This window comes from Nilaparvata lugens, chromosome X (assembly GCF_014356525.2).
Source record: "Nilaparvata lugens isolate BPH chromosome X, ASM1435652v1, whole genome shotgun sequence".
Taxonomy (NCBI): domain Eukaryota; kingdom Metazoa; phylum Arthropoda; class Insecta; order Hemiptera; family Delphacidae; genus Nilaparvata; species Nilaparvata lugens.
Window position 1 is genome coordinate 101,740,299 of NC_052518.1, and position 72,089 is coordinate 101,812,387.

General features: G+C 34.3%; 4 protein-coding genes, 1 long non-coding RNA gene and 1 other non-coding gene across 8 annotated transcripts in view; 3 read left to right on the forward strand and 3 right to left on the reverse strand.

Annotated features, from left to right (window-relative positions):
- Nucleotides 1-2,604: 2,604 nt before the first annotated feature.
- Nucleotides 2,605-7,987, reverse strand: LOC120354874. Its single transcript, XR_005573268.1, has 3 exons — nucleotides 7,793-7,987; nucleotides 7,310-7,311; nucleotides 2,605-2,616 (listed from the first exon to the last, which is right to left on the reverse strand). It is a non-coding gene; the product is annotated as an uncharacterized LOC120354874 (long non-coding RNA).
- Nucleotides 7,988-10,067: 2,080 nt separating this feature from the next.
- LOC111048175 lies at nucleotides 10,068-23,890 on the forward strand. Its single transcript, XM_039442855.1, has 7 exons — nucleotides 10,068-10,095; nucleotides 10,401-10,446; nucleotides 13,182-13,304; nucleotides 15,449-15,538; nucleotides 18,058-18,168; nucleotides 18,998-19,108; nucleotides 23,649-23,890. Exons 2-7 carry the CDS (start codon nucleotides 10,402-10,404, stop codon nucleotides 23,736-23,738), a joined length of 570 nt encoding a protein of 189 aa, XP_039298789.1. The 5' UTR covers nucleotides 10,068-10,095; nucleotide 10,401; the 3' UTR covers nucleotides 23,739-23,890.
- Nucleotides 23,891-26,803: 2,913 nt separating this feature from the next.
- On the reverse strand, nucleotides 26,804-26,876 carry Trnar-ucu. The gene has a single exon. It is a non-coding gene; the product is annotated as a tRNA-Arg (tRNA).
- A 913-nt stretch (nucleotides 26,877-27,789) lies between these two features.
- Nucleotides 27,790-54,984, forward strand: LOC111048174. 3 transcript variants are annotated; one of them, XR_005573270.1, is made up of 5 exons: nucleotides 27,790-28,234; nucleotides 32,222-32,323; nucleotides 33,643-33,731; nucleotides 36,604-36,703; nucleotides 50,948-54,984. XR_005573270.1 is itself a non-coding variant. In XM_022334039.2 (4 exons), the coding sequence occupies exons 1-4, from the start codon at nucleotides 28,082-28,084 to the stop codon at nucleotides 51,178-51,180; spliced, it is 588 nt and encodes a 195-aa protein (XP_022189731.1). In that variant the 5' UTR covers nucleotides 27,812-28,081; the 3' UTR covers nucleotides 51,181-54,984. The 3 variants fall into 3 exon arrangements, 1 of the variants encoding a protein (XP_022189731.1); XR_005573269.1 differs by lacking the exon at nucleotides 33,643-33,731 and having other exon boundaries at nucleotides 27,812-28,234; nucleotides 50,948-53,146; nucleotides 53,555-54,984; XM_022334039.2 differs by lacking the exon at nucleotides 33,643-33,731 and having other exon boundaries at nucleotides 27,812-28,234.
- Nucleotides 54,985-59,226: 4,242 nt separating this feature from the next.
- Nucleotides 59,227-60,636, reverse strand: LOC120354726 (piggyBac transposable element-derived protein 1-like). The gene has a single exon (XM_039442170.1). The coding sequence runs from the start codon at nucleotides 60,634-60,636 to the stop codon at nucleotides 59,227-59,229; it is 1,410 nt and encodes a 469-aa protein (XP_039298104.1).
- Nucleotides 60,637-66,708: 6,072 nt separating this feature from the next.
- Nucleotides 66,709-72,089, forward strand: part of LOC111048183 — a 61,437-nt gene continuing 56,056 nt past the window's right edge. Inside the window, exons 1-2 of the mRNA XM_022334048.2 lie at nucleotides 66,709-66,977; nucleotides 71,879-71,962. Of these exons, the coding sequence (XP_022189740.2) occupies nucleotides 66,895-66,977; nucleotides 71,879-71,962 (167 nt within the window). The 5' untranslated portion in view covers nucleotides 66,709-66,894. The remainder of the gene's footprint in view (nucleotides 66,978-71,878; nucleotides 71,963-72,089) is intronic.

Consider the following 72,089-nt stretch of genomic DNA (forward strand, 5'->3'; position numbering starts at 1 on the left):
GCATACACTGCAGGAGAGCGTCCTCGAATTCACACATATATCCTATGTGTGGATGGCGGTAACAAACTCCAATCAACACTTTGGAATTCGCCGCAACTATTTCAATAAACATAAACTCAGGCCTGTTAGGTCTGGAATTGTCGGACTGGAATAAAACTTTGGCTTTCAAATCTTCCTTTGCAAAAACAGCAACTCCCCCACCATTCTTATGAAGCCTATCATTCCTGAATATGCTAAAATTATCAATGTGAATAGCCTTTGACGATATCGAAGGCTTCAGCCATGTTTCAGAGACCAACATCACATCACAGATCTGTGTGCCAAACAAATCACGGAATTCATCAATGTGACACTGCAGTGACTGCGCATTCACATGACATATTTTAAAAAAAATTTTGTAAGGCGAAAAAGCTTGTTCAATCAATCCCTTTGTGCTTGGCGCGGCTGCACTATCATCTGGAGCTACACTCATGAGAATGATGACAAGACCAAGAGCCAGGGCACATGAAGGCAAGAGTCGAGCTAATCAATACATAGTTGATGTAATAAACGAAGGATTCAAACCACTCATACACACACGCACACACACACACACGTTATTATAAAATTACCTGAGAAAAGTAAATCGCCAACCATAATGACAGAAGGTTCGAGCAGAAACTGAAATGTACTTTATATCTAGATTATAAAAGCTGGATACAAGAGCTTGTCAACCATTACTAGCTTCAAAGCAGAAGATTCTTGACAAACTAAAGAATAAGAACGTGCTAGTCAAGAACCCAACCTGAGGGGCAATTATAATTTATGATAATAACGAAACAGTGGATAAGATTTAGAGTAATTAACTGAAGTAATGTAAAATAGAGGTTACAATAGTTTGCTATTATTATGATGAAGCAAAAGAACGAATAACGACCATAGTTGCACATTAAAATGAGAGACAATGATTGTATTGAAATAAGCTCTATGGAGTTCCACTGACATAAATTTAAGGAACAAAAATCGAATTATTATAAGGAGAAGAAATAAAATAGGTACAGTGAAGAAGAGAGAAGATGCAACTGCATTAACTGATCATTAGATTATTAGATCAATAGATAAGTGATAAAAATAATAATAATAAGAATATTTATGTATAAATATAATACAAATAATCCCACTTCAATCAATGATTCAATTTAAGAAGTAATACAAACAATATACACATAAATAATATATCCTTTGAGAAGCTGGCATGAGGCTTAGCCTCAAATCAAACTTGAAATAATTGTCTACTAATAATCAAGTACAGCACAAAAGTTGAGAAAGTCAATCATCAATAAATATGGAGATCAATAGAAAATTAAAAAAAAAAGAAATAATAAAATAACAGTACTTGAGACCGAAAGTATGAGAGAAGAAATCAAATAAATGCTGTGTATAGTGTTTATGAATAAATGGAACAAATAAAAATAAAATAGAAGTTAATTCATGTTATTCTCGAAAGTTTAATCTAAGGTCTACATAATTTCTAATTGAATTGAATTGAATTTCCAGGCTTCTAATTGAAAACTGAAAGCGTAAATACATATCTCAGACCTGGTTGGTTGCACTGTGCTTTTTACCCTCAGTGTCAGTCCAATAAATAATTCCATCAGAAGACCACACATTTTTATAACCAACTCTTTCACCTAATGAATTATAGACCTGTTTTCTACGCTGTGTTAAGTCTTCCCTTATAACAACGCCAGTACCTTTCAGCTTTTTATTTTTAGAAAAAAACTGCATTCCGTTGGCGATAGCTGACGAATTTCACAATGATGGCGCGGGGTCGTGGTGGCGGGATGGTGGAGGCCGCAGCGGCCAGCCGACGCCCCACGCGATGCGAGCGATCGATGTCTTGCAGCTCGATATTAACACCCAGCTTGTCCTTGCAAACATCGATCACTAGTTCATCAGTGTTCTCCTTATTTGATTCTGGCACTCCGAATATGCGAATGCAGTTTCTTCTCTGATACTGCTCTAAATCGTCAATGCTACTAGATGATTGCTTGATTTTCTCGTCTCTGAGCTTGAGCTGCTCTTTCAACGAAGATACTTCTTTTTGAAGATCCACTATTTGAAGAACAGCAGAATTCAGAGATGCTGTCAACCCCTCGATGACCAGGGTGGAAACGTCTCTAACTAATCTGTCATATACATTCCTGTTATTCAGAATTTTATTTACGAAATTGTTCTCAATACCTGAGATGATAAAGCTGCCAACAGCCGGTGATAAAGGGCGAGCCGGCTCAGAGGCAGAGCCTGGCTTCGAAGCAGTAGCTGTCGTCTGCTGCGGCACCTTATCTTTCACAGCTGATGAGGACGACTGCGACGATGACGATGACTGCTTATCTGTTGTTTTGCCCGACTGAGAACGAGTCACAGCAGTAAGTTTCGGTGAACTCATTATTAATATTCGTTTACACACTATTTGCAGCCACAACACGGAAGATACAGAAATTGTATACTGACAACTGTATAGAGCAAAGAAAACTGCGCACGATGACACGAATTTGAATTCGAAAATCCAACTTTGAACTAACGAAAAGCGTTAAAAACGAGGAGCTCGAACCTGACACAGCTTCTACTCAGAATCTATCATTATCTATTGGAAGGAGAAGGAGAAGAGTAAAATGAAGAAGATAATGATGATGAAATGGGGTGATAATGAAACACAGTAGATTTCCTTCTACTCTAGTGAGAATGGAGTTGATCAGAATGATGAGGGGGAGGAGGAGGAGGTGATGAGGAAGAAGAAGAAGAAGAAGAGAAGAAGAAGAAGAGAAGAAGAAGAAGAAGAAGAAAAGAAGAAGAAGAGGATGATGGATTAGAACTAGCACATGATTATTCAACTGAATTTTTGTACTACAACTAATAGCTATAACTAATGGCTAGTTGCTAGCCACTAAATTCTATTTTCAATTCATGTCATCCAATACCCTAAAAAAAATAAAGTGAGGTAGATAAAATTACTGAATATCCAATCGAATCAATTTTTCTATACATCCTATACATCCTATCAGGCCTATACATCGAGATTAACTCGGAGAATCTTGTTGCTAAGCAGAGTTAGATGAATAAAAAATCAGGAGAACATTATTTCAGCATTGCAAAGGGGGAATCAGGTCTCAAAGCAAAGTGTTGATTTACGTTGAAGAATAAGTTTGACTTTTTTGATCAATATGAAGTTGAAATTGATCAAGTCTTGGTCCGAGATGTGGTCTTCTTATTGGTTTCATTCCTTGTGTATCATTTCAATTCATACTTGAACCATACAACCTGTTCTGAAAGGAGATCCAAATTGGTGAACCGTCATTTTGTATAGAACCAAATCTCCTAAATAAACTGGAGAGAGAGGTGGTGGGGTGTTGCGCCTACCCTATAGGATAATCCTATTCTTGGAGGTAAGGCCACACCCTTCATTTAAATAGGGGCCTGTGAATGGTCGTCTGCCATTAATCTGTTTCCTGTTCTCGTTACAACTCATAATCTAAACTCAACAATGCATTCATCTACACACTTTACAATGGAAACTTCATAACATACAATAGAGCCTATCCGATATGAATTCTCCCATAGCTATTCATGTATTAAGAGCGTGAAATGCGACTTTATTGCTTGAGCTTCTTGGTAGAGCAAAAATTGGATGAAAACCTTTACACTTTCAAGAGCGAATATCTCGAAAACTGTTAGGAATATCGCAAAACTCCTTGAAACAAAACTTGTAGAGAATTTATCAAGCTTCATTTTTGAATAGTTAGTTTTGTCGGTTGAACGCATTTTTTCAAGGTACAAGCGTGTGCCATTTCTGGTGGACTAGCATAACTAATTTATTAACGAATTCTTCACACTGACGTCCAATACTGTACTGAATTCAACTAAATACTTCAATTGACAGTAGTGCATCCAATGTGATAATACCATGAGATTTTGTTTTGTTGGCAGTGCAGGGGGAGTATTTATTTGTAGTTGTATAGAGTAATAATAATAATAATTTTTTTTGTTAATAGCACAGCTATACAAATGAGTTGAGTTGGTACACAATATTATTACAATCATCAAACTACATTACAGTATTAGTAGCTTACAATCATTATACAATCTTTGGCAATAAATTGAATCTTTTACAGTTAATTAACAATAATTTTTAACGAGCTATGAAGCATCGAATAGACTAATTGACAAAACAAATAGATGCACCATATGGCAATAATCATAACACGGAAACAACACTAGCATATTATTATAACAATTGATAATAGAATAATTGGTCATTCATTCATCTACGAAATAATTACTCAATATGGAAGCAAAAGTGGATGAGACTCTTAATAAATTGAATAAATTAGACAGCTTAGAAGAGAAAATTGATAATATCTCAAGCAAATTCAATAAGGATTTGGAAAATCTCAAGAAAGAAGTAGAAGAGATGAAATCTCAAATGAAATTGGAGCGACAACAAAAAGAAAACTACTATAGAAGTAGGAATGTAATAATTTTCGGTGTAAGAGGTGTTACTAATTATTGGATTCTGAGAGAAGAGATAATTAGAATGTTAACTTATGTAGGTGTCGACATCAGAAATCAAGATATAGATAAATTGAAACGACTGAACCCTACCAAAGATGACGGACCAATTAGAGTGACATTCACGTCGACTTATACTAGGAATGAAGTACTGAAGAAAAAATTCAAATTATCGAAAGAGAAAGACTTCGAACATGTAAGAATAAAGGAGGATCTGGACATCAACATTCGCGACATCAGGAAAGATCCGTTTATGATTGATTGCAAAAATCAAGGGAAGAGGGTTTCTATGAGAAAGGATAAACTAATAGTAGAGGGAGAAATCTTCAGCCTCGAGAAATTGAAAGAATTGAATATCAATGATAAGAAGAGAATGAGAAGTGAGGAAAATTCTCCCATTGCGAAAGGATAACTACAATCCTAACAACTTGAAAAACGACAACGCAAGACAAGTGAAGAAAAAGAACACCATGGAAGCTTATATCACATCTAAAGGAAGAGACAGAAGAAATGAGGCGAGCATATAGGAGTCGTCTCGATCACAATAGCAATCACGAGTTGGAGCTACAGTAAGGGATATGGATAACAAAATGAAACACGTATTTAAGGATTAATTAGGAAGAATTAATTTAAGGAAGAATTAGAGAACGTGGAATGGGACATCATGGGACTCGCAGAAGTAAGAAGAGATGGCGAAATGTGTTTAATGATGCAAAATGATGTGATGCTGTATTTAAATGGAAATGGACCATCAGCTGGAACAGTATTTTTGTTTAATAATATATCGAAGAAGACAATTTTAAGCTTCAAGCAATACACTCACAGAATCTCTGTTATTATTTGGAGACTTCAAAATCACTTGAAGGGGAGAATGAAAATATTACAAGTGTACGCGCCAAAGAAGAAATTGAAGAGTTCTACGGAGATCTGGAAGAGGCTATGGAAAATGACTCATGCAGGTACAACATAACTATGGGTGATCTAAACGCAAAATTAGGGAATAACGATGGAGAGAGATGTGTTGGAAAATATGGATATGGCGACAGGAACGAACGTGGAGAGCGACTGGTTGAATATATTGAAGGCAAAAACATGTTTATAATGAACTAATTTTTCCAGAAAAATGAAGAAAGAAAATGTACTTGGGTGAGCCCAGACGGTGCAACAAGGAATGAAATAGATTTTTTTCATCGTGGATAAGAAGTGTATTGTTCAGGATGTGGATACAGAAGACAAAATAAATACCGGAAGTGATCATCGACCTGTAAGAATTGAGTTAAAAGTAAAAGAAAACCGAAGAAGATATCAGGAAAAAAGATTCACAAGTCTAAGTACGGACGTTTTGGAAGGTTTAGCGTTTGAGGAGAAATTACAAATGAGCTTGATTGAAGAAACGATTGATGAATTCGATTATTTAGAGATGTTTACAAACAAATTGACAAACGCTCTTAGAAAAACAAGACAATGCTAGGCAAAGAAAAAGAGAACAAGAAAAGGAAATTATCAAGGGAAATAAGTAAATTACTGGAGAAAAGAAGGAAACTGAAACGATTTCGAAGAGAAAAGATTGAATTCAGCGAAACCTCAAAGCTTATAAGGAGAAAATGGACAAACAGGAGGAAAATATCTGATTTGGAAGAGACTATCAAGCTCGGCAATAGCATCAAGCAATTCAATAGGCTACAGCAACTTGGTAGAAACACGATGATTGCTATGAAGAATGAAGGTGGAATCGAAGTGAGAAAAATAGAAGGAATATTAGGAATCATCTGTGATTATTATCAGAAGCTCTACCGGCATGGCCGATGGATGTGAAGAGGACGTTTTTGGTTGAGGAAGTGAAGAACAGCAGACGAACGAAGGTGAAGATGAAGCATAGCATACCCGCCTATTATGAAAATCGAGGTGAAGCGAGCAGTTGATCGCCTAAAGGAAGGGAAACCAGGCGGCCCGGATGGAATCACCAACCAACACCTGAAAGCAGGCGGAAATGCTGTCATCGAAATATTGACAAAGCTATACAATACATGTTTCAGGTGCGCCAGAATTCCAGAAATATGGTTAACAGCCAGCCTGATACTGCTTTTCAAGAAAGGTGATAGCAAGGAAATTAAGAACCATCGGCCGATAAGTCTTCTATCCAGTATATATAAAGTATTTATATCGGTTATAACGCATCGGATAGACAATAACCTTACTGAATCAACTTCTGTCGATCAAACTGGCTTCAAGAAGAACCTTTCAACCCTGGACAACATACATGTATTGCTGGAGCTGATAAGGAACTCGAAAGACTATAAATTCCCTCTGGTTCTGCTATTTATAGATTTTGAGAAAGCGTTCGACAGTGTCACAACAAAATCCGTATTAGAAACACTCTCTGAACTTGGTATAAGTGGGAAATATCTAGATTTATTCAAGTTCATCTATGACAGAATGAAAATCGAGTTTAAATTGAGAGGAAAAGGAAAAGTCGTGGAAGTGAGAAGAGGATTAAGGCAAGGCGACATTCCATCAATTCAATTCAATTTATTTCAGCAAAACACAGAAAACAGTACAAAGATGTGACAATCAGAGAAAAAATAACAATAATTATTATTCTAAATATCTATATCAACCATCTGATAAATACGGCTGGAGGTGAAGAACTACTGGCATAAGTGAAACACTTGTACAAAATATTCAACACAGTCCTTGAAAATGCTTCAGAAATCTGAATTGGAATGAGAGTGGAATAAATGTCAATGGTAGAAAATTGAACATCTAGAAATTTGCAGATGATGTTGTGCTAATTGGAAGTAGCACAGAAGAAGTTCGCTACATGCTGATGAACCTAATCGGAGAGACAAAGAAAATTGGACTGAAGGTGAATTTTAACAAGTCGAAAGTCATGACATTCAACTGCGAAGAAGAGGAAATAACACTGGAGGAAGAAATAATAGAAAATGTTGAAAATTTTATCTTCTTGGGGCAGAAGATTAGAAGAGACAGTCAATGGGGAGAGATCACCCGGAGAGTTGCGTTGGGCTGGTCAATGTTCAATCGATTCAAGTACCTGTTTCGATCAAAAATCGACATGAGTAGGAAAATAAAATTATTCCAAATGTGCGTCATTCCGGTAATAATGTACGGTTGTGAAACTTGGACACTGAATGAGAAATTGATAAAGAAGCTTAGAACTACTGTGAGAGCGATGGGAAGGATAATGATTGGGGTGAAAACAAGGAAGGACAGGAAAAGAAACACATGGGTCAGGAATGTGACGAAAATTGACGATATTGGCAGGACAATTGTAGAAAGAAAATGGAATTGGGCTGGCCATATAGCTCGAACAAGAGACGAAAGATGGACAAGAGGAATATTGGACTGGTACCCACGAACAAGGAAAAGGAGCAGAGGAAGACCAAATTACCGATGGGACGAGGAGTTCCGACGAGTATGCGGCAGAGAGTCGCACAACAAAGACAGGAGTGGGAGAGGATGAAAAACGTCTTCAAGGAGGTTTGGCTCTACAGCTACAGGGAATGAACGAAGGTAGCTCAATTAATCCTAAAAATAGGATACCCCAGCAGCTGCTGAATTGCCAAGAATGAAAATAATAAAATATATATGCAGAATGTAAATAATTTGTAAATTTGTGCAATAAAAGGGTTATTTATTTATTTAGTATACATTTAGATATACATTAACTTCACATTAAGGACATACACTAATTTCACATACCCACATTAAGGACTTTAGCCTACATTGATTGGGAGGATTCAGAATCACGCAGACCTATTTGTCTCTAATATTTTAGCTTCCCTCCTGGCCAAAGCTTTATTCCTCATAAAAACAGAATAATGTGATTTACAATCTGCTGCCAGTTCCACATACTCTTACAAGAACTCATACATAAGAATAATATTTTTGTACAATAAACTCAAGCAGAATAGTTGAAATTAAATCAGCAAAAAATTTTAATCCTAGTCTTGATCATGATTGAGATTTATAACTCATCAGGGAAGAGTAGTGAACCGACAGTGCTTTTATTCAGGAATGATCTTCACATGGACCTGAGGTCTGTGAGTGAAGACTAGTTCTTCGGATTGCCAATACGTTTGAAAGATTCCGAGGAATGATTAAGATTTTTGTAAGTTGAAACATTCATGTGAATAAGGATTCACATTGTTGGTGAATTCACTTTTTTCATTGTTGGTGATACGTTGCATCTCTCTCATTCATGAAGAATCTCTGCGTGTAGGGATTTTCCTCCACCCAGGGATCTAGGGACTCTGAAGCATGATTTTTTGCAAAGCCATGAATATCACCCCGCGAACCATACCTTGCCTAGATGCCGTTTCAATGTCACGCAGGTAACGCTAAGGGACGTTTACTGTACAACTCAAAAAATTAAAATTTTCAATTAAGAAAAAAAATTCAATATTAAAGAATTTACTGTAGAACTGAAATTATAATAGTACAGTAAACGTAAATTTTTCTATTGAGTAAAATTACGTATGTCCACGTTTCAATGAAAGCGAGGAAAGATAAGAGAACAGCCTTGCCAATCCTTGCCATTGCCTTCTATAGAATACAGCTGATACCGGTATATCTCATAAAACATTATCTGTTTTTTCTTGTTGAAAAATAATTAAAAAACGATCTGGCAACGTTGCGAAGTTAAAAAAGGATAATGCTGTCTGCTTTGTAGAATGATGGAATGAATTATATTTTATTTACCAATAAAAAAATTTGTTCAATGATTAAGTAAAACATTTTCACAATCGAGATTAAGTAGTTTGTTATCTCATTATATTTCCACATTGCTAAAAAACGATCTGGCAACGTTGCGGAGCTATAAATGGATTACGCTATCTGATTTTTCGAATGATAAACAGGGATAGCAACATGGCTAGCTTATAACTGATACCGGTCATTCTTGCTTTGAAAATTCAATCATATTTTATTCGTCAAGAAAATTATTTTTCAATGATTAAATAATAAATTTTCATGAATGAGATTGAATATTTTGTCAATTGATTACCATATATTCCTACATTGTTGAAGAACGATCTGGAAAAATTGCAGAGCTAGTAGAGGATAACATTGTCTACTTTTTCGGATTATGGACAAGGATAGCAACACCAATGTTTAAAATACTGTCATTATAAGATTGACTTCGCTATAATACAAGGAAGGAGTTTCGTTGCGAAGCACGGGTACATACTAGCACAGAATAGAGCATTCTGTGATACTACTATCAAATAGATCTAGCTTTGATTGTGTAATGCACCCCTAACCGGGCACAAGTCTCGAATAAATACAGAAATAATGATAATAATACAGAGTTTTTAGGTCACACCTGATCTTATCTTATCGATTTCATTTTCAGACATGATCTAGGTACCGTACTGTAACTATTTTTAGAAAGCCAGGACCGACGCATTTCATCCGAAACACAGTGACCCGTTAAAAAAATCTTGCCCGGGCCGGGATTTGAACACCCGGCTTCTGAATCATAAAGCTATAGTATTCCACCACGGCCACGCCGATTCCAGTACCAAGGTAATAAAAAACAATTGAAAAAACTTTCATAAATATACTTTATTAAAGTAAAATTACATTAAGAAATTATTCATGGCATCTACAGAAAATTTCCAATTAATATTCGCAGGTAATTTTTAGTTTTGATGTATTTTATATAGTCGGTTGGATAGTTTAAATAATGCAGATTTCAAATTTGGACTGGTCCATTGTAGCAACAAACTCCAAACCAAGCACACACGCACAGACTTCATCCTTTTGTCTTCAAGTCGAGACGAGCTTCTGAGATATTAAAATTCTTTCTGAGGCTTTCAAATCTTTTCCAGAATGAACATCAAAGAATTTCTACGAGCTAAATTGCTTCTGATTATTGTGAGTATTTTTAATTCATTATTAATTTTTTTATACCATTAGATCACAGTATAAAGTTTTATTCTATGAGATTTAGTAGCCAATATTGTTTCTTGTAATGGCGTCCTAGTTTTAAACTTTCCAACATTTCATGAATTCTCTGCGTTACCTACAAACGGTAATTTTTGAGACTTACGAAATAATGCTACATTTTAACATTTTATTTGATAATTTTGTTAGTTAATAACTTGATTGAATTATAGGTTATCAATAGTTAATTCGAATGGATACAGCACTGATGCTGCTTCTTTTTGGAAGACCCACGCTAAACTTTCAATAGATAGGTTGATCGGGAAGTACGATGTTGTTTATAGGGAATGTTGATATCAGTTAATTTCAATATAAACGTCTCTATTCCAATGATTGATTAATATTTTTTCTTGACAAATTAATTCAACTCCATAGTAATTCTTGCTATAAGAGAATAGGTTATTATACAAGCAGTCGAATGCCGAATTCAAAAGTAATGTCTCTTGATCAAAAGGAAAAAATACAGTATGAAATTTATTTGTATCGTAAATAAATAAATGAATGAAAATAAAATGGTAACTGATCTTTTACTAATTGAAACTTTTTTATTTAAAGGACATATTTTTGTATCAATGCCTATTTTAGGCAACATTTTATTGAGCATGCAGCTAAGTTAATTTCGTAAGTTCTTTGTGAAAGAGATGAATTTCGGACCCTCGTCATTTTCTAGTGATATTTTCGAGTTGATCCTATTGAAAATAATTATCGTGGTGTTATAGACTATCTTTTAGAAATTCGTAGTTATGTTCTATTCGTAACTATACTCCAGCTTACACTTCAATATATTTTTTAGAACACTAATTAAGTTACGATAGCTTAAATTTTATTAACAAATCATCTAAATACATGCTATATTGAGTAGGCTACCTACTAATGGTATCTAGCAACACATAGTGCCGGTTGCACCAAAGCCGGTTAAATTTAACCGTGATTAATTCCACGATAACCAATCAGAGAAGCCGTCTTTTTAAAAATGCCTTCTCTGATTGGTTATCGTGGAATTAATCACAGTTAAAATTTAACCGGCTTTTGTGCAACCGGGCCCAAGTACTAAGAGACAACATTAGGCGTTTTTTCAGGCGTTTTCAGACAAGTCGGCAGGGCAAGAAGCTTTCCGATTTGATTGGCTTCTCGGAATCAGCCAATCGGAGAGCTTCCTGCCCTGCCGACTCGTCTGAAAACGCCTTAAAAAATGCTTCGTGTGGCTGGGCCCTTATAGACTGCAACCGTCAATACATAGTCTCGACCTTGGAGTTGCCGCTGAGGCCTAAAATACATTAAAGTAACGATACAAGGGATTCAGATAAAAGTAAAAGCAACCTGGGTTTCACTTTTAGGTACCGATTGTCGGCCAACATTAATAGGCAAACTCTCAAAACTGTCCTCTGATTGGCTATTAATTCTCATAAACAGATGATTCTCAGCCAATCACAGGACAATAATCTGAGACTGAGCCGACAATCTCGGTATGGTGAAAACGACCGATAGTGGATTCTCTTAGGTAATCTTAGTGCTCTGGGTTTTTAGTTCGTTAATTTTTATTAATTATAATTTATTAATAATTAGTTGAATCTGAATTAATTACATTCTGCTAGAGTAAAAGGTCAACCCCCCCCCCTTAATTTTGGGAATAATATAACTTCTGTCCCCACTTATACAAAAAATGACTTCAGTAGTCCACCGTAACATTGTCAGCAGTTAACTTTGGTGACCTTTTTTTGACCCCCAAGATAAAATTTTGAGCCCCCCTTCCCCCCTGCAAGAATTTCAAGGCAGCAGTCTACGTCAAAATCCCCCCTGTTTACACCCTTGGATTTCACCCTTGATAATTGACAGGTCAATATGCTTTAGAATAGAATAGAATAGAATAGAATAGAATAGAATAGAAAAAACGTTTATTGAATAAATAAGCTACCTTAAGCGAACCTCAAAGAGGCTGCTTGACAAGGTACTATATATTATACAAAACATGTAAATTCAAATATAATTATACATATATCAGTGAACTTTATTTTTACTTAACAGTTAAATAAACTTATCAGTTTATTACACTGTCAAATTTACTTACAGAATTTACTTAACAGTTAAAATTATCATGATATTAATTAATTAATTATTGTTGGCTCAGCTCTCAAAAATCTAAAGAGTGTTATAATAATATAGTCAACCTGAACTTACATACAAAAAATAGAACATAATGAATTACAACAATACAATACATTAATAATGAGTTACATTATGTTACATCTAAAGTGTAATTATTCAACCAAATCTTTAAATTTCTTTTCAACAGGCGCATATTAACAAACTCAGCACAATTATCGGGTAAATCATTGAAAGTTCTTGGTACAATGTAGATTAAGGTGTTTCTGGCTAGATTATTCGAAGTAAATGGTACAACATACCTCTCATTCCTTAAATCATATCGATTAACTTTCATAACTAAATATTTTTTTGCAGAAGTAATTTTCTAAAATCAAAGTAAACAGAAATATACCTTTTATATTCAAAACCTTGCATCTATTCAAAAGGTTCTCATATGAAATATCTCCCTGAGAATTGCTGACCAAACGTAGAATAATATAGATTAGTAATAATTGTTTTCAAATCGGAATTATTAGCAATTAATTTTTATAAAATATTACAAATATATTTTTTGTTTTTAGGAATTGTATAAAGGACTGTTTTGGACCGTATTCTTGGTAAGATATGTACTCCAACCTATCTTTGGCTTCACATATGAGAACATACAACCCCGCGTCTACTTCCTGTTTTTGGAAAATTACCTCGTAAGTATTGCACTTTTATTTACTCAAATAAACAACATTAAATTAATAACTGGACCCCATTTTAATAATCACTATTTAATAATCAATGCTATTTAAAACTATTTGTCAATTTTGTTGTACTAATAATTGTTCTGACTGGTTTTAATTTTATTGTATCTTTGACGTTTGTTACAACACTTTGTGTTTTATGATAATAAATTATTATTGATTGATTGGAAAAAAATCCTTGGTCATTTGACACAAACACTCAAGTCCACTTTTCAAAGAAATGATATAATTTCACATCCAGATGTAGAACTTCGAGATCTACACTTTGGTAAAATCACTTTTGTCCTATTAGTCCTAATTATTAAGATCATTATAACATTTTAAGTCAGGTATTGCAGATGAATTTTGGGAATCTATGCTTGGCTATGAACATTTACTGTGTGAATTTGAAAATGTGAAATGATGCTTGCTGTTTGGATGGTGTAAAGTATCATTTGGTAAAATGACTCAAGTCCACTTATGTCATATTTTGTTATGTCCCAAACAACTCAAGTCATAATTAAATCAGTAGTTTTTTAATTTTTCATTACTTTATAATAATAGAATCATTAATAAGTGTATTTTGAACCTACTTTGTAAGTTTCATTGATATAGGATCAAAAATTTTCTTGAAAATTATGTTTGAACATACAAGAAAACTTTGGACTCCATTTTCTCAAAACTGCAGTTTTGGACTCAAGTGCTTATGACATATGACCTCCATACCACTAACTTCTGATTTATGATCATATATGTATGTGTATGTCTGACTATTCCTATGATTTAGCTTTTAGAACAGCAATAATTTTATAAGAAATAAATAGCTGGTTATACATATTATTTCTTTTTAAAATTGCAACATTCTATCAAAATTTGTAATAAAATTCTTGCAGTTCTAAGAATTAAATCATATGAATAGTTAGTCATACTCAAACACCTGATTATAAATAAGAAGTTATAAATAGTGGTAGTATTAATTTATTGTTGGTTATTTTTCTCATTTACACTTTACTAGACAACACTGAACTCACAAGGAGGTTGAAGAGAACAAAGCCCTTCGAGTTGGTGTAGGCCTAGTGCTAGTGAAGAGAAAAAAGTATATTAAATAAAAGTGTAGTAAAAGAATTTAAAGCAGTGAAATTTTATAGAATTGAACTGTAGGCTTCATTGGAAGACTTTAACAATAAAAATTAATATTCAAGGATAAGAAATAAGAGAACGAAATTAATGGTTAATAATAGAAAAAAATTACACTTGAAAATGACTCTAAAGAATGAGACACATAATATGTGTTAATTTTTAATCTATTAATTTATATCTTTTAATACCTATTAATTTAATATCTATTATGTAGAAATAAATTAATAGAGAAAAGTTCCTTTGATTTGATTTCTAAGTACATACGATAGTAGTCCAATTAATTTGGTGCACATTATTTACGTCATATACTATTAAACTCAAGGACTCCAGTCCAAAAATCTATAACAGGTTTTATTATTAATCCAGGGGTCAACAGGTTTTCATTTTTCTCGGGTAAAAACTAAAAATGATACTTTCTCGTTTAAATAAATCTTACCCTGTAACTTAGTTTATCACACATTGAATGCAAAATTTCAATTACTTTGAAAGAGCTATTTAAAACAATTAAATTCGATGACATGAAATTCAAGCTTTAATTCAATGACAATAATTAAATTCAAGCTACTTTTTTGAAAATTAAAAATTCAAATCACCTATCAGTTACAGTTTTTCATCAATAAATAGAAAGTGCATCTCCTTTTGGGAATCTATGTATAACAGAATGAATAAATTATCATAAAATGCTGTCATTTCCATATATAACAGAATGTATAAGAATTAAAATTCAAAGTACCCTGTTTTCAAAGTCATTTAATTTCTCACAAAAATAGATACTTCGATAAATAATTTTTATGTAAATACGAGTATCCCTAACCAAGAAAGTGAACAGAATGTATAAGTATATTGTGTAGAATTTACGTAGAAGTTATTGATAGCATCAATAAAATCTTGTACTTTGATGTCGTTGAAAGTTTATTAAATGTTCTCGTTTATTAAATTCTTACAAAACCTAAAAAGTGAACGGTTTCTTTGCTCAGGTCGTGTCATTCAGATCAACTCTGATCTTCTTCAGAGACCTCAAGGACACTTTCTGTGGCATCTTCGACAATGTCCTCAGTATGGGAATCGTAAGTCTCCAACATGTTCTTTTTCACGTGATTTATTTCAGATTTATTTATATAAATTTGGGAGAGGAATAGCACAAGGTTACCTTACATTCCTCTCCCTATGATTTCGATGATCTACTTATTGTATGAATAAAGGGATAGTAATAGATATATTCGCACTGAGGACTTACTTCCCAAACCGTATGTTCTCCTCAATATTGCGTGTTTCTCAAAACTGTAGAATGGTAAACTACAAAATAACTAGAACGGAAACTTGACATGAAGTGTCTGATTCAGTATTTTGAGAATTAGACTGCTAAACTAAGCTTATATATATTTTTGGACGAAAATTGAACTTGAAAGTTTTACAGTAGAAACATAACCTATTTTTTGGACATTTTATTAATTTATCAAAATTTTGGAATGGAATAGATTTGGGCCAAGCCTGTTGTTCCTTCCTAATCATATTTATATGATTTGTGATTCCGTCCACGAATAAATAAATAAATAAACTATAGAAAATATTGGGAATTACTAAACTAATTACTAAACTATAGAAACTAGGGAATTCAAACATGCAAGTTTGCGACTACATTGTCGTTTGATCAAAATTGAAAATTATTTCAAAAATTGAAATTTATAAAGTTGTATTGACAAATAAATATGCTAGAAAGACTTGTTTTTCCAAGCTCGATCTAAAGACTAATTAATCATATATTATAGATATATTACCATATATTCAATCATTTTCAACTTGCAGAAATTTCCATACTCACCTGATTAGTATTTTGATGAGTCAATACAGTCAAATATAGCAATTCGGTAGTCAGTTCCAATCAGGGCAATTTATTAAAAAAAACTAATTCTGAAAAAGTTTCATATTTACAGAGGTTACATTTCAATTGACGTTGATTTTCTTTTCATGTGAGAATGGAATAAATTAATGAATATCAAGTTACTGCATGTGCATGATTCAATATTTTACCATTTCTCATAGACTCAACTAGTTGAGGTTTTATAAATCTTGAGATTATCATTAAACTTTTGAAGATATCTACAAAAAATATTTCTAGCATACTTTTTTGATTGTTAAATCAGATTTCAGCTGTTGATTATATCATCTGTCAACATAATTTTATGAATCTTTATTATGAATTCTCTGTAGTCACGGTCGAAGCTTGAGCAGACCTTAAAACTGGTTCTTTAAGTTTCTAATACATAAACTGCAAAAATATGAATATTATTACAAAGATTATAACAATGTACTATTATTAAAAAGATTGAATAAAATAGCAAAAAACATAAAGAACATCATATACATTTCTTGTCTTTTTATGAAAGACTAGGATTTACACACTAGGGTTTTCTGTCATATTATTCTATTGACGAAATTTTCCATTTCGACAAATTAGATATTGAAGCATCAAGTATGAATAGACATAACAATTGAGTCTTATGCTTCATGTAAACATATAGGTGTGAATTTTTCATATACATTCTTGAACAATTTCTATCACTGTATTTTTTACAGTGATGAAATTTTTACAATTATTCATTGATATATTTTTCACAATTCACTGATGAGCATTTGATCACAAATAACAATTTTCTTTCACATTATTCTATTGACAACATTTTCTCTTTCAACAAATTACATATCCATGCAGCAAGCATGGATGGACATAAAAATTGGATTTGCATGTATTTATGTCAATATATAGGTGAGAATTAAATTATCACACATCTAAGTCCAAGTTTAACGTTTCCAAGTATAAAGAAATCCAATTTGATGTGGACACCCGAGTGCCTACTTTAGAATGAATTAAGTTTGTTTTTTTGTCCTTTAATATACATGAATATTTCCTATTTTAGTAATAATAATGTGAAATATTTCTTTTATGTTCTGAAGCATCTAAATTAAAAAATCAACTTTGTAAAAATAATTAAGGACTGAACATTTTGTGAAGTGATCAACAAGACGACCTATTTCGGACTATGTGTAGCCTTATCTAAATTTGGGAGAGGAATAGCACAAGTTACCTTATTTTTTTCTCTCCCAATCATTTTAATGATGTACTTTTGTATGAATCAATCAATAAATCACACTTTGTCCAGAGATTTTATTTTGTTTGAGATTATTTCTTTTATATTTTTCAGGTCTAAGCTTCATTTTATTAATTGTGTGTTATGAAAGCAATAATGTGATCTCTCTGTATTTTTACTGTTTACTGGAAAATTGTAATCTTCAACTTCTGTGCTTAATATTATAATGCTATAATATATACATACAGAAAATATAGCATGAGAAGATATCCCATTGTATAGGGCGTTTATGATCTAAATTGCACTGTTAACTCAAGCGAATAGTAGTCACCCGGCCAAAACAGTAATAATAGACAGTAGTCGGCTTGAATATTAACCGAAAATTCGGCTTGAAATTTGGAACATAAACTACCTATACCATATCTTCTTATGCTATCTTTTCTCTATGTTATAAATTAATGTATTTATCTTTACATTATATTTTTACCATGTTTCAGCGGTTCAGCTTGATTGCTGTTGTTGTGATGGTCGACCAAATGTACTCTCTGAATTTCATGAACATGTTCAGAGTGATCTTCAGAGTCGTGTCACGCTGCATCCATTGGATGGTGAGTTTTCCTCTTTTTGAATTTACTCAGCTAACAAATACAATTATTTGCAATTACTCTCACACAGTTTTTTGTCGTGTAATTCAAATCAATCATGAATTAATTACATTCATGATATCAACATCAAATCAAATCGAACACTAAATTTTTCAAACAATATAATATTGGAAGATTTTAAATAGCAAAGAAATTTGATTTTATTTGAGATATTCGAAGCTTCCTTGGAGAAGAGAAAATGAAAAATAGTAAACCATTTCAATAATTTAGAATGGAACAGAAAAATTTAGATTAGAATTGAACTTGAAGTGGATGAGATAGGTGGGCTATTTTCTACAAGAAAGTATACCTATATATTCTCTCATCACTGCTATAAATTATTAATTAAAACATTTTAAAAGTGTATAATAATTATTTAATTTAAAGATTTTGATGAATTCTAGGTCACATTCATAGCTTAGTCTACTGTTAACAAAACAAAATTCCTCCGTTCTCAAAATTTTTCACATGGATGTGTAAAGTTTTTATTATTTTTGCTATTGTTTGAAGTTATTCATTTGAAATCTATCTCTACATCTCTACATCATAAAATCATGAACAGACTATTTGATGATTCTACTGATTTAATAACGCATTATATATGAATTATCAATGTTGGATAATTCGACTAAGTCTTGATATTATGTACAGTTCTCAGATCGAGTGGATTATTTACAACAAACCTTAAACTAATAGTTGAATAGCGGAACTACTTTATAAAATGTAGGTTATGAATTTAAATCACTATTTTTTTTATTCAGACACTATATTAAATCAATTACATTACTCACAGGGACCTGGAAAGATCTTCACCGTTCAAATGATTGGGATCATCATGTGGATGATGGGTGTGGAGACTTCTGTCAAAATTTTCTGGGGCTTCATGGTTTGCGCATACTGGTTGGTAAGTAGCCGTGCATAGGTATATGCAATTTATTTTTCAATTACGGTAAAAAAGATAACCTAGATAATATATTTCTATAGTTAACACAGTGCTCGATTCTTCTATGAATGATCCAGGCGACCGAAATACTTTGCTCTACTACGAGCTAAATGACTTTTTTCAATGGACTGAGCTTCCACAACAAATTATAGAGAATAACGAATTATAGAAGTTTTACTGTCCTGTAATAGTATATTTCGCACCTAGGGTCGAAAATGTACGTTTTCCGGCTCGAGATCGCGGTTTTGAAGTTCAAGAGCCGGAATAGTATATTTCGCACCTAGGGCCGAAAATGAGACTTTTCCGGCTCGAAATCGGTTTTCAAGTCCGAGGCCGTAGGCCGAGGACTAGAAAAGATTGAGAGCCGGAAAAACATTTTTGCCCGTGTTGCGAACGCTATTTTTCGCCACACCAAAAAAAAACTTCCCAATATATAAGAAATTGGAAAATAAATAAAATTCAAACAGCGTATTTTGATAGTTTGAATCTTGGTTATGACAACTTTCACTGTCAATTAATTTCAATATTACTAATTAATAATTTACAATAGTGACAATATTTTTATACTATTAATATTTTGAATAATTGTTTGAATTTTTATAGCTCGCGCTTTGCGCCTGGTGCAATATCTCATGGATAGATGGATGAATAGAATTTTCATTACTATTTTGAAATAATGTGATTAAAAAATTAATATAATTGCATATTTCACAGTTTTGTCTCAAAATATATCTAAAAAATTGATTGAAATTTAAATTACGGTAACTAATATAAAAAATGGCTAATAAAAGTCGAAATTCATCGACAAAAAAAATGTCATTTACCGAGGTTCGAACCTAGATCATGTTTGTAATTTACTGAGCTTTGAGTTCTGATGTATCACACCTTTACGCTCTCGGCCATTGGGTATTGTTGATCGTAGAGGCCTGTAAGTCAGGTAACGTATGTAGGCTACTATAAATAGGTAGTGTATAGCGGCATCTTGAAGCCGGTTTACCGGCATTTTCACAACAAAATATTGCTCTGAAAATAGTTAAATGATAGAAAAACATTCGAAGATTCAATCTTGAGTGGGCCTAATGTTTTCTCTATATGGTTTGATATTGAAGAAAAATTATCTAAAAGTTTTAATAATGAATTACGGAAAAATTACTAGGTATTTTTCAGTCAAGGCTGAGTTTCAACAGTAGGCTTACCTTAAACTTTAGATCTCTGCTGTATTTTCCTATTATTATTGTTGATTGTATTGCATTAAGAAGTGGAATTTGATAATAAAAAAGAAACAATTATTACTCTACCTCACTTTTAAATATTGATACAATTATTGTACTTTGATTTCAAATTCAATTCTTCACTTCTAAATACTTGCAATATGTACCTTTCTGACAATGGACAATGCAGCCAACATTATATTGTTGAGGCTATGGAGATATCATCGTATTCTATTGTTTGATATCAAAAACACAATAATAAATATTAAATTATGAAACAGTAATTTATAAAATATATTATAGACATGATACCGCGATTCACGATACATAATTATATAGATTATTACAGTCGTTATGAGATTATCTCTCTATGATTTTTGTGAGATCGGACACAATCAGCTGTTATCCAAGGTCATTTTACAGCCCTAGGGCCGTAAAGTTTTACCGGCCTGGTCGGAAAACAATCACTTTCAGCCTCCATATGACGCATGTAAACCAGCTCATTACATCCAAGTGTGGCGAAAAAACATTTTTTCCCATGTTGCGAACGCTATTTTTCGCCACACCAAAAAAAAAAACTTACCAATATATAAGAAATTGAAAAATAAATAAAATTCAAACAGCCTATTTTGATAGTTTGAATCTTGGTTATGACAACTTTTACTGTCAATTAATTTCAATATTACTAATCAATAATCTACAATAGTGACCATATTTTTATACTATTAATATTTTGAATAATTGTTTGAATTTTTATAGCTCGCGCTTTGCGCCTGGTGCAATATCTCATGGATAGATGGATGAATAGAATTTTCATTACTATTTTGAAATAATGTGATTAAAAAATTAATATAATTGCATATTTCACAGTTTTGTCTCAAAATATATCTAAAAAATTGATTGAAATTTAAATTACGGTAACTAATATAAAAAATGGCTAATAAAAGTCGAAATTCATCGACAAAAAAAATGTCATTTACCGAGGTTCGAACCTAGATCATGTTTGTAATTTACTGAGCTTTGAGTTCTGATGTATCACACCTTTACGCTCTCGGCCATTGGGTATTGTTGATCGTAGAGGCCTGTAAGTCAGGTAACGTATGTAGGCTACTATAAATAGGTAGTGTATAGCGGCATCTTGAAGCCGGTTTACCGGCATTTTCACAACAAAATATTGCTCTGAAAATAGTTAAATGATAGAAAAACATTCGAAGATTCAATCTTGAGTGGGCCTAATGTTTTCTCTATATGGTTTGATATTGAAGAAAAATTATCTAAAAGTTTTAATAATGAATTACGGAAAAATTACTAGGTATTTTTCAGTCAAGGCTGAGTTTCAACAGTAGGCTTACCTTAAACTTTAGATCTCTGCTGTATTTTCCTATTATTATTGTTGATTGTATTGCATTAAGAAGTGGAATTTGATAATAAAAAAGAAACAATTATTACTCTACCTCACTTTTAAATATTGATACAATTATTGTACTTTGATTTCAAATTCAATTCTTCACTTCTAAATACTTGCAATATGTACCTTTCTGACAATGGACAATGCAGCCAACATTATATTGTTGAGGCTATGGAGATATCATCGTATTCTATTGTTTGATATCAAAAACACAATAATAAATATTAAATTATGAAACAGTAATTTATAAAATATATTATAGACATGATACCGCGATTCACGATACATAATTATATAGATTATTACAGTCGTTATGAGATTATCTCTCTATGATTTTTGTGAGATCGGACACGATCAGCTGTTATTCAAGGTCATTTTACAGCCCTAGGGCCGTAAAGTTTTACCGGCCTGGTCGGAAAACAATCACTTTCAGCCTCCATATGACGCATGTAAACCAGCTCATTACATCCAAGTGTGGCGAAAAAACATTTTTTCCCATGTTGCGAACGCTATTTTTCGCCACACCAAAAAAAAAAACTTACCAATATATAAGAAATTGAAAAATAAATAAAATTCAAACAGCCTATTTTGATAGTTTGAATCTTGGTTATGACAACTTTTACTGTCAATTAATTTCAATATTACTAATCAATAATCTACAATAGTGACCATATTTTTATACTATTAATATTTCGAATGATTGTTTGAATCTTTATAGCTCGCGCTTTACCCCGGTGCAATATCTCATGGATAGATGAATAAATAGAATTTTCATTAATATTTCGAAATAATGTGATGAAAAAATTAATATAATTGCATATTTCACAGTTTTGTCTCAAAATATATCTAAAAAATTGATTGAAATTTAAATTACGGTAACTAATATAAAAAATAGCTAATAAAAGTCGAAATTCATCGACAAAAAATGTCATTGACCGAGATTCGAACCTAGATCATGTTTGTTTATTCACTGAGCTTTGAGTTCCGATATATTATGCCTTTATGCTCTCGGCCATTGCGTATTGTTGAACATAAGGGCCTGACTGATAACATTTATGTAGGCTACTATAATATAGTGTATAGCGGCAAATTTGAAGCCGGTTTGCCAGCATTTTCACAACAAAATATTGCTCTGAAAATAGTTAAATCATAGAGAAAACATTCGAAGATTCAATCTTGAGTGGGCCTAATGTTTTCTCTATATGGTTTAATATTGAAGAAAAATTATCTAAAAGTTTTAATAATGAATTACGGAAAAATTACTAGGAATTTTTCAGTCAAGGCTGAGTTTCACCAGTAGGCTTACCTTAAACTTCAGATCTGTGCTGTATTTTCTTATTATTATTGTTGATTGTATTGCATTAAGAAGTGGAATTCGATAATAAGAAAGAAACAATTATTACTCTACCTCACTTTAAAATATTGATACAATTATTGTACTTTGATTTCAAATTCGATTCTCCACTTTTAAATACTTGCAATATGTACCTTTCTGACAATGGAGAATGCAGCCAACATTATATTGTTGAGGCTATGGAGATATCATCGTATTCTATTGTTTGATATCAAAAACACAATAATAAATATTAAATTATGAAACAGTAATTTATAAAATATATTATAGACATAATACTGTGATTCACGATACATAATTATATAGATTATTACAGTCGTTATGAGATTATCTCTCAATGATTTTTGTGAGATCGGACACGATCAGCTGTTATTCAAGGTCATTTTACACCCCTAGGGCCATAAATTTTTACCGGCCTGGTCGGAAAACAATCACTTTCAGCATCCATATGATGCACGTATACCAGCTCATTACATCCAAGTGTGGCGAAAAAGTTAATTTATCATCTGTATATTTTATATTTTACAGGCCAGGGATGGTGTGATTTTTTTCGCTGAACTGCAAGATCTTCTGGTTGAATTTTTCATTACAATGTTCTTGGACGAATTCGTCCAATAAGTAAAAAGAAATAAGAATCTTCCAATGATGCGTCCATTTGCAGCAGGCAACATAAGATTTTTGATCTACTGGAAAATGAACAAGTTAGTTGTGTTAATTAAAAACTACTATTTATGAATTTCTTTAAATTTTTTCAAATCAAACTATTGTGTTAATACGTTGAAGTTTCTGTCGGTCATTTTATTTATGAACATTAATTTTACATTGTTAAAAAACCTATTTTAGTTATTTTCAATTATTCAAACGTTTAAAATTTATGATTTTATAAAAGTTCCATTTTAAATGCAGTAACACACAATTCAAAAATACTAAATAGTTACTTAAAAAGAAGTTAATGTGAAATAAGTAAGCTTCCTAGTTGTACCGTGTTGTGTAAATTTTCGATAAAGACTACGGTATTCATTAAAAAATGTTCTTTTGTCAATAGATCTATACCCTGGTAGCAAGTTAGTTGTGTTAATCAATTACTCCTATTTATGAATTCCCTTAAATTTGTTTACTATAAATTGTTGTGTTACAGTAATAATCATGTTTGAAGTTTCTGTCGGTCATTTTATTTATGAACATTCATTTTTCATTGTAAAAAACTTATTGCTATTTTCAATTTTCCGAACATTTTAGAATTATATAATTTGTATGATCTTATAAAAGAGTTTCATCTTGAATAATGTAAAACACAATTTAAAAATACTACTGTGAATAGGTAGGCTACTAATAATGAAGTTAATTATGTGAAATAAATAGCCTACCTAAATATTTGTAATTTGTAAATTTTCAATGAAAAAAAGTTATATGTAATTATCCTGGAAAATGTGTAAGTTATTTGTGTTAATTGATAACTCCTATTTCTGAATTTCCTTAAATTTGTTTGTAATAAGTTATTGTGTTAATTAATAACTCCTATTTCTGAATTTTCTTGAATTTGTTCACAATAAATTATTGTGTTAATAAACATGCTTTAAAGTTTCTGTCGGTCATTTTATTTATGAACATTAATTTTACATTGTTAAAAAACCTATTTTAGTTATTTTCAATTATTCAAACGTTTAAAATGAGATAATTTGTATGATCTTATAAAAGATTTTCATCTTGAATGATTGTGTAAACACAATTTAAAAAAAAAATAGGTACTGATAATATGAACTGATTATTCATTGGCAACTATAGCATTTTACTGTGCAAACAAAATAGTAGTTTCCAATTTGATTTTTCATCGAATTGAATTATTATTTCATTCGATTTTAATTATGTTTTCAATTATTGTACTATAGTTCTTTTTTGTACTAGTTTTACCGGAGTGACATTATAGTTTCCTCTCACTCTCAACAGTAGGGTATCACCTCTGACACATATTGTCTGAAATAATAATTTAAAAGCAGTGTTGATTATTGATCTTGATTTTTTATAAATTTCAAAGCGATCTCCATTCTCCATAAAATTTAAAATAAACATTTCCGATATCTACTATTATAGATCATTGTAATAATTGTATTGATGAATAAATTATGCAGGTTGTATTATTTTGACACTGTTGAAGAATCTGCTTTCTAATTCTTGAGAAAATAAGAATTTTTATGTTCCCCTTCTCTAAACAAACAGTTCACAAATCCTTTGAGTTGAAAAAATTGAGTCGAGTTGACAGCTCTTTGAGCTGTTCAATACTGGGTTTTATAATATTGAAGGCGAGATTGAAATTTTAGAATCATATTTGAATGTGGAAAAATGTAGTAACTGGCCTATACACTTCACTGATATATTATTTTTCAAATTTTCATGTTTTACAAATGAGAGCTATCAAAAAATACAATATCTATGACAATATTATTATCTACAATCTCCCTACCGTTTGCATTTTACTCGACGTTACATGATGAAACCATTCTCATTTGTGAAGAACAAATAAATATGAAAATGTATGTATAATTATGAAAAGGGTAACTTTTCCTGCTTAAACTACAATAAATAATTCCATGGAAAACTCACCATTTAAAAATTACATCCAAACCAGAAATTGTCTCCAGAATTTCCAACATTTCCAGAATTTGTCTCAACTTTACTAGTAATCAACGGCCTTCAGATAGATTCTGAAGCATAATAAAATGTAATTGAACTTGAAGCATAGAGAATTTCATTTCTTAGGAGTTGCCCTTAATATTGAGTAGCCTTTTAATGACTTTTGAGAAATACAAAAATTTGGTATTACAAACAGATGATTCCAATAAAACATGATCCCAGGAACCCAAATATCAGTGAAATTTTTTGATTTTAGTGCAAAGCTGTGATGGCTCAAGCTAAAAATATGTACATTAAAATATTAAAGGAAATTTTCTAAATGTTGAATCTGAAAACCTATTCAAGGACAAGTCAATAATTTATCAAGATAAGGTGTAACTTAGTATCAGATTATTGAGGACAAAATTGAGGCAATATTGGAAAAATATATTAGTTGGTTAAAGAAACTAAGAAAGAAGAATTTACATGTTTTCTAAATTTTTCTAGTCTTTGGGAAATTTAGTACTCATTGAAGATAGGAGCATGACGTCTCTTACATTGCCCACAAACAAGCAAAAAGCTCATGTGAGCGTCATCCGCAATAAAATAGAAGAGCCAAATCATGATTGATTCTATTCGAGTTTTTATTCACTAAAAAAAGCAGAATATTTATTCTATTCGACTGCTTTCTGGGTTTGGCGTAAAAGCTGTAAAACTATCTACTAAATATGTGCTTTTATGGCTAAATCAGTATGGATTTAGAATGTCAATTGTTTTTAATTTAGTACCTAAAATCATCATCACATGATAAATTCACTTAGTACAGAATTATTCACTTTTTTGTAACGTACATAGTGACTGGATGACTTATTGCTTAGTTGAAAGATTTATTTGAATAAAAAGAGATTAGTGTTTCCACTTTTTATTTCAGTACCTACAGAATTATTTCACTTTTTTGTACCGTACATAAAGACTGGACTTATTTCTCAGTTGAAAAAATTATTTGAATTAAAAAAAGATTAGTTGATCAAAAAGTATTGATGTTCCATAAAATAAAAAATTCAAAAAAACCCCATCCCTGGTGGGGATCGAACCCACGACCTTTGGATTAGAAGTCCAACGCGCTATCCGCTGCGCTACAGGGACTTCTTGTCTCAAAATTTGCGTACGTGTTTGATGAAGCAATATTTTCATTACTCGACGACTTTCTTAGAAAGTTATAATCTATAGTGAGGTCCACGTTATAATGGCAGTGGATGAAGATAGAAGAATAGCGATGCCGATTCTCTGAATCAATTAATTATATTTCTACACTGTCAAAAACATAATTGGCATCGTTGTGAACCTAGAAAAGGATAGTACCACCGGCTTTGTCAAATGATAGACAAGGATAGCAAAACCAAAGTTGATCAAATACTGTCATTATAACGTGGACCTCACTATAGCTTAGATTGTACTATTCCTTTTTCAAAATTTAATGGTAATGAAGTCCAAAAGGTTATGTGTAAGTCAAGCGCTTCTGGTCCGAGAATAGGCCTACTCTTGATTTTTCAACTGAAAAACCATAATAAGCTACTATGGTGGGAATTTTGGCTCAGAATAACTGGAAAAATTTATTTTTTATAGATCAAAGCCATAAGTTTTGAGTAATCTGAAATGGAAAGAGAAAAGTATGAATTGACAATAATATTCAAAAGTATATAATTTAACAAAAGTATCGAATTTGAAACTTCTACAATGTATAACATGTAGGTATTTCAATTTAGAAGGTTTGATGAAGACATCATCATCCTTGGAAATTCATGTTACATTCTTTCTTTGTGGCTTTATCGAACAACCTATAGACATCACTTTCTAATCGAGCAATTTCAACTTTCGAAAACTGGTGGCGGTTGATTTGGTGTACATGACTCCAAAAAACTATTTGTATACAATAGACCATTCTACTGGAAGAAATATGAATGAGGAATAATAAAAATTAGGAATGTAGACTAAACATTTCAATTCTCATGAGTTCGTTGCTGGAGTATTCAGTTGATATCATATCACATCATTATGTTGGCAGACCTTCCAAGTCAAAAGATCTTCCAAGTCATGGTGTTGATTTGTATTTTGTGAAAGAAAATTATTGTATTAGTATTCAATTTGAAAGTTGCTTGTGATTTAACACTTGTTGAACTTAGTTTAATGTTAATTTGATTTCATAACTTATGGTTTTGTTTCACGTCTTTCTCCCACGTATCATAATATTTTATTCTAACACTTTATGATACATCGTCCAACCTAACCTTCTCAATTACTTCCTCTATTTAAAACCTCGAATTATATTTAAACTTCATCACTGGTTAATCATGTCAGAAATAGATTATGAATATGAATGTATGAGGGCTGAATTACTTGGTCTTCCTAAACCAGACAAAGAAGAATTTGCAACCAAAAGGAATGATGTAGAAATTGAAGAAGGTACCAGTAGGCCTACAGGTGTTGAGAGCAATCCTGAAGAAGTAAGTTGAGAACCATCCTATCTTTGAAATTTCTATATAATTTTGCATTATTTGCTTGATTAATGTTGATTTTTTTGTGTATAGGAATTGCAAGATACAAGGAGTCATATTGCTTAGGCCTGTACAGTAACCTGCAAACCATGCGAAGTAGCCTATACCCTATAGTGAGGTCCACGTACCGCTTTACCGTTGATGTTGATTGTTCAATATTCGTAATTTCACAAAAATTCTATACAAAGTAGATTTCTGCTCACATCTGTAAAATCTCGATAAATAAAAAAATTATTTTAATTTGTTCCCATTCGGGCATTAGCATTGATATTAATAATTATTAGGAGTTGTTTTATTATATGGGCCGCAATATACCGCATTCACTTATTTATCATGAAACTATGAATAATAAAATTATTACTATTGTTATAAATGATGCTCGCTATAATTAGGATATATTGATAGAGGAGGTCAAGAAAAGTCTTCATTGTATTTCAAATACCATGTAGAAGTTTATGAAATATTCAATAAAAGCAGTTAGAAAAGTTTGTAAATTCGGTAACTATTGATTTGCCATACATAGGCCTAACCTAACTCAAACTCATGCATTTGACACGCCCATGTTTTTTAGTTCTGTGTTCACTCTTAGGTAGGCCGTCCACTAGAACCGTTTTCGTCCGAACTAGCATCGGCCGAAAACAACCGAACGGTCCCCCAACATAGAAAGAAATAGATGCTCGTCCATTTCAACAGGTTCATACGGCCGTCTCCGTCCGATCAATGTTTTGATCCGAATTGAAAGGGATTTTCCGGCTCTATCTGGCCGAACTACCTAGTCGATCTGAGACAACAAAGTGTTCCTAACCTAAAATTGTTTCACAGTCTTGTTTGTTTTTGTTTTTTGAAGTTGTTCTGTTTTTTAAAGTTGTAACTATGGCAATGAAATGTTGATATGTTTGGTTCAAGAGCATGTTCCATTATTGGATATGCGAGACAAAAGGTATCACCGTTGTGATATTCAAAGGAATCTGTGAACAAAGATTGCTTGATAATGAATAACTAATTTAGTGGATATTTGTTGAAAATGAGATTATTTTAATGAACAACTAATTTACTGGATATTTGTTTATTCAATTTTCAAAATCGCAATATAATCATTGTTTAAGAAAAATTTTGGTGGCTATGATAGTAGTTAATATAGTAGTTGATTGGCCACTAAGCTAGACTGACGTAAACGGTTCCAATAGACGACCGTATGCGGCCGGCAGATTCGTCCATTGGAACCGTTTACGTCAGTCTAGTTGTCAATAATTATTTAATTAACTACTATCATAGCCACCAACATTTTTCATAAACAATGATTATATTGAGATTTTGAAAATTGAATAAACAAATATCCACTAAGATAGAGCAGACTCATCACCCGTAAAATAAAAGAACAAAAGAAAAAATATACAAAACATTGGTAAAGCCGGTTGTAATATATGGGGCTGAAACTTGGACGGTATTGAGCAATGATGTACTGAGATGTTTTGAGAGAAAGATGTTCAGAAGAATTTGGGATACAATATGTGACGAAGGTATATGGAGAGGCAGATATTAATTGTGAGATAGATGATAAAATCGAGGAAGAAAATATTATACACACCATAAAATTAAGAAGAATCGAATGGCTGAAGAAAGAGGACCGGTTAGAATAATGGACGATATAGTGATTGGGACGAGGAGAAGAGGAAGGCCAAGGAGAAGATGGATTAGTGACGTGATGGGTGATGGGTGATCTACGTGTGCTGGGAGTGACAAACTGGCGTTTTTTTTGTAACGATTGTTAATAATTACGATCTCTGTGTTAGCATAGCATATGAAATTATCAAAATTAATTATTAAATCAAAAAAATTAAATAATATAAAAACATTTTTAATGATAGGTACAAGCATATTAGAATTTAGAAGAAAGACGCCGAACTCCCAACCAATCCTTTCACCTTTCAAAAGATTGACAGACATAACCTTTTTTGTAATAAAACTTCAACATAAATGCAATAAACATAATAATTGTCATAATTTTATTATAAAATAAAAATAAAGAAATGTTTATTTCCCAAAAAACTAAAACTATGACATTAATTACACAAAATATTAGATAAATTACAATATTACATACAATAGTTAGTTACAAAAAAAAAAATTGCATGGTTGCCTGTAAAGTCGGTATACGGGCGAAAGTTTTACGTGACAACGACTTTGAGTGGTAAAATAATTTTAATGTGAATATTCATTCGTATAGTAGGAAGAAGGATGAAATAATAACTCACAATGAGAGTGAGTGAGAGGCAAGCGTCCCTTCCACTCAGGCATGGTTAGCCCGCGCCCACCTAAGAGCGAGAGAGACAACCATTGACTTGACATTTTGAATTAGTGGCGCAGTCGCAGGAGATTGCTTGCGGCGCCTGCGCAGGTTGACTGCTCCGTTTCACTCTCTCTCCAGGTGAATGCCTTCGGGTTGGTGCGGCATTGCTCGCCACTGCTCCTATTCGTGCTCTTTCCAGACGACCGTGAACCGAAACGAACGCTCTCACTCGCTCTCATTGTGAGCGCATAACGTGGGAACGTAACGCAGTTTCTTGAAGTGTCTCCCGGCAAACCAATTTATAAGACGTTGTCACGTCAAAATCTTATAATGTGTCCTCTACTTGTTTAGTTTTTTCTGTGTGGAAATTGACCTACTCCACTATGGCGTACCATGTTCTAGAATAGGTTTTGTTAGTTTTTTGTGCGTATTATTAATTAGTTAGTGTTTAGTAAGTCATTAGGTGGTTAGTTGTTATTTGAAATAATGTTTTCTATGTTCTGTCTTCCTTTGCTCATCAACCAATTGTGTACTATTGTTTTGAACATTCTAGGATGATTAATCTGTTTGAAGTTTGCAGGAAGTAGATTATATAATCTTGGTGCTAAATGATTGAAATGTCTCTGGTATAGTGCCTTCCTTGCAACACTGGTGATGAGAAGATTCCTGTATCTGGTGTTGTGGTTGTGGTTTCTGGTTTGAAATGTTGTTGGGTTCTTGTGTAATCTGCATAGTATCTCCTTGGAGTAAAGCTGTCTTGGATCCATCACGTCAAACTCATTGAATAGCTGGTCTGATGAATAGCGTGGAGGCTTCTGGTTGATGAACCTCATGATCAGCTTCTGCACCCTGAGGAGCGGTTCGATGTGCAAGAAGCTTGCACCTCCCCATCCCACAATCCCATACAGCATGAGGGACTGTGCTAGAGAGAAGTAGATAACTCTTGAGGTGCGTACAGACTTTTGCTCTGCTCCGCAACCGAACGTCACCCCAGCAGAGCGATTGATGATCGACCGGGGAACGCGAGAAGAGCTAACATCTTCCGTAACGTTCATGATGGGTGCGACTGCAGAGCGGGGGCGGAGCGACTGCGGTGCGATGGATGAACGAGGGCGGAGCATGCTCGGTGCGGGTTGGAGGCGCGTGTATGTGTACGCAGCTTTAGACATCCCTTGTCGACCAGTGTCCTCAGAATCCTGAATCTGTAGATGGTCTTCCTCAGTCTCCCGCATAGTTGATTGAGATGATGATCCCAGCGCAGAAAAGAGTCCATAGTAACTCCCAGGTATTTCTGTGACTGTTTCCTATGAAGTGTATTATATAAACATAATGTATTATAAGGCTACCCAGCAATCCCCTGGTCAGAATATTTTATTTAGTTTGTCACCCAATCAGCTGGATTGGACGTTTCACATTTGTGAGGTTAGGCTGTAGCGAAGTCAACAATACGACAAGCGAGCGATCATCCTTCGAACATATTTTGAACCCTTGCGTAACATCTCCCGTAACCTTCATGATCGGAGCGTATTTAGGCACGTAAATCTGTACGCACCTTTAGATATCTAGGCTAGCTCTTGAACGTAAATTACTCCAGCCTGAATAGTTCATACCAATAGCTCAGTAATTATAATATTTTTTTATTACAGGAACTGGGCGTTCAGGATGAACATATCAAGAATGTTGCTGGCGGACTAAATGAAATCAGTAGCATCCTACAAACTACACAGAAAAAAATTAACAGGTTCAAAGTAAGTGTCTACTTGAAAATATTTGCTCCTCTCTATTTGTTTTGTCCATCTTTGAATAATCCTTTAAGGGGGATCAAATACCGGTAAAGAAAAGGTACCAGTAGGAAACCTAAGGTACCTAAACAAAGGATGGCGGAAGATAGCATATTTTTCTCCAATTTTTTATGTGGCGGCCTATGAGGGTACTAAAATGATCAATTCTTTGTGTGAAATTATCTGAGAAATCGAATGAAACTAATCAGAAGTATAAGGGTACAACTACACTGAAAGCGGAGCGTGACGTGGTGTGGTCAGAGAATTCATGACACACAGGAAGCGTCTGACCGTCAAGTGTCAAGGGCCTAGAAAATGGCATTGACTATAGTGTGGACAGATAAGTAGCATATGGTGTTTGAAAAATTTGTGTGAAGTTTTACTACCTCTTATGGCTGGTCCTCAAGTTTCAGGTATCTCAAGTTCGGACAGACTATAGTCTGTATAAATAAGTTGAGACTGAGAAAATATCCGTATTGGAGAATTGTGCGAAATTTGAATCTTTTCATGCAAGCCCATGAATTCAATTTGACATAGTTGTCAATCTGAATATATCCAGTCATATGGGCTTTCACGAAAAGATTGAAATTTCGCTCAACTTGGAAACACGGATATTTTCTCAGTCTCAACTTATTTCTGTCTGTCCGAACTTAAGAAACCTGAAACTTGAGGTCCAGTCATTAGAGGGAGAAAAACTTATTTATGTGATACTGCTATCACTAAACTTTTGCAATTGAAAAATCTTTGTTCAGTGAAGCTAAGACAGAATAATATTATAATATAGATCACTCATCTATAACACTTGGAATAGACTTTTGAATTGTTTATATTTCTTTTGCTCAAGTCCGAGTCTGACTGTTGTTATAAGGAAATGCTAGATTTTTAAGAAAAATAATTACTTTTATTTGGAGTATATTCAAGTAGCTAGACGGGGTTTTGCCAAACAGCAATGTTCTGTTTTTTGTGTGTGTTTTGTAGTATAAGTTGAAAAGTTCAAGAAGACTTGATAAACATTGTACAATCTTAATATTTGCTTGTTTTCTCCATTATAATTTTAGCTTTGTATATACTAGATTGTGTAGTCTACATAGCTGTTTGCTCCAAAAGACTGTAGAAAATCGGATTTCTGTTCAACAATGACCAATAATTATTTTAATTCCCCACATTTGCTTTCAAATTCTTTTTTACTTGAGGTGTTCATTTGCTTAATTTTTGGAAAGATATAACTTTTAGGTCAGTCTAGAAACTATAGTGATCAAGCTTTTTCATTTTCTGCTTTTTTTCAGTTGTTATGATTGTTTTCAAGTGTGGTAAGAAGAGCGTAAAATGCTTTTGAGTTGATTATCATGGCTGGTTTTGTACTATAATTATCTGGGTGAGTTTATCCTATTATTGATATTTTTAATTTGTTTGATTGTATTATAATGTATGTACTAGATAAACAAATGGTGTCAATTCAAATAGTTTCATCAGAAAATCAGTCACATTTAGCTCGGTCTTTAACTACTTCACATTATTATCTCCATCATCATTTTGATAAGGCTTTTGAAAAGCTTTAGATATTATTGATATAGTTTTATTTGTTTGATTGTATTATAATGTATGTACTAGATAAACAAACGGTTACAATTCAAATAGTTTTATCAGAAAATCAGTCACATTTAGTTCGGTCTTTAACTACTTCACATTATTATCCCCATCATAATTGATAGGGCTTTTGAAAAGCTTTAGATATTCAAAATCAAGTTTCTAGATTATATTATCATGTCAATGTCATATCTTCTTCCAACTTATTCATATAGTGAGGTCCACGTTATTCAGGGTGGTGCAGAGGAAACGCATGTTTTTCAAACCGCTAGTACTCGGCGTGACAGTAGGGGTTATTGCCCTTGAAACGTTGAAACGTTCAACATCGTGTGTTCGCTGTCGAGCAGTTTTTCAGAAACAATGAATCTGTAGTTACAGTACAACGTATTTTCGGTCAATATTTAAGAGTTGGACGTCGAGGTGCAGTGCCTGATCGAAATACTGGACTCCGATGGGTTGCAGCGTTTAGGAGTACTGGTTCTGTGATTAAAAGTAAACCACCTGGTCTTCCACGTTCAGTTCGTACTCCGGAAAAGGTAGACAGAGTCAGTGTCGTCTAGTCCTGAGACCATGCCGTCTAGTCTATCGTTTAGGACCAGTAACAACTGCCGTTCTTACTCGGTCTACATTTTCCGGTGTACGAGCTGAACGGGGAAGACAAGGTTTACTTTTAATCACAGAACCAGTATTTCTAAACACTGCAACCCATCGGAGAACAGTATTTCGATCAGGCACTGCACTTCCACGTCCAACTCTGAAGTATTGACCGAAAATACGTTGTACTGTAACTACAGATTAATTCTTTCCAAAAAACTGCTCGACAGCGAACACACGATGTTGTACGTTCCAATGCTCCATAGTGACTGAAACGGCATTGTATGGGCCGTCTGCCAACATACGTTCAACAGCAATATCTCCTCCAATCGCCGAGTACTAGCGGTTCGAAAAACATACGTTTCCTCTGCACCACCTTGTAGTAGCAGTATTTAATTAAGGCTGTTCGCTACACCTTTTCATTTTTATTTATATTGGATAATCTTTTTCAATATAATTGCCAAGATCATTATAAGAGTGAGAAAAAGTGGCAACTGACATTTTTAAGTGGTCTAATTAGCGAGTTATGGGTTGTTGAAGTGCTAACTTTTCAGATTCCGTTTTCTTTCCAGATCATAATCGGTTTCGACCATATTTATTAGAACTTCTCTTAAAAATTCAAAAAATTTATCTTTCCAAACTAAAACATTTTTTTCCCATATCGTTCATAAATAACAATGTAACATTTTGGTAAATTCGATTACTTGTTTATTTTGGCATCAATCGCGAAAAACGCATATTAGAACAAAGCCAATGATATACTGAATGTATTAAAAAAAACTACAATGGAAAATCCGAAACCGTTTATGTTGATCTGGGATGAAAACGGAGTTTAGCACTTCAACAACCCATAACTCGCTTATTAGACCACTTGAAAATTTCAGTTGCCACTTTTTCTCACTCTTATCAATTATCTTTTATCTTATTAATGATCTTGACAATTATATTGAAAAAGATTATCCAATTTAAATAAAAATAAAAAGGTGTACCGAACAGCCTTAACATTGATGTTGCTGTCCTTGTCTATCATTCGACAAAGCAGATAGCGGTATCCTTTTCTAGCTCCGTAACTTGCCAGATCGTTTTCCAACAATGTAGAAATATAATTAACTAACAAAATATCTAATATCATCCATGAAAATTCATTATTTAATCATTAAAAAATATTTTTCTTGATGAATAAAATATAATCGATTATTTAAAACAATGATGAACAGTTGATTTTACATCAGATATACCAGTATCAGCTATCCTATATAGAAGGCGGTGGCATGGCAGAGAATCAGCAACTCCTATATTTATTCACTGCCATTATATTATAACGTGGAGTTCACTTTAGCCATCGATTGTGCGTCTAATAATCTATTACAATATAATTCAGTGGGGATTCTTCTATGAAACCATAGAAAAGCTATCAACAGAATGTGTAACAGTTTGCAAATTCTCTTACTATCAACTCCTTTGTAGGGTATCTGCCCAAAACTGAACGTCAATATTATCAATCAGTCTGATGCTTATAAATAATTGAATATCTGAATATTTTATTCATTTTTCCCTATATTCTGCTGGTCATGCATTATATTACTGCAAAAATTCCATACCAATTCTCTAGAGATGCTAATAATTTACAAAATGCAAAATAGTTTTACAAAATTCTCAATTTTATGTTCAGCATTTTATCTTGTTTTTTAGAATAAAACTTTTTCAATCCAATCCAAATCTATTTTTGATGCTTATAAATAATTGAATATCTGAATATTTTATTCATTTTCACCCCTATATTTTCTGATGGTGATGCATTATATTACTGCAAAAATTCCATACCAATTCTCTAGAGATGCTAATAATTTATAAAATGCAAAATAGTTTTACAAAATTCTCAATTCTATGTTCAGCATTTTATCTTGGTTTTTATCATAAAACTTTTTTTTTCAATCCAATCTAAATCTATTATTGTTTTTCAATATGTTATAGCTTGATAATAATATTAATCCAAATCTTTTTTTATACTACTGTAAGTGATTTACAATTCAAATCTGACAAAATGACTATTTTGAAAATTGCAGACTGTATTCGGGAGTGTGACTAGTCTACTAAAGACCCGCGTATCGGCTGGAGAATCCTCATCTGAGACAAGCAGTGTTGCTGGTAATGATGATAAACAAGGTAACTCTTTTAAATTATTTATTATCTGCTAATAAACTAGTATAGTGTCCCAAAAACAACGCAACATTTGATAAACCAGGTAACTACTTTAAATTTATTATCGGTTTAAACTAGTACAGTATCCCAAAAAGAACGCAACATATGAATTGTTGATTAAATCATTATTGACCTATAACTATAAAGGTGCGTACAGATATACGCTCCGCGAACATGAGCAATTCACTTTTAATCAGCTGATTATATCTGTATTTTTACAGAAACGTAAGATATAGATATAAAAAGCTTGGCATCAGCTGATTAAAAGTGAATTGCTCATGTTCGCGGCGCGTAAATCTGTACGCACCTTAATATTTTCCATTACAATGGAAAGTGCGGTTAACTGTGGAACACAATATCAGTCAAAAATGTCCCCCACGACTTTGGTGACACACTTGCACTCTTTTAACAAAATTTGTGTCTCCCGGGATCTCTAGACTCAAAGTGATACTGCGTTTGATAGCAACAATACAAGAAAATACGGCAACCTTCGAGAAGAGACCACTTTACAGTGGAATAAAATTCTGAAAAAAGAAATTTCAATTCAACAAACATTAACAAAAATAAATTGATTACAGTTTGAAAAAATGAAGAATGCTACCCCTGAGAGAACGTTGAAAAGCTTTCAATTCTTTCCCTAAATATATAGAATAAATCGATTGCATAAAGTAGTTCAAGGGTGCAATTGAAAATAAATTGATAGATGCAACGCCCTATAACATGGAGGAAAGTTTTAGCTGTTGGGGGTGAATCAACTCTGTTACTTATGAGTTTGTTATCAACAATTCCTTAAGGCTGTGCAAAGGCTAAAAATGAACTATCTTCTGGTGATATTTTTCAAAGTTTTTCGATTTGTTTGAAAAATGAAAAAGTTTTCTCAGGAAAACATTTATTTCCAATCATTACTTTTTGAGATATGAGCGCCTGAAGTTTGAATTTTTGGGACAGAACATATCAAATACGGTAAGATATAAATCCATGAGATTTAGAGGATGGATTCTTCATGGTATTGTTGATCTAGTAAAACAAACATTTTCTAAAAATATCAATTTTTGAAAAAGTTATTCAATTTACCAAAAATAACTCAACTAGAAATTATTTTTGGCTATTTTTAGTAAATTGAATAACTATGTTAAAAATTGATATTTTCAGAAAATTTTTGTTTTATTAGATCAACAATACCATGAAGAATCTATCCTCTAAATGTCATGGATTTATCTCTTACCGAATTTGAAATGTTGTCCCAAAAATTTAAACTTTAGGCGCTCATATCTCGAAAAGTAATGATCAGAAAAAAAATGTTTTCCCGAGAAAACTTTTTCATTTTGATAGCTTGATGATATACAAATTGAAAAACTTTGAAAAATATCACGAGTTGAAAGTTTATTTTTAGCCTTTGTACAGCCTTTAAGCCTTACGCCTTTTTTTTTGTTTGCTCTGATTCCTTCTTTGTTTTCTTGTGTGGGCATTCTTCTGAGTGGGCACTCAAAATTTTAATTTTATCCTCGGATGTATGTTGACGTGTCAAATACTACCAAGCATTGCTTGATTTTGTAGTGTTTTTTGACGAAAATGAAACTAAACCAACCAAACAAATGTTGCGTTTTTTGGGATACTCTGTAGTTCTGTCACAGAATAGATACAGACTGGAAACTATCAATCAAACGCCTACCCAACCAATGCCTTTTACATGGCACAAATACACGTCCTTAGAAAGTTCCAATCCTGGTCTTTTGATTGGCTCGCGGCAGTGAACGAGATCAATTGATCCGGATCAGTAAAGTGATCCGAACCTCCCATCAATACTATTACAATGCGGAACTTTCTAACAAGATGGCGGATTTTTGTGCCAGGGTACTAGCCGAGTTTCCATACTGTATGTATACTGTGGCTCTGTGAACAGTAGTCCTCATCTTAGAGAAAACATAGCATAAGAAGATATCCCATGGTATAGGTCGTTTATGTCCAAATTTCAAGCCGATTGTGTTTGTTAACTCGAGCCGATTACTGTTGACTACTGTCTATTATAACTGTTTTATTGCGGTGAGAGTGTAAGAGCCGCACAATATGAGAGAATACCATCGTCACATAGCTTCACCAAAAACAACTACGTGGACTATCGGCTTGAGTTAGCTGTGAAATTTAGAACATGAACGCCCTATACCATGAAATATCTTATTATGCTATATTTTCTCTATGTCCTCGCTCTGTTATTTACTTTCATTGGTGCTACAGTCCGATGTGGACCTGGCCTCCAATCCTCTCTCCTCTCCGCCGCATTCTCCGCATCCTTGGACGCCCAAAACGCAAATCGGCCCGCACATCCTCCAGCCATCTCCTCCTGGGCCTTGTTATGTTATGTTTGAAGGGACGGATTCAAGGATCCAAAGGTTCAAAGAACCCCACACGTCAACCGAAGCTTATTGTGTTTCCAAGTACGTTGGTTTGGCTGTGTACTTTACAAGATCCAGGAGTTTTTCCCTTTACTAACATCCCATTCCTCACCTGGTTGCTTGCAGCCAAACAGAGCCCTTATTCTTGCCCCTAGTCTCTCGCAATCCTGTGTGATATGCTTGGAAGTCTCTTAAGACTGATTGGTCCTCGTGAAATACGTGAGTTCCTCTCCTGGCCTTCTTTGTAGGTCCTTCCGCTGAGGAAGTGGTCGCCAAATTTCCTCTAGGGTGCCTGGCCACCCTCAACTCAGCCTCTTTACCCACATTTGTACCTGGAGTTTCACCCATCTCTGGCCTCTTGAATGTTTTATTTTTGCCCCCTCCTAAACTTCGCAGGGTGAAAAGCCCTCACCTCTTCCAAGTAGCTTTGCCTGAATGGCCGCCCTTCTTTGAGCAGTGGTTTGAGAAGGTCATCCTTTCTCTCCAGCTGGGATGGTGTGATTGAGCTTACGACATCCGTGTAGTGATCAGTAGAAGCCTTTTCAATGTTTATAGCCTCTACATAAGAGTGCAACGAAACCTCCTGTGTTCCTGAAGCACCTATTTCAGATTGAGAAACCTGCCCTGAACCTAGCGCCGCAGTGCAGGATGGTTTCTCACAGCTTGGCGTTGTTGTCATTTGAGATGGGTGTCTGGCTTTTTCGTTTTTTTTCGTGATAGAGAAATTCTGCAGATTCGTTTTCAGCGACCCCAAGTTTAGCCTGAAGGCTCAGAATGCCAACAATATTTTGAAATAATTAAAAATCATCATGAAAAGTCATTAATATGGTAGTACACCGCGTTTCTGGAAACTTTTTACTCGTGACTGGAGTTATTATTGACACACAAAAATAAAAATAGTCGTGAGAAAGAAAACTGCTGATGAACGCGAATAAGACCGTCACTCCATTGTTCTATTGTCTCGGCTGCTTGGCTGAGCCTGGCTGGAGGGATCAAATAACCGACTGGATTGATCTTTCGTCTGTCCGCTAGGCGGAACTACGCCGACCATTGCTGGGTGGAAGATGTTACTGCGGCCGCTCGCATTCCCACCAACGCTGCTATTACTTGCTGTCTCAGCGCCTAGTCCGAGTCAGACAAGCATCCAGCCTGCACTGCGGAGCAGATCCCGATGGGTTTGAAGGCGAGGTAACTTCTGGAGTTGCCTTGGGGTTTGGTTTGTTCATGTGGTTCCCACGAACAGCTGGGGGAATGGAATCAACCCAGACAGAGCCTCGCATGTCCAGGCAAGGCTAAATACTACAGGAGGGCGCCTGGTATCCTGCAGGCACCGTTAGAGACACCATATAAAAGCACCACCCATCAGCACGGTCCACATCACACCTTCGGTTGGCCTCAGTAGAAGTAAGAATATGGCCAAGAAAGGCCGACAAATAGAAAAAAAGAAAGAATGGTACAAAGCTAAGTCAATGGAAAAAGTGCCATTCTAGAAATAAAAAGTTCCAAAGTATATTAAGAAGGAGAAGGAGGGTTTTGGAAGATGGACTTTGGAAAGGTGGTCCCTTATAGTCGACAAGCAGGGATACTTTGGGTGTATTCTGGTTTTCAACAATTTCTTGAGTACGATGTTCGACTCAAAGCTCCCCCATCCCCACAGGGGGCCTCCTGGGCCTTCATCTTCTACGTGTACCAATCATATTGCCTTACAATAAACTCTGCGGTAACCTGCAATGCTACATTGCCCCAACCGCCTTAGGTGGGCCGTCCACTGGAACCGATTTCGTCCGAACTAGCATTGGCTGAAAACTACCGAACTCGTCCGAACGATCTCCCAACAAAGACAGCTATAGATGCTCGTCCATTGCAACAGGTTCATACGTCCGTGCACGACCGTCTCCGGCCGATCAAGTTTTCGACTCGAATTGAATGGGATTTCCCGGCTCTATCCGTCCGAAGTCGAGCTGAGACAACATCATCCTAACCTCAAAATTGTTTCACAGTCTTGTCTGTTTTTTGAAGTTGCTCTGTTTTATAAAGTTTTAACAATGGACAATGAAAAGTTGATAAGTTAGGTTCAAGAGCATGTTCCATTGTGGGATATGCGAGGCAAAAGATATCATCGTTGTGATGTTCAAAGGAATCTGTAGACAAAGATTACTGATTAAATAGGATCTGAAGGTAAGATTATTGTAATGAATAACTAATTTAGTGGATATTTGCTTATTCAATTTTCAAAATCTCAATATAATCATTGTTTATGGAAAATTGTTGTGGCTATGATAGTAGTTAATTCAATATTCAATAGTTCAGTCAATAATTGGCAAAAAGACTGACGTAAACGGTTTCAATGGACGAGCATATTCGGCCGAATTAACGGCCGGCAGATTCGTCCGATCTAACAACCAAACGGTTCCAGTGGTTCCTTTGGGTAACCGTCCACTGGAACCATATTCAACCGATCCGTTCGGCCGTTGGATCGGACGAATCTGGTCGTCCATTGGAACCGTTTACGACAGTCTAGTTGCCAATTATGAATTAACTATTATCATAGCCACCAACATTTTTCATTAACAATGATGATTATATTGAGATTTTGAAAATTGAATAAACAAATATCCACTAAGTTAGTTATTCATTACAATAATCTCACTTTCAACAAATATCCACTAAATTAGTTATTCATTATTAAGCAATCTTTGTTCACAGATTCCTTTGAATATCACAACGGTGATACTCACATATGCCACAATCGCATATTTGTCTTTTGTATCGCATATCCCACAATGGAACATGCTCTTGAACCAAACTTATCAACTTTTCATTGTCCATAGTTACAACTTTATAAAACAGAACAACTTCAAAAAACAAAAACAAACAAGATTGTGAAACAATTTCAGGTTAGGATGTTGTCTCAGCTGGACAAGTTATTTCGGCCGGATAGAGCCGGAAAATCCCATTCAATACGTATCAAAAAATTGATCGGCCGTGCACGGCCGTATGAACCTGTTGCAATGGACGAGCATCTATTCCTTTCTCTGTTGGGGGACCGTTCGGTCGCGTTTTCGGCCGATGCTAGTTCGGACGAAAACGGTTCTAGTGGACGGCCCACCTTGACCTTTGCGCCCTGATAGCTCGCACAATATCTTGTGGTCCCATAAAATTGGCAACCTCTTCATTATTTCTAATGCGCGCGCCACCCATCTTCCGTTCCGATTTTTCATTCAAAAACACGCAAGGTTTACTCTTCTCTACTAGTCAGCGTCCACGTCTTAGCACCATAAGTGGCCACTGGTCTGATCAGTATTCTGTATAGCCGCAGCTTTGAAATGCGTTTCATTTTATCGTGCATGGGACAATCCATAACCTAAATTTATGCGCAATAACAATATCTAAAGGTGCGTACAGATATACGCGCCGCGAACATGAGCAATTCACTTTTAATCAGCTGATTATATATGTATTTTTACAGGAACGGTAAGATACAGATATAAAAAGCTTGGCACAGCTGATTAAATGTGAATTGCTCATGTTCGCGGCGCGTAAATCTGTACGCACCTTAATGCTTGTGAAGACCTCAGATGCGGTTACAATAAAACTTATTCTATTCTACTCTATTATATTCTTTCCTAAATTTAAGTTCAGATTAAATGCATAGATTGTACTAATAACATTATTTTATAAACACTCTGTATAAAGGTGCGTACAGATATACGCGCCGCGAACATGAGCAATTCACTTTTATGTATTTTTACAGAAACGGTAAGATATAAAAAGCTTGGCATCAGCTGATTAAAAGTGAATTGCTCATGTTCGCGGCGCGTAAATCTGTATGCACCTTTATATCAGGCCCATTTTTTAAATGTGTAGAAAATGCATCCCACAATATAGTTGACTATATTTATATAGTCAACTTATTTAGTCTCATAGTCATTTCAAATTAGTTTAGTATAGTTTTATTTGTCTTTGATCAATCCAGTCACATTGACGTCCATATTGCACTTCATTATTGTCAGAGTGCGGTTGTGTAATAGTGCAATACATTTTTATAATAAGGACTGTGAAAACTATTAACCCGGCTGACTGCTTCGGCTAAGCCTAAATAACTTTTTTTTTAGTTTGTTGAAAGAGAACATATGTTATTATGAAATTATTTTTCAAACGAGGTGTCTTTTTGAATGATTTTTCATTTTCTCTTTTTGTATTATTATAAAATTCTATTCTATAGCTTACTACAATCAAATGACGACCGAACAAAACCGGTGAGTAATTTTGAAACTAAATTCGACTGGTCACATGATCTTGAAGGGGTGTGGTGAAATTCGATTTTGACAGTTTTTTGTTGGGTCAACCGACTATAAAACCCAGTTTGATTATCGTGTGAAAACGGCCCTCAGCGTTGATGAATTTTTAAGAGCCTTGGCAGTAGTGACATCCACCTCAACATTTTTATAAGGAACTTGCGGGCAACAAATCGAATTGAATTGACAATATTCGTGCCGTAGGTTTTGTTCGCAGCCGGAGTGTTAAACGTAGCGTTAAGTTTGATTTACACATATGGGACTGTGCTGCGGTGCGGTTGCGATGGGACTGCGGTCGTGTTGGGTCGTTATCATTCTCACGTAGGGGACTGTTCTGCGGCCGTGCTGTTGCTGTTTTGCTCTGTAATTACGTTATTCCAGTGCAATCACTTCATTACTTCAGTCACAGATATGTGCTCCGACGAAGAGGATGTCATTATAGCGGTTGGTGCGTTTATTGGATTGCAAGAAGAAGAAGAAGAAAGAGTCCTCCATTTTGATTTGCAGTCATCTATTCTCTCTTACTATATTATTATCGTAATCTGCATGCTGCAGATCATACAAACTTTCAAATTCATGTAAAAATACCGGGTGCTTCAAAAAGAATAACCCAATTTGAAACAGTTATATTTATTTAAAAAAATGGTGTACACAAACCAATTTTACATCAAATTACTCACAGAAGTATCGAGTTTATGATGATGTATTATAAGTGTTCTATGTGCCCTCCTTTTGAGGCTCGGACACCATTTAGATGGTAGCCAAATTCATCCCAGACTGTTCGCAAGATGTCTTGGACTGTAGCTACTGCATCAGTTATCCTGGTTTTTCGCTCCTCAATATCAAGTGCTAAGGGAGCTAAAAACCAGGATAACTGATGCAGTAGCCACTATGGGTGGCTCGTTGGAGTAAGTCATAACGCGCTGGTCTAATAATCAGGAGAACCCGAGTTCGAATATCGACCGGGGCAAAAGTTTTTGACCACAGCACAATCACATAGATTTCAATTTCAATTTATTTATACACACACACACACATGAGATACATCAATATGAAATAAAAATTAATTACATCAATAAAAAACATTACAGTATAAAATAAATAACATAAATATGAGAACACATTACAATATTAGAAGGCAAATTATACATGTTATGTGGTGAAGAAGGGTAGAGGATCAAAAGATCTTCCAACTATGGCTATCCATGTCATAGGAAGGCTTTTGATCCTTGGAATTTTTGGAAAGGATTGGGAAAGGGATGTGATAGAGCACAAGTAGGGGAAGTGAGCGCACTAATCAGAAAAGTTCTCTGTTAACTTATTATAGTTCTCAAAGGTAGAAGAAGTAGTTAATTTTGATCCAAGCATTGATATCTGTTTTTACTTTTTTTGTTATCTTGGCACAGCTAATAATTTGTTCAGGAATTCTATTTATAATTTTAGTGCTTAAATATATGAGTTGTCTTCTAATATTTTCAATGTTAGTATGATAGATTAGGTACTTATTTGAGGTGGGTCTTAAATTGTATTGATTATTGATAGTATTATTAGTGCAAATGAAATTATTTTTATATTTAAATATATACTTCACTACATTCATTACATACAACTGTCTAACTGTCAACACGTTAAACTCTTCAAAGTCAGGTTGGTTGGGAAAAGTCTAGGCTTATTTAAGATTGTTTTAATGATTGATTTTTGAATTATGAAAAGCTCTTCCAAGTGGGAATTATAACAGCCCCCCCATACTGAAATACCATACTGGATTATGGACTGTACCAGTGCAAAGTATACCATTTTAAGATGACTTGAGTTTAGAATTTTTTTTTGCTTCGTAGAATTTATAAGAAAGATATCTGATTCTTTTGCATAAAAATTTGATATGGATGTCCCACTTCAAATATTCATCTATTTTGACGCCTAGATATTTTGTGCTTGTTACTCTTTTTATTATGGGACAAGTGCAGTTATTGAAGTTCATGTTGCAGTTTGAATGTAGTCTCAGATTCATATTTTCGTCGGGTTTACCAGTTGTATTGAGTGCAAAGGTGATGTAATTGGTTTTATCAATGTTCAAGCTCAAAGTGTTTTTGTCTAACCATTTTTTAATGAGAAAACAATTCTGTTCTGCAATTTCATGAGCCTCGATCCACGATTTTCCATAGAAAACAGCTGCAGTGTCATCTGCGAATGATATAGTTGTTGAATTTTTTAGTTTCAGGCCAGATACGGCCACCCCGTCTTTCGGAGGAGGCGATAACCGTCGGTCCCGACTACCTAACAAGTAGTTGTCATATCTCATCATCATCCCTCTCACTCATTACCCACGCACAAGCCTATGAGCTTATGTGGGCATCACCCTCAGTATTATCATTATTATCAGTAGCTACAGTCCGAGAAGACAGACATCTTGTACAGTCTGGGATGAATTTGGCTACTGTCTTGATGTCCCCGAGCCTCAAAAGGAGGGCACATAGAGCACTTATAATACATCATAAACTGGAATATAACTGTTTAAAATTGGGTCATTCTTTTTGAAACACCCGGCAGAATCAGCTTTTCGTCATCCATTCAGATTTCACTTTTTTAAAAACTCTTCTCACAATGTATGGCCAAGGCATGAACCATCGACTAGAACTGAATTAGGGTAGTAGGGTAGAACGCTGGTAAACATCTTCAAGCCAGAACAGCCGGCAGGTGTAAACGAAGATGCCCGAGGCTGTACGGAAACAGCCGAAGCCGCAGGGCATGAGACCGTGGCCTCGAAGAGCTCTCAAACGACACGGTCGCAACACCAACGCAGCACGACATCAGCACAGGTCCCCTATGTGTGAATGACTGTAGGCTGTAGCCATGCATTTCAAATGGAGAGACCGTGAATCCATCTAAAGTCGATCGGCCGCAGTCTCATCGCAACCGCAACGCAGCACAGTCCCATATGTGTGAATCATCAACCTTAAGGATGTGATCACATTGAATGCGTGTATATGCGCAAGTGCACGCATGCTCATGCATGATCAAGTGCGCAGATGGGAAACAAATAATACAATCTAAGAAACACAATGTGGAAATAGCAATAGGAACACTCATACTGACGCGTGTACTTGCTGGTTGCGTTCAGTGTGATCAGCTACATGCAAGTCACAACGTGTTTCAATGGCTCTTCCAGATTTTGTTTTTCGGCTCATGTATGATCTAATAACGTGCACTTGCTCATATACACATTCAATGTGATCACACCCTAGGCTGTGATAAGTTAAGTAAAGTCTACATAATTATTAGAACTAGATTCAAAATCAAATCAGATTGAGTTTGTATTTTGGCCTTCTTTCTAGTAATTTTACTGTGAACAATATTATTCTCTGTTTTCAATTAATTCCATATAAACTCAACAGTGATAATATAATTTAATTTCCTATCCAACCTGTGATAAAATTCTATTTTATCTTGAATATGGTAACTGTATTGATGGAAGTACTATGGTAACTGTAGTTGGATTACTTGAAGTCTAATGCCGTATCCACACTCTAGCCAAGTGCATACAAATGATGACAAACGCGAGAGTGTGGATGGGTGGTTTGCCAGCGTTCGCCTGCACTAGCCATCGCTCCAATTTTTGTCGAGCGAAGGCGAGTGGCCAGCCGAGCATCCACAAATGGTCCATTGCAGTGTGGATGTCAAGACCAACGTGGCCAAGCTTACCAGCTTGGTCAGCGACTTGGCGAGAGTGTGGACTAGGCATTAGCATGAGACAGGCCTCCTTTTCAATCGATTATGAAATTGAAATTATGAGAAGCAAAATGCCATTGAAATGAACAGATTGGATGCAATTATTGATTAATATCACCAATTAAATTTATTGAACAGCTCGGTATCAATATTATACTTACTTACTCCATGGCACTACAGCCCATCCAGGGCCTTGGCCTCCTCAAGAATGCCTCTCCACTCCTCTCTGTCGGCAGTTTTGCGTCTCCATCCCCTAACGCCTATTTTCCGGAGATCATCTTCCACATCATCCAGCCAGCGCTTGCGTGGACGTCCTTTCAACCTTCTTCCGCCTGGGTTTTCTCTGAAAACTTTTATAACAGTTTCATAGATTTGTTGTTTAATTTTCCTTGACAGTGTTTTGGATCTCAAGTATTGGCTAAGTGCATAATAACATCGATTTCCTGCCGCTATTTTTGCTTTTATATCAACTTCAACATCGTTATCTTCTGTGATAATAGAACCAAGATATTTGAAGCTTTCCACTCTTTCGAATGTGTAATTATTGCACTCTATGAATCTGTCGCCAATCTGCCGGGCTCTGCTGCTTTCCAGATACTTTGTTTTACTCTCATTAATTGAGAGTCCCATTTCTGTTGATCCGTCATCGAGCTGTTTGAAGGCATCTTTTAGAGTTTGGATATTTCTTGCAATCAAGACTACGTCATCCGCATAGGCCATCTACTGCAACATTCTGTTCATTATCGCTCCTCTTGGATTTTTGGATTTATTACTATTCCTCTTATTACTTTTTCCAGGCTTAAGTTGAACAGCATAGCTGACAAAACATCACCTTGTCTGTTCTGGAGTCAAAAGATGAAAATAGATTTCTTCTTATTTTTTTTCAAAAAATAAATTTATTTTAATTAATTTTAGTGTAAAATTAGTTACAAATAAGATTGTCATTCATCTGCATAAATGATGAATAAATGATGAATCAATCATATAAATGATTTAGCGCAATGTTATAGAATAGAGCTGTTGGTTTGTAGGTTTCTCTACAAAACGAGACTTGAGTATTAGGAATTTAATGTTTTAGTGTGTGAGAAATTATAATAGTCAATGACTATTCCAAGTGTACAACAAAACAGTATTCTATAAATAGTACATTATTATAACTGTTCTATTACTTACTCCTAGAAGCTTCAGGCCGATGTGACCCTTGGCCTCCTTTTCAAAGCCACTCCATACAACTGTTCTATTAAATAATACTTTTAATGAACTTTAATACATAACTGTAATAAGTTACTAATTTCACTTTTATTATAGTATATTACACTACTATCTACAGTGTGTCTGATAAGTCACTCCCTATTTTTATACAGCTATAATTTCTTTATTTATGAAACAATTTTGTTAGAACTACATTTGTTAGATAGAACATTCCTTGAGGTTTTGTTTAACACCAATTTTCATTTGTTTCTGTTTAAAAATGCCCCCTCCTTCGACTGTGGAAGAACGAGCCGAAATAGCAGCTCGTTATGAAGTCTGAGGATCTGTGGTGCGAGTACAAAAATGGTGGAGGGCTGAACGAGGGATCCATGCAGCAGTGGGTGCAAAAACTTGAAAATTGTCATTCCAAATTACTAACAACAGGGAGTGTCGCAGTTAGAAGACGATCAGGAAGACCATCAACGTCAAGGACAGCAGAAAATGTTGACAGAGTTCGTGAAATGTTCATGAGGAGCCCTAAGAAATCACTGCATCACGGATCTCGTGAAAGTGGTCTTTCACATTACTCTGTTTCAACAATTCTTAAGAAAGATCTCAATTTTTTGCATTCAGTGTTCCATGGATCTATCGCTTAGCCCTCCACCACCTTTGTACTCGCACCACAGATCCCCAGAACTCATAAATAGCTGCTATTTCAGTTCGTTCTCGCACAGTCAAGAGAGGGGGCAATTTCAAATTGAAACAAATGAAAATTACCTCAAGGAGTGCTCTATCTAACAAATGTAGTTCTAACAAAATTGGTTCATAAATAAAGAAATTTAGCTGTATAAAAATAGGGAGTGATTTATCAGACACTCTGTACTTGCAATACTTTTATAACTGTACTGTACTGTACTGAAGTAAAATAATGTTATTAGTACAATCTATGCATTTAATCTGAACTTAAATTTAGGAGAGAGTATAATCGAGTAGAATAGAATAAGTTTTATTGTAACCGCATCTGAGGTCTTCACAAGCATTAAGGTGCGTACAGATTTACGCGCCGCGAACATGAGCAATTCACATTTAATCAGCTGATGCCAAGCTTTTTATATCTGTATCTTACAGTGTCTGTACAAGTACAGATATAATCAGCTGATTAAAAGCGAATTGCTCATGTTCGCGGAGCGTATATCTGCACGCATCTTTACCTATACAACAAATTTCATACATACAATACAATAATTGAAATAATAATCTTATTTTTTCTCCCAATCATTTAAATGTGAAGTGTTTTGTAAAAATGAATAAAGAAAGAATAAATAATTCAGTTCATTTGCCACAAAAATACCAGAACAAAAAAAAGCAATCAACCCTATCGTACATACAAATTAATTAATACAGATGAAATAAATTGGAAGTTGCATTTGTTCAAATGCTAATTAATGAATAATTATTATTAAACGAAAGTCCAATTAAATGCTGTAAATCACCCCGAAGACTTCTGCTACTGCAAATATTGAAAACAGGGTGAACAGCTAGATGGAAATTGGGCGCTGCTATCCAGAGATTGTCAGTTTGGTGTAAGGGTAAGCATTCCTGACCGGCAATTAGGAGGTACTGGGTTCGATTCCTGGGCTGACAAATAATTTTTGTATAGTAGCGCTCATCGAATTTCCATCGAGCTGTTTACCCTGTTGTCAATATGAATAATTGAATAAATGAATTTATTTCCTTCTCAAATTACAATTTACAAAAGTAGAAATTAAATAGTATCTTGGAAATTATACTGATCACGTATCCAGTTGTGTGATCAGATAATCAAAGTATAATTAACAAGGTAAAAACATTATCAACTTAAATAATAAATAATAAAAATAAAAATAAACTTGTATGAAAAAAATAAAAGCTGTGAGTCTAGTCTAGGTGATTAAGATTGCTAAAACAATACTGAAACTACTGCCTGTAGCGCATTATATAAAAAAAAAACAAATAAATTGAAACAGCCCAGAAAACCAAAAACTTGAATAAATGAAATGCATTTAAATGTAGTAATTAATGTAATTAATATAATACCGTACATGCCTTAGTGGAATAGTGATTCAATTGAATAATAATATTTTTATGAGAATGGTGCCGTTGAACAATGCTAGCTCAACCTGCACCATTATCTAACAACATTTCTAACCATCCAAACGTCGTTCACTGTAAACAACCAGCTCTTGGCTCTCTCACAAAAGATAATATAGGAATCACACCTTCTCAATTCAATTGGCAATTTATTGTAAATATAAGGTCCTAAGTACATAAACGAGTGCCTAAAAATCTCCCTGCTCACCTTTGGTGTCCTACATAGTAGCTTGAGGCGTACCTCATAGTAGCATAGAAGCTGGATATTGCGCCAGGTAAAAGTGATATTTGCAGTAGCAGAAGTCTTCGGGGTGATTTACAGCATTTAATTGGACTTTCGTTTAATAATAATTAATTATTAATTAATAGAAAAATTATACTATACAATAGTACTTGAGTTTGCTACTAATAATTACAATATTATTGTATATATTTTGAATAGTAAAAACATTGAAAACTTTTTGCAGATGGTGGTCTTCAAGTGATGGAGGGTCAGCCAACCTCTTCTGGCGATGCATCCTCAGTTCAGGCCAGTGAAAATACTCCACAACTGCCAATCAAAAGTCCCAAAAGCATCGATGTTGCCGAAATGGTTGGTAGTCATATATCGACTTTGGACTCGATGATCTACAAAGCAGATGAAATAAACGCGAGCATGAGCCATCAGAATAAGCAAATGAGAATCTTCATCAATAAGTAATACTTTGCTCTCCTCTCTTGAATAATCTATGTATACTTTTATAACCTAGCTTTGTGATACTATCATTACTCTTAAGGTGCGTATAGATTTACGCGCCGCGAACATGAGCAATTCACTTTTAATCAGCTGATGCCAAGCTTTTTATATCTGTATCTTACCGTTTCTGTAAAAATACATAAAAGTGAATTGCTCATGTTCGCGGCGCGTATATCTATACGCACCTTCATACAGAGTGTTTATAATAATGATTATCGGGGTTTCAATTCTATAAAATTAATCACATTAAACTTGAGTTCCGCACACACACATCGATTTTTGTTCGTACGATATTTTGCCGTCCTGAATTCTATTGGATTAAACGAAACTTCTGTTCAATCTAATAGAATTTATAAGGACGGCAAAATATCGTACGAACAAAAATCGACGTGTGTGTTCAGAGCTTTACAGTTATAAATGATATGTCAAATGGAAGAGTAACTCAAACAGTTCTACTAAGAACCTTATAAATGTGACTACCATTTGTCACACGGCACACATTCAGCCTATAGTCAAATTCTTCCCAAACGTTGATAAGTGTGTCTTCATTAATTGTAACAACAGCTACTTCAATCCGATTTTTATTAATTCAGGGAGGTTAGCTGGTAGTATAGGCACTTACACACGATGAAGAAAGATGGTGAAAGAAAGATGTTGGTTGATATAAACCTGATTGTCGGTCGGCGAATTGCATATTTCCTTCAGCTTAATTCCCTTCTTCTGTTTTGCCGCCGCGAGCCATGCAGCCTTTTTCCTACGTGATGTGAATTTGACAATAATTGAAGTGTCTCCTTTTTTGTTGGAACGCGATGCACCACCGAAACGTCCTCTTCTTTGAAATTTAGTTTGAGAGGCTTACTTAGGCGTTCGAGTACGTTTATGAGATTTTCTCCTGTGGTTTCCGGGATTCCAACTATCTCCAAATTGTCGATTCTGCTTCTCTGAATCAACGAATGAACGAATGAATGAATGAATAAATGAACGAACGAACGAACGGATGAATGAATGAATGAATGAATGAATGAATTGAATGAATGAATGAATAATGAAATTATTTCTTGTTGTAATGAGCGTACATGATTTGCAGTTTCCGTGTTTTTCTTCTCCAAATCATCACACTTTAGTTTCAATTTGTTTTGTTCTGAAGCTAGATCATCAAGACGAGTTTTTATTCCATCGGTTATTGTGGTTAACGTATCTAATTTGGAGGAGTTTTTTTGTAGAAGAGGATAGGGATACCATCAATGCCCTTGGAGTTGACAATATTTAGATTCACTTTTTATGACAGTAAGTTCTGTTTGGAGTTCCGTGATTTGAGTTCTCAATGCGTTTATTTCAGACTGCATTGATGAAAGTTTGTTTCAATGAGGGGCGCTAACTTATCAGCTAATTTTTGTATAAAAGAGAACTGCTGTAACCGTTAGTTTTATCGTCTCTAGGAGAGCAGGTGAAACGTCAAAGTCGTTATCGGCTGATAAGGACCGTCTCATTGCACCACGAGCTGTAGCAGTCACAGAGTCTAATCGCTTATCGCTAGCCTTACCTCGATTGGCGCTAACCCTAGTATTCCTTGGCGAGTCATGATACATGTTTTCTCGATTTTTAGGGCTTGAACACTAAAAAACTGAGGTAAAGCTTTAGAAACAGGAGCTTGAAAATACTAAGTCTACTCAGCGTTCATCTACCATCTATCAGAGAGGTTGTTCCAGAACAACGTTCGAAAAATATGTAGGAGCACTAGGAGCTGCTAGAGGAAAAACCCTTCAGAAAAACGCAGGGGATAGAGGCAGGTGGAGGTGCTGGGTCGAGGAATCCTCAAACTACCTTGCGCTGTGAGGCGGAAGGGCTCAAACTACCCTACGCTGTGAGGCAGGGCACAAACTACCCTACGCTGTGAGGCAGAAGGGCTCAAACTACCCTACGCTGTAAGGTAAAAGGGCTCAAAGGGCTATGCACTACTTGCATACTTCCACCAAGTTTCAACAAAATAACTTCACTAAAACCCAGTTGAAAAGCTTTAGAAACAGGAGCTTGAAAATGCTAAGTCTACTCAGCGTTCATTATCTACCAGAGAGGTCGTTCCAGAACAACGTTCGAAAAATATGTAGGAGCACTAGGAGCTGCTAGAGGAAAAACCCTTCAGAAAAACGCAGGGGATAGAGGCAGGTGGAGGTGCTGGGCTGAGGAATCCTCAAACTACCTTACGCTGTGAGGCAGAAGGGCTCAAACTACCCTACGCTGTGAGGCAGGGCTCAAACTACCCTACGCTGTGAGGCAGAAGGGCTCAAACTACCCTACGCTGTAAGGTAAAAGGGCTTAAACTACCCTACGCTGTAAGGTAAAAGGGCTCAAACTACCCTACGCTATGAGGCAGGGCACAAACTACCCTAAGCTGTGAGGTAAAAGGCCTCAAACTACCCTACGCTGTGAAGCAGAAGGGTAACTGAGAAAAAAGAAGCAAATATGTATATTATTGAAAGTACTATTTGCCATACTGTCATTTGATGGTATAGAATGATATACAGTTCAATGAAACTAATGTGAATTGTGACTTGGCTATGTGTAACTTCTATGTCCAACTGGCCCAATAAAAACTTGAAACTTAAATGATGCCTTATGAAAGATATTCTGTGTAGGATTAGGGGTAAACTGGGTAACCCGCCCAGGCCAAACTCTCCAATGATGATTGGCAGTGGTGTACATGCTCTAGAGGGATCAATGGACCAGTTGCGTTAAATTCAGCCCCTGTCTCTTGAGTGCTGGATCCCCTGGGTCCTATGCTGTGATATGACTTCTGGCAGGTGCCCCTCAGGCATCTACTCCTGCCCCCAGACCTGCTCGGCGGAAACCTTGCACGCACATGCACACTTGTGCCAACAAACAAAACTGTTTGAGTTACTCTTTCATTTTGACTTATCATTTATAACTGTAAGTTAATTGTAATGAATTTTATAAAGAGTTGAAACCCCGATAATTCATAAACACCTTGTACTACGTGAGGTCCAAGTTATAATGGAAATGGATTAAGATAGAAGTACAACGTTGCCGATTCTCTGCCTTCTATAGAGGATAGCTGATACCGGTATATCTGATTAACTGTTCATTCTCGTTTAAAACAATCAATCATATTTTATGCGTCAAGAAAATATATTTCCAATTATTAAATAATACACTATCATAATTTAGATTAATAATGTTGTTAATTATATTTCTACATTGTTAAAACACGATCTGGCAACGTTGCGGAGTTAGAAAAGGATAGCGCTATCTGCTTTGTTGAATGATAGATAAGGATAGCATCACAAATTTTAATCTGCCATTATAACTTGGACCTCACTATGTCATTATTTTTTATCCTTGTATACCTTATAATCACTATGGAATACTGTATTCAGCTCTGAACTATCATTCTCTTAAATACTATAATTATACTGCTCTAAACTATCAACTAAGTGAAATGCTATGTACAACTACAAACAATCTATCAATTCTTGAACTATTTTCACTCCACTATGGAATACTATACTATACTCGAATTTTGACTACATTAACTCTATTAGAACAATAATCATCAAATCGCTTCATAGTTTTCAGCCCACTTTAGGAACCCATCAACATTCTATTATACTGCAATTACAAATGTTCGTGATATTTTGTTTGTTTTTTGTGTAGTTGAGAAGTTGATATTGTGGTAATTATTCATATTGAATGAAAAAGACTAAGAAATTGTCAAAAGCCACAGATTTATTGATACCTAAAAAGACCGGTTTCGGTTATTACACCATTGTCAATCTCTGATAAACTTAAACTGAATAAAAGAGGAGCAGAATTTATACTAGTAGGCGAGTACTGCTATTGGTCAAGGGTATAAATTATTGGTATAAGTATAAATTCTGCTGCTCTTGTATTTAGTTTTAGTTTATCAGAGATTGACAATGGTGTAATAACCGTAACCGGCCTTTCTAAGTATCAATAAATCTGTGGTTTTTGACAATTTATTAGTCTTTTTCATTCAATATTTTGTTTGATTTATCGAGGCTTAGATGGCATTCCGATCTTGTGACAAGATTTATATTCAAGACGTTTTAAAGTAGCATTCCTATCTTGGCATTCACTAAGTACTGAAAATCACATGTTTTGTGTAATGGAACATCTTTGACTCTCGCAGCTCGTTCAAGCTGGATTCGCACTCAACAGTGATAGTGAACAGTGAAAATATAAGTCTGTCTGTCTGTAGTTTTCTGCTCGTAAGCAGGTCCTTCTATATGGCAGCAGCCCTCCACTCTCTTCTATTCTCTGCCAGTCGCTTCGTTGCATAGTAGCTCATCCCCTCCTTGATGTCGTCCAACATTTTGTATCTTCTTCTCCCTCTTCCTCTTCTTCCCTGAATGGTCCCCTCCATGGCATCCACCAACAAGCATTGCCGTCTCATCCAATGTCCCAGCCATCTCCTCTTTCTTCCCTTTATCACATCCAGCAGACTCCTTCTTTCCCCAACCCTCCTCAACACCGCCTCGTTTGTAACTTTATCCCTCCATCCTTCTCCATATCCACATTTCCAATGCCTCAAGCCTCCTCTTATTCTCCTTTCTCAGCGTCCAAGTTTCTGCACCATACAGTGCCACACTCCAAACATAGCACTTTATTAGCCTTTTCCTTAGTGTCTTGTCCAGTTGGCTACAAAGAATTCTCTTTTTCTTATTGAATGCTGTTTTTGCCATAGCAATTCTTACTTTGATTTCTTTGTTGCATTTCATATCCTCTTCCATTATGCTTCCTAAATACTTGAAAGATGATACCTGTTCCAACTGTTCACCCTCCAGTACAGCATTCCCCATTCTTGCTTTCCCTGCACCAATTCTCATGCACTTTGTCTTCCTGACGTTTATCCTCATTCCATACCTCTCACAAGCCTCATTCACATCTCTCAACATTCCATTCATCATTGTCCAGCTATCAGCCAGGATATAAAATATAAATATAAGTAATAAATAATAATTTCCATAAGTTCTAATGGGATTATTCATACTAACTGAGTGTGAATAGTCCAATTAGAACTCGTGGGAATTATATTTTCACTGTTCACTGTCACTGTTGTGTGCAGATCCAGCTTTATTAATTTGATTGTATGGGAGGAGATCTTGTGGTATTTCTTCATAATTAAAAAAATAAGACGTTGATGTTGTCAATACCACTTTAATATAGTGAGTATCACCATAGAGAAACAATAGCGTGAATAGATATCCCATGGTATAGGGAATTTGTGTCGCAACTTTCACTGTTATCTCAAGCTAATTACTGTCGATTATTGTCAATTTTTACTGTTTTGTTGGGGTGAAGGTGTAGGAACGGCACAATTTGAGATACTACCAGCGTCACACAGCTGCATAGGAAAGAACTACGTGAACTATAGGCTTGGGATAACAGTAAAAGTAGCGACATAAACGCCCTATACCATGGGATATCTACTTATGCTATCGTTTCTCTATGGTATCACTATAAATATATGGTATAGTCACAGGGACCCTACAGCTACCTGGTTATGGGTGAAGACCTCAACGGCAGAGGCATAGTATAAAACAAATGCACTTTCTATAATACAGGATTTATGAAGAACGGTTGGTAGCACGAGGCTATGCAAAGGATATTCCAGCACTGGCAAAAATATCTTGGAAAGCAAAATGACAATTTGAACACGTTGTCATGGGACCCTACAGCTACCTGGTTATGGGTGAAGACCTCAACGGCAGAGGCATAGTATAAAACAAATGCACCTTCTATAATACAGGATTTATGAAGAACGGTTGGAGGCACGAGGCTATGCAAAGGATATTCCAGCACTGGCAAAAATATCTTGGAAAGCAAAATGACAATTTGGACACTTTGTCATGGGACCCTACAGCTACCTGGTTATGGGTGAAGACCTCAACGGCAGAGGCATATAGTATAAAACAAATGCACTTTCTATAATACAGGATTCATGAAGAACGGTTGGTAGCACGAGGCTATGCAAAGGATATTCCAGCACTGGCTAAAATATCTTAGAGAGTAAAATAACAATTTGAACACAATGTCATGTTGGAGCAAAACTTTCTGAATCATTGAATTGAATGACTGCATAATTTTGACCTAGGAGGGCGAAGTTAGGGCGCAGTCGGCCCTCTTCTACTCTTAACCCTCAAAGCTGTGAGATGAAAATTTTTGCCCCTCTCCCCCTTAAGACCTGAACTAGTGAGATTGCCAACATGAATTTGATTTGGGGGGGAGGGGTGTTTGGCGGCTATAGTAAAAAATTAACTCAACGGCAGTGAAGGCGGACATTCCCGACACAGGGACTCTACAGCTGGAATACAAATGTAAAAAAAATGCATTGTTGTAATAAGAGTGGGAAAATAAGATGTCTACTTCAGTTACATGTGAGTTCAACATGAGAAACAATTTACACAAATACATTGACAGCTGTGAGATGAAAATTTTTGCCCCTCTCCCCCTTAAGACCTGAACTAGTGAGATTGCCAACATGAATTTGATTTGGGGGGGAGGGGTGTTTGGCGGCTATAGTAAAAAATTAACTCAACGGCAGTGAAGGCGGACATTCCCGACACAGGGACTCTACAGCTGGAATACAAATGTAAAAAAAATGCATTGTTGTAATAAGAGTGGGAAAATAAGATGTCTACTTCAGTTACATGTGAGTTCAACATGAGAAACAATTTACACAAATACATTGACAGCTGTGAGATGGAAATTTTTGCCCCTCTCCCCCTTTAGACCTGAACTAGTGAGATTGCCACCATGAATTTGATTTGGGGGGGAGGGGTGTTTGGCGGCAATAGTAAAAGTTTGGCTATAGTAAAGCGCCCTAAACATAATGGTTAAACATTACAATTGGTAATACTGCGTGAGGCAGGCTTGTCGGTTTTTTGCCCCTCTCCCAAAAAGCAGCCCATGTGCTATTGTAACGAGTGTGATTTGGAAGCTACTGTATACTATTCAAAAAATGTAATCAGACTTTTTAACAACTTCAGCAACTTTTAAACTTCAGCTGTGAGATGGAAATTTTTGCCCTTCTCCCCCTTTAGACCTGAACTAGAGAGATTGCCACCATGAATTTGATTTGGGGGGGAGGGGTGTTTGGCGGCTATAGTAAAAAATTAACTCAACGGCAGTGAAGGCGGACATTCCCTACACACGGACCCTACAGCTACCTGGTTATGGGTGAAGACCTCAACGGCGAACCGATAAACTCGGCGGATCTGCTGGAGGAGGCAGGCCTGATCTAGGCATAGTATATCCTCTTCAGGCCGGGAAATTTTTTTTTCACAAAAACTGATTATAGCTGGTTCTATAGTTTCTTTAACATTTTTCTAATATAGGAAAAATAAGAAAAAAATTTTTCTTCAAACTTGAATTATTTAAATTGAAGAAAAAAAATGTCCTCAATTGAGGACAATCGGCTTCAACTATAATTTGAAAATGAATCATGAAAATTACAACATTATACTTAAATTAACTGGAATTTACAGTTTTTTGAGGAATTTAAACAAAACAAACTGCAAAATAATTCAAAAACCACTCATATTTATTTATCAAATATTATACAAATATCAAAATATTTCAAAATCCTTCTAATTGGAAACAAAACTATGTTTATCCTTTATTCTATGAATAGCTCATGAACATTCAAGTAAATGGTATGGAATGGATTTCCAGTGTTTTCTATTGAAAATTAATAAAATAATTTTCGCATTTCTCACCAATCAATGTACAGGAAGTTTACTGAATATGAATGCTTAGTCATAAAAATAAAAATCAATATTGAGTCACAAAAATTCTAATAAGAGCATCCTTCATCTATCTCAGTCATTCAATATTTATCACTATATATTTAAGCAATAAAATCATAGACATCAACATAGGAATAAAAATAACAAATAAAAATCAATGAAAAATTAGAATTTCAGTGGATAAAATTATACTTAAATGAAATTGAGAACACAAATTTATAATCTATTGGTGAAATAGTTCATAGCAATTTTTATCCTTTGTGAGACAGAGGAAAACATCACACCTCCTACATTTGATCCGTGATTTTCCAGTACTACATCCCGGTCGTCTGCACCTTGCAGGATTCTTCATTTCAAGAGCTTCTGGCATATGTCCGGCTTTCTTTAGTCGTGCTGGTAGAGGAGGAAGACGTTTTCTTTTTTGGGGGGGAGGTCCTTGTTCTTCTTCAAGCTCTTCCTCACTTGAACTATCCTTGTCTCCTGACTCTGTCAGATGCTCGGAAATCTCCATCATGAAATCCATAAGGTCAGAAATTTCCTTTTTGGGTCTCCCTAGAATTTTTCGATCATTGCGGTATTGCACCCAAGCATTGACAACAGCCAGAGTGAAAAAATGCATGATAATTATCAATGTCCACTTTTTTGTCTTGTAGAAGTTCCTGTAATAGGATATGAGCCTATCGTTCATGTCCACACCTCCCATGTATTGATTGTAACTTGTTACAATATTGGGCCTTGACACATCAATGTATTTTTTTTGTTTCTTGCACCAACGTCTACACTCATCCATAGGAGTTTTTCCTTCTTTGCTCGACATAAGATAGATTGGCTTATTGTCGTTCCATTCCACTACAGCAACTGACACCTTTTCTAAATCTTGAGAAACAAACATTTCAGTGGTACCTCTTGGCAAACGAGAAAAATCTTTATCGCAAATGAAATCGCATTTTGGAAGCTTATTCCTCATTACTGTCCCTGTGCAAGCTATTTGCTGCTCTCCTAACAGATCGATCAATTTTTCAGTTGTGAAATATCTGTCCATGTAGATGCAAGAGCTGGCTGGAACAGACTCTGACAATTTCATCACAACAGCTTCTGCTACATTCAAAGTCAGGTGACAGTCTGTTTGAAAGGTAGTGCCTTTTCCTTGATACACACAGAAATCTAAAACTAGACCCCCCGGTGTTGCCAAAACAAAATTTTTCATTCCTTCTGGATTGGGCTTGCCTCGTAGAAATTGTTTCAGATTTGTGACAGTACCAGTAAAAGGTATCATTTGCTCATCAATGCATACTCTTACTGGGCGAATCATCTTCAGACATCCATCTCTTATTGCAGTAAGGAATGGTCTCACTTTCCAAAGTCTGTCTGCTTTTCTTTGGTCCTGGGACACATCTAGGTCATTCACAATTTTTAAATTTGTGCGGATTTGTGTAAATCTATCTCTGGACATTTTTGATGTGACAGTTGAAACCTGTGTGAATTTCTGCCAATACATCCTCAGCCTGGGATACCTCAATACACTCATGAGAAGGTTGATGCCAAAAAATATTTTCATCTCTTCAAACGTGACATTTAGATTTCTACCTTTTTCTTGGACATACCTGAGGTTGGTGAAATTGACGAATGACATGAAGGTTTCGGTTGTGATATATTGTTCAAAATAGTTCATAGAACTCCAATCTGCTCGAGTTCCAGCTTCAGTATTGGGTTCATCCCTCATTTGTATCTGGCCATTGAATTCCTCTCTATGTCGCCACCGTGTTCTTTTTGTGTGATTCCCAGTGCTGGTGGAAGGAATTGGTTGTTCTGTAGTAATTGTGTCTTGTTGTCTTGTTTCCTCTTGCCCTGTTTCTGCTGCAGCACTAGTATCATCTTCTTCATATCCATCTCCATCATATTCACCAGCCAATGCCGCCTCAATTAAGGCATCATCAGTTTCTGTGACACCTGTCAGAGAGAAAGAAGATGCATAATTGTTATTTGTTTTTCAAAAAACTTTATATCAAATTTTAAAATATTCTTCGAATTATAGATCAAGAGAATAACAATCTCAGCACAAAACAAAAAATAAACTTGATATTATAACTTTGAAGTAGAAAATAAACATATATTTGTAGTGTGACAGGTTTTTTACTTTACATGGAGCTTTGTCAGAGATTGTCGACAATAAAGAGACTGTGCAGTACCAATACACGAGAATCATACTTGGTGTAACAAACAGCACCTTATTCTAATCAAGAACCTCAAGGCTTGATACAGTCCGGTTCCAAGATTAACAAAGATTGTCAAAGCAAAACAGCTGGCAAACCACAAGTATATATCTTTATTTTATAGTTCAATATAATAATAACTAGTTTACATTAGTGAGAAATTGACAACTGATTAAAAATACTTTACCTCCATCTCCATCGCATCCTTCATCTTCCAGCTCGGATAAGTCTCCATTCAAAAGAATCTCTTCAATTTCATTCTCGTTCAGATCTGTGGAAAAGCAAGGATGAGAAAAAATAAGAGTTTAATCATGAAAATACTTAGAAAAAATGTACCAAATTTTTATAGAGTACTGTACCAAAATTATTCTGATGTGTGTTTTGTAAAATGTGTAGGCTGCAACCGCAGGATTGATGAATTTATCAGCATACAGGCATTGTAATTTGAAAAATCAGTTCTTCCCAATATGGATGCATTTTTATAAATCATTTATTGCAGAAATCCTACATTTTAAAATTGTTGTTGTCCTATTAATTAAATTTTCAATGCAAAGTTGTATAGTCCAGTCAGTAATTGTAACTTTGAGATAATGAGCTCATTGTCCTCAAATGAGGACAACAAAAGTTTGGTTAGAGAATACTCATAGAAGAGAAGACGCCGTTTGTCCTCAAATGAGTACGTTTTTCATATGCCCAAATATAATGGAAAAAATAATAAAAATTAGCTTAATATGCAGTCAAATGATGAAAAAATACATAGAGAATGGATAAATATGGGAATATCTACAAGTTAGTTGAAAAATAAGGACTTACCAGCAATGTTCATGGGTTGATCCATTTCATATGACCTTTCAAGAAAATTCGCTCCTACAAACATAACCTGCAACTTTTAGTGTGAAAAACTGGCGCTAGAGTGCAGTTCAGAACGTCCTTGATTGGACACAACTGGCTCTTCTTCGATAAGTTAATCTGAATTTTTTTTATAGATTGGAATAGAATGTCAATTTTGAGGAAAATTTTGAGGACAAAAACCCCCCACCGGCCTGAAGAGGATATAACAAATGCACCTTCTATAATACAGGAATATGAAGAACGGTTGGAGGCACGAGGCTATGCAAAGGATATTCCAGCACTCGCTAAAATATCTTAGAGAGCAAAATGACAATTTCAACACAATGTCATAATGTTGGATAAAGACTTTCTGAATCATTGAATTGAATTGAATGACTGCATTTATTTTGACGAAGGAGGGCGAAGTTAGGACGCAGTCGGCCCTCTCCTACACTTAACCCTCAAAGCTGTGAGATGAAAATGTTTGCCCCTCTCCCCCTTAAGACCTGAACTAGTGAGATTGCCAACATGAATTTGATTTGGGGGGGAGGGGTGTTTGGCGGCAATAGTAAAAGTTTGGCTATAGTAAAGCGCCCTGCATACCCGATACCCTTCCATTTAGGATTCAGATTTATAATAATAATAATAATTCGTTTATTTCACTGCATTTTTACAATAATTGGTAATACAAATACATATATTAAACATAATGGTTAAACATTACAATTGGTAATACTGCGTGGGGCAGGCTTGTCGGTGGCTGAGCCTAAGGGCTTGCGCCCGAAGTTGAAGCTCTTTGTCGTGCCCGCTGAGCTCAGCGAGGATGAGTTCTTGAGTTGTCTGATAAATATATTTCATATAAATTTTACCAAATAAATAAAATATTAGATCTGAAAGATTTAAAAACTGTGTATTTTGCATTGGTGCAATTCATTTTAGAATATGGGATAGTAATCTGGGGTGGAGCTTTTGACACTCATGTAAATAATTTATTCATCACCCAAAAATATATTATTAAAATAAACATAGACTTTATTCAACTAATCTATTATTTCACGAGTTTAACGTTTTGACTTTGAGACAACTCTACTTGATGATAATATGAATAATTACCACAATATCAACTTCTCAACTACACAAAAAATGTTTAATTTATAATAAATGTCTGATTAAAATAATGATACATTATATCTAGCATGACATTTATGTGGGTACATGTGATGGAACCAAACTATACAATTATTATTTTCTGTCTACTCAATTTGGATTTAGGAATATTATTTATAAGTTACAATTTCACATAATCAACCTAATAAGGTACCTAATGTACTAAAGGGGGATGAATTTATATAACCTCATAGCATGAAAACCATGATCTAAAAACACAGATCATATCCAAACTTGAAATTATTGAAACGAGGCCACTATGTTTTCCAGCTATGAGGCTATATAAATTCCCCTTTTGTACATTAGGTACCTTCTCAGGTTAAGTATGTGAAATTGTAACTTATGAATAATATTCCTATAACCATATGGAGTAGACAGAAAATAATAGTATATAGGTTAGTTCAACGTCTTATTCTTTCAATTATGGAGAAATACCATAACATCTTCTCCCATACAAATCAATAATATTTTATTCTAATCATTTTACAATAATTAATGCAATCTGTCTCTTTGTTGTGACATACTTAATTGATGACAAGTATTCCTTCTATATGCAATCATATTTTGACTATCAGCTTTCTCCAAATTTTAGCTATAATGTGCTTTCAAAACTTTTCATTGAGCAAATAATTTTTATATATTTTAGATTGTATGAACAATCTGACCGTATTTAATATGAAAACTGTGAATCCAGTGATATTATTAAATAATAGTATAGTAGCCTACTATGATAATTCATAAGTATTTATGATCTGAAATGATCAGTTTTATTGGTTCTTCTTTTACCCAATACATTCTCATTGTTATCAGATAAATTTTCTCAAATTTATTTGGAATAAGAAATTTTACAAAAACACAGCTCCTCGTGCGCTGCATTTTCAAAAAACCAGGCATAGATTATAAATATGTATTAATTGTTCAACAATAATTTATGTCGATACATTACAATAATTGTCTGTATCAAGTTCTAGTTGTTTTTAAATCCAATTTTAGTTGATTAATTTCTCTTCATTTATCAGTAATAATTTCCATACCCCTTAACTGTAATATTCAGAAAACGAATTATCTTCAATAATTCCTACTTTAATTAAGCAATTATGTTTTGTAATGTATCAAAAAATAATATTGTATCAGGCATCAACATCCACCTTCTTTGACTGTTGTGTATCGTATATGGAGTGGAGTGATGTTCTAAAATTTATAAGATTTTGGCTTTCAACGTTTGAAATATATTTACTCTAATAGTACATGTCAATATTCATATCAATCATAATTTATGAAAAATGCTTTTTATGAATATATCTAGTTTGACTGCGATCGAATTCAATGGCTTGAATTAATGTGATATTATTAAAAGTATAGTTGTAAGTTGAGAAAGCAATAAAAAACATGTTGTTGAAGATTGTTATTCATTGCATGTTACTGATTCGTTCAAATAAAAATGTTGAATTTGTGAATTATTTATGTATCCTCACCCACATTTCTCAAATGTATAATAATGTATTTATCATGTTTTACTTGTATGATTAGTTTTTATTGCGTTCATTACACAAGATTTTGGCGGCTGGCTGGGGTATGAGAAAATACAAACTAATAATATTAGTAGTTTTATTATTGGAATAGGAACTTACAAAAATTTAGCTTGTATTTTCTCATGTAACAGTGCCCTGGTGTTTATTTTGAATGATTTCTTTATATAATTTATACAACTTAATGTTTGTGAGAAAATATAATAATTTATTGAATAACTTCTTTATATAATTTAATGTTTGTGAGAAAATATCATAATTGAAATTTGTATACGGTAATGCATATTACTGTTGTGGAATAATTTACAATATTACATAGTTGAAGAATTGATTATATATAGTCATCAAGTGAAACTGACTATACACTGAATAGTCAATTTTTTAAATTATTATGAATAAAAGACGTTCCCAGACGAACGCTCTTTTTATAGAACCTTGAGGCTCCAGTTCCTACCTTTTTGACACACCATTCAACGTCATAAAAGATAAAATACATTGTGGTGAGTTGATGGTGAAGTTAAATTCAGGGAGCTGAGTGAGGAACCTCTTGGGGATCTAGCACCTCCACAGCATAAATGAAAATGTAGATTACTTTATTGTGATGGATAATTGACTGGAAAACTTTGACACTGCCTTTCTGGAAACCCTAGTTCTGGACAACGACTTCAGGTATCAAAGTAAGTTTTCAAGTTCATTTATTGCATTAAAAGACAACAATGGAATATACTTCACAATATGAAAAATGTTTATACATGTAAACTAGCAGTAACTTTTGCCAATAATTGGGACTGCTGCCGGATGATCACCATAATCATTAAAAATTATTCATTGTTTTTATAATTATTATAGATAGTTAACCATTTTGACTTTTAGTGGAAATGAGCTTCACAATATTATTAATATTCTCATTAGTATACGGATTGAGTCCGGTGGCGTACGGTATGTATTATAATATATAAATCGATATAATATGTAGATTTATATATATATCATAGGCTATATTGGGGGCCATGCAGTGGCGGATTTGTGATTGATTCAAGAGATGGGAGTCAAGGGTTTCACCTCCAGAAAATAATTTCTATTTACTATTATTAGAAAGTACCTATCATTATATCTATAACTGTTCATAGATCATAATCTTCCAAATTACATTTACTTCAAAGCATAAATTAGTTGCGGGGGCGGAAATTTGGGCCCAACTACACGGGCGTCTGAGACGCGCTGATTTTTTTTCTGCTCGTTCACCGTATGGTTAATATTGAACTTTGCATTGTCTCTTAAGGGGTAAACTACGCGAGCGAAAAATATAATGCTTCCCATAAGAGACAATGCATTTCTGATGAAGCGCGGAATAAATTCCGCGCGTCTAGGACGCCCGTATAACAGAATACATGTATTCTGTGCCCGTATAGTTGGGGCCTTGGGCGCCCCTTGAGTAGATAATAAATTCATATTGTTCTACAACTTCATAATGTGCATTGTGGATACTAAGATTATTATTATGAGAATTATCATCATCAGCAACAGAGGAGCAAGTTTTGCCAACTCTTACATAAAATTTACCAAAACTTTTGAGTAGTGATTGGTATTACAAAATAAACAAAGTAAATTATATTTATTCCGCGACTTTTCCCTTTCTAAAAGCCATTTATTCTTCCCTGCAATTACTGGAACTAGCTCAAACTCGTATTTCCAATTCAATTCATTGCTTCTCAAAGTTCATAATTACAGAAAGTTTGATAATGCAATTTTGATTTATCGGCCATTATAACCTAACGTTGTGAGGTAGTCTTTCAACAGAAAAAATACTTCAATATTGAACAGAATACTGTCGAGTGAATTTTTTCTGGTCTAAATAGAATATTTTACAGCTAATTGACTATTTTTTTTATTTTAAAGTTTTTATTTTTTTTACATTTTTTCTTACTTTCATTCATCTAGAGAGCTGTGGTTGACATTATTGATTTTTCTGAAACATCTTGGCAACCAATCACAAGTAGTCAGATTTTTCCCGTAGAGAGAGCTTTTTTTAATGTCAATAGTTTTAACTGTAACATGTAAATTGTATTTTGTCGCGAAGTACCGAATTACAAGCAGTTCTCTGTTTAGTGATCTAAATATCGAATTAGTGGTGTAACGTACAGTTTCAAAATGCAGGTTGCAACTCTGTTTAGGGAAACAGCCACGCTTCTAGGAGCTTCAATGGAAGCATCAGAAGGGCCTGGCCTTAAAATGTAAGTGATTTTAACATTAGCTTATTACAAAATAGCCTATCAATACAAAATTTATTACTTGTTCTTTCAATAAATTATGACTAGAAACTCTGTTATGTTTTTCTTTGATTTGCATCATTTAGCCTGTACTGCATGCATATAACCTTAGATGTCCCACAGTTATATTTATAGTAGTGGCCTTTATATACAAGTTCAAATAACGTTCTTTCTTTTGTTGGATAATTTAGAACAATTTAAACATTGTTAGTAGCTCCATATTTTATATAACTTATGTCATGGTTTATTCCCTAGTATGATTTTTACGTTAACATTGTTTATCAAATTCATGGCTAGCCTCCTCAAATTTCCCTGTTTTAGTCTACCTCGCTGAAGGTTATTGATACGCTGATTTGTATGTTATCATATTCATGCAACTGTTGTCAAATTAGCATATTTTCCAAGTCAAAAAATATCAAAAGATAGTATAGATTATGTTGGGATGTTGATCAGTACTTAGTTTTCTGTATATCGCATTTTATTCTTATCATGACTGTAACATCGATCTGTGTAGTTTTATTTTTGCACAAAATTGCAGTTTTATTGCATTATTTGAAATTAGTTGTTATATATTATTCTTTGTCCCATTTTTCTGTTACTGATAATAGGCCTACTATTTGTCCATCTTTAGTCTAGGCTAGTAGTTGAAGCTGGTTGTTATGGGTTAAGTTAGGTTACTTCAATCTTTTCCCGGATTTATCACCTCATGAATTTAGATTCCATCTGGTTTGTAGATAATATGTTGACCCTTTCATTATTAATCGATCGGTCAAATGCACCTGGCATTGACTCATTCATAGTACCATATTAACGCAAATTTATGACTAACTCAACTAAAAACAGTTCATTTGAGTTTGAAATTATCGCACCCGTAAAGGAAATACTTTACCAAAATAATGTCAGAATTTTTTTATTAACTTTTCTAGTATTTTTCATAGCTGTCAGTGAGTAGAGTTTTTTTTGTGAGTTGATAATCCATGTTGATTGCTTCAATCAATTAAAAGGAGCGGCCGGCATGTGTGTGTGTGTGTGTGTGTGTGTGTGTGTGTGTGTGATCCATAAATCCATTCCGTATGAAATCTATTTAACTTAATCTTTTATAATTAAGGTAGGCTTATAGTGACATTTACGTTTTTATGTCAGTGGAAATGATATAGGAATGGATTGTTGTCGATTTTAATATTCCATCGCATTCTATCATAGTAGACAGCTGTGATTCAATTTATCCGGATATAAGTTATCTGATTAATATTAATTATTGATTCTCCGTAATAATGATGTATTCTATCTAAAATCGATTTTATTCGTCAAGAAGATATTTTTTTCATGATTTAATACTAAATTTTCATAATAATTAGAATTAAATATTCTGGTATCGGTATTTTATTATATTTCTTCATAGCTTAGATGCTTTCATGAAAAATATATTGTCTTGACAAATAAAAAAGAATTGTAGAATTGAGATAAGTTAGTATTGAAACTTTGAAAATTTCGCAACGGTGCGGAGTACCGTAGAAAGAATAGAGCTATCAGATCAAAGCAGAGCTATCTGCTTTGTCTAATGACATACAAGGATAGCAACACCAATGTATCAGAGGCTAACTTTAAAATACGAATCTCGCTGTAGGTTAGTATTTAGGTGTAATAAAGTTGGTTTTCATTAATTCTTTACAATAATTCAAATAATTATAAAAAAGCGTTGAATAAAATTTGTATATTCCTTTAGCTTCCTTTAGTAGTGACAAGGCACATTTTCATATCAATGAATACGTGTGAATAAGAAAACATTCCACTACTGGGCGAACCTTCGAATTATCCATAAAATACCGCAAAACAACGATTTATTGAGATATTTGTGCAAGAGCTGATGAAAACTTCAGAAATCGTTTTCAACAAAGCTAATGAAATAAGTTTTGTAACATTATTATGTTTCTTGACAGTAAAAGATTGATTGATTAATGGCCGCGATCTTTAGGACATTATTTTCAAAACCTAGTTAATATAAATGTGCTATTTGACCGATTTAGAAAAAGGAAAATCATTTTCTCTGAGTCACTTTTTATAGCTCCTTGCTTGATACCGCTTAATCGGTTCTGCATAAGTGTAATTGCTATTGTGCGTGGCTTTTCGAACTTTCTGTACAGAGAGATATATCAGATTTTACTGAGTCCTTACACTCCTTAAGATCTAAAATTGTTTTATAGGTACTGAACTGTATCGGTAGACATAACAAAAGGCTGTAAAAGCACGTTCGCTTCAAGGCTTATAGTGCTTTTCAGTTGAACTGCTAATGCAAAACAATAATTTCCACCTCCCAGCATCCACTCATACTACGTCTATAGTGAGGTTCAAGTTATAATGGCAGTGGAGAAAGATAGGAGAACAACATTGCCGATTCTCTTTTTTGTCACTGTCTTCTATTTAATCTATATAATATTCTGATGAAATATCAACTGTTTTTCTTGTTTTAAATAATCAATTATACTTTATTCGTCAAGAAAATATTTTTTCAATGTTTTGATAATAAATTTTTGTAAATGAAAATCTCTTACATTTTCTTACATTCTCCTCTTACAATTTCTTACATTCTCTTACATCTTATCCACTGCGCACAAGTCTTGTAGTTATGTAGCAATCATCCTTTTAAAAAAGTAATAGAAATCGAAGTAAAAACTTGATATCAATTACACCCCATCATTTTTGTATAAGATAGTTGAGGTTGAATAGTATATAATAAACCTTGGTATATAATAAACCTATGACGCTAATTAAAATATATATTTTGAGACAATTCTGCATTGTGAGAATTATTTTTTGTTCGAAATTACAATAGATAGATTAGAAAATGCAACGGGAATCAGTGACTTGGAGTAGATAGATTGATAATTGTATCAGTATAGATATTATATGATTCGCTCTTTATACTTTTTCATTTAAGCTCTGCCAGTGTAGATAATCTATCTAACAGTGGACAGATATAGAATTGATTATTCACTGCAAGCATACAATGGCTTGGAGTATAACTTTTCAGTTCCCATGGTTCATTTTATTGCGATAACATTGTAAAATTGTGCATGAATTTTACAATATGGTGGCATATTGATGAGCTGACATCTCACCAACTAACAAACTGCACTGTAGTCTATTTGATGTTGATGCAATAATAGTGAGGACTAAGTTATAATGTATGACAGTTTTTGATCGACATTTCAAATCAAAGTTTATTCATCAAAAAACAATTACAATACAAATTAGAATATTATAACATTTAATACAATGAAGTTTTATGTATTAATTTCTTAATAGGCATAGATAATTCAATGAATAAATATACACCCCACTATAAATGATAATATGTTGGGGTACATTGGTGTTGCTATCCTTATTTGGCTCCAGAACCTTTCCAGATAGTTATCAATTTTGTAGAAATATGATTAATTTGAAAAATATTCAATCTTAAACATGAAATTTATTATATAGGAATAAAAATAAAAATCTCAGTACCCTTTTTGAATTATTTAATCACAACATGTTTCAACATTGATGCCATTTTCAAGTGATACGAAGTAAATAAATAAATACTGCTGGAAGATTCTTATTTTTGATCATATGTTAGTGTATTCATATGATTTTATGAACTAGGACTGTAAATTTTGGATTTAAGTTTGCATGATTCTATCAATAATGGGTTATTAGTGTCTAATTGGATTAAGTTTATTATTTTATCTCTGTTTAATTTTGCCGCTTCATAAATATGAAATTCTTCTTTAACATTCAGTTTAGTTTTCAACTTTTATTACTTTCAATACTAAATTATGGTAATAAAAGTGGAAAACTGAATGTTAAAGAAGAATTTAATATTTATGAAGCGGCAAAATTAAACAGAGATAAAATAATAAACTTGATCCAATTAGACAGACACCAATAACCCCATTTTTGATAGAATCATGCAAATTTAAATCCAAAATTTACAGTCCTAGTTCATAAAATCATATGAATACACTAACATATGATCAAAAATAAGAATCTTCCAGCAGTATTTATTCATTTGCTTCATATCACTTGAAAATGGCATCAATGTTGAAACATGTTGTGATTATATATTATTTCAAAAGGGTACTGAGATCTTTATTTTTATTTCTATTTATATTACAAGTAGCCCCATACAGAAAAGAGATGAATGAAATTTATTATTTAATCATTCAAAAATATATTTTCTTGGCGAATAAAATATAATTGATTAGGCTACCTTTTATCGAAATTTACAGTTAATATTGAATCATATACAATATGATTCAATATTGTATATACCGGTATCTCAGCTCTATAAAAGCAGTGACAAGGCAGAGAATCAGCTTCGCTGTTTTCCTATCTTTCTCCACTGACATTATAACGTGAAGCTCACTATAGTACGGGTGCTAACTTCATTACAAATGAACCAACCATAATCTGATTGGACTGATGCAATTGAGGAAAGCTGCATCTAACTCCGACGAAAACGGGACTAAAACTAAGTTTAGGGACAGGCTTCCCACAAATAATGTTCAACAAATTGAAGCTGCATTTTCTAAATGAATAAAACCGATCTCAGGGATTGGAGGAAAATGTAACGCTTTAGTTTTATTTTGCTCGTTTCAAGGAATGAACATTTTTTTATTTTTGGATTTGCTACTACTACAGGTAGGTCGACGTTATAATGACAGTATTTGATTGACATTGGTGTTGCTATCCTTGTCTATCATTCAACAAAGCAGATATTGCTATCCTTACGTAGACATATTATCCATACTATCATATAATATGCTATTTCTTATTCTTTTATTTCCATATTCATTTCATCAATTTATTGTTTCATTTTCTCTTAGGAATTGTGGAAATGAAGAATGGCAACAACAACATCAGCAGCATCAACAGCAGCAGCAGCAGCAACAACAGCAACAACAGTCAAAGTGAGTTTAAACAACAATAATGCTTTTCAACTTATTTGAAGAATCTTTGTCGATTGTTGAACTCTGTAACGATGAAACAATTATTAGGTTTGAAGTCCGGTGCTCATAATTATTGATTATTAAAACT

Excerpts from the sequence above, each read along its gene's own strand:
- LOC111048174 (XM_022334039.2), top strand. The coding sequence starts at position 28,082 with ATGTCAGAAATAGATTATGAATATGAATGTATGAGGGCTGAATTACTT. Across the intron at positions 28,235-32,221 it reads TTGAGAGCAATCCTGAAGAA|GAACTGGGCGTTCAGGATGA; the intron begins GTAAGTTGAGAA and ends TTTTTATTACAG. Across the intron at positions 32,324-36,603 it reads AAAAAATTAACAGGTTCAAA|ACTGTATTCGGGAGTGTGAC; the intron begins GTAAGTGTCTAC and ends TGAAAATTGCAG.
- LOC111048175 (XM_039442855.1), top strand. The coding sequence starts at position 10,402 with ATGAACATCAAAGAATTTCTACGAGCTAAATTGCTTCTGATTATT. Across the intron at positions 10,447-13,181 it reads CTAAATTGCTTCTGATTATT|GAATTGTATAAAGGACTGTT; the intron begins GTGAGTATTTTT and ends TTTTGTTTTTAG. Across the intron at positions 18,169-18,997 it reads CACGCTGCATCCATTGGATG|GGACCTGGAAAGATCTTCAC; the intron begins GTGAGTTTTCCT and ends CATTACTCACAG.
- LOC120354726 (XM_039442170.1), bottom strand. The coding sequence starts at position 60,636 with ATGTCATTCGTCAATTTCACCAACCTCAGGTATGTCCAAGAAAAAGGT.